This window comes from Acipenser ruthenus, chromosome 4 (assembly GCF_902713425.1).
Source record: "Acipenser ruthenus chromosome 4, fAciRut3.2 maternal haplotype, whole genome shotgun sequence".
In the NCBI taxonomy this organism is placed as follows: domain Eukaryota; kingdom Metazoa; phylum Chordata; class Actinopteri; order Acipenseriformes; family Acipenseridae; genus Acipenser; species Acipenser ruthenus.
Genome location: NC_081192.1, coordinates 6,298,252 through 6,370,340, shown reverse-complemented (window position 1 = coordinate 6,370,340; position 72,089 = coordinate 6,298,252). Strand labels below are relative to the sequence as shown.

The following is a 72,089-nucleotide window of genomic DNA, read 5'->3' as shown; positions in this document are numbered from 1 at the left end:
GCTGGAAAATGTTTTTTTTTTTCTATTCCTTTCAATGAGGTCATCACCAGCGTAGAATTTCATTCGCCACGAGTATACCATGCCTTCTTAAACTTTAGTACAGTAGATGGTAATAGATGTTCCTAATGTTCTCTTCATTGGATCATAAGGATGACAGACCGAATCAGATAACTGTGTGGGAGATGTGTGTGACTGGAACAATTTAAAATGCGCGCCGGTTATCGGAGACTGATTCGGAGTGTACCATCAAAAGTGGCATGTAGGGAATCGAACACTGAGTTTGTTGTTCCTAGTGCCTGTTCAATGGAAAGACTAATTTGATTTCCCTATGAAAAAGAGATCACTTCATTGGAGCAGTCAGGCGCCAATAAGCATTTTCACATCAAATCGGTAGAGAGTCTTAAGGTTCTGTGCCTATAGAAAAAGGTATCGGAATGGCTTTCCGGCTTGACTACACCAGTGAACAGAACTTACTAGTGTTTTAAATACATTTGTAGGACTTATTTATGCTTTTGTAATATATATTAAATCTTAAAAGCAAAGGCAGTCCTTCATTCCAAACCCCGGGTCTGTGCACTGACTGATATACAAAGCAGCTTTAACCTGTGTTTATGGCCACAGTCGTAGGATGCATTTTTGTTGTCAGCTGTCTTCGTCAACAGTTTTACTAATTTTTTTTAGCCTTTTAAAGTAGTACTGCATTTTTTATAACAAAACAGTAAAGATTCTTAAGTCAGGCTTCTGCCTATAGAAACAAGTACCGGAACAGTGTTCCAGCTCGACTACAGCAGTGCTTAGCGTGTGGTGCAGGAAGCAGGAGCTAGGGCTTTCCTGCCAAAATATCTGTCAATCTCCCTATTTAAGCCTCGCTCCTTATTCTCTGTCTTGTGTTTTTGTTTCCTCCATACTCCCTTCCACTACGCTGCGTCACCTCTGCAACGGTTTCCCTTTGGGGGCAAGTGAAGCTCACTTCCCAACCTTAGAGGCCCAGCCGCGCTGGCCTTATCCTCCGCCATGAATGTTCTCCGCGAGTCAGAGGTGACCCCCGGCCAAGCCGATCGGTTTGGTTTCACCTCCGCTGGGGTGGCTCTCGGCAAGCCAAGGGGAAGCCCTGTCTTCTTTTCTAAGTCACAAAACACTTCTTTCCTATTTCAATACCTAAGGTTCTTCCTCCACGCAGCCCTTGCTCCTGTCCTGTGAAATTTAATTTGAAATTGATATGTTGTTTCAATTGACTATACAGGTAAGACATGTACAGTACACTAAATGGGTGATTAACTGGAGATAAAGCCTGGTGCTTGTCATATTTACAGATCAATCTATTTCTATTGAAAAACAACACTGCATACTTTGCCCCTATCACAGAAACCAGATTTACCTGTGTTGGAGGGCTCAGTAGGCCTCTTGTTTGTGGTTCTCAGAAATGCTAACAAAAAAAATAATGCTTTTTAAAAACTCTCAATATCTAGCTGAGAGCAATGGCTCAGCTTGATTTATTAAAACAAATAAAAAATACATTTAAAAAATCTCTGCAATGTGACATGTTACAGTAAGTTCCTCAGCAGAAAGCATATAGGAATGAAGAAACTCAATCAGACCCTGTGAATCCTTTATTGTAACGCTGCTCCAAGCAATGAGGTGACAAGATGTCATTCTTTAAATCCTATTGTCACGAAACAAGTAAAGTTGGCACATCATTGGGTTTAACCAGTTCTCAAATCCTAAACAGCAGCTGATACGAAAAATCTTGTGCATTGTCTCCATCCGCCGCTAGGATTGCGTTGAAAGCATTCTGAAATCGATTCAACACTGACAACTGCTGCATTTACAGGGTCAGTTATAAGAAGCTGTATAACAGTTAAGGCAGGTGAGCTAAAAAATCTAGGCTGCTGAACTGTGTTCACCAGAGAAAAACATTTTGTTTTAATTAATATGTATCCTGAAGTTCCGATATAATTTTCTTTAATCACTTTATACAATGTTTCCCTTGTATTCTTCTTTGGCTGAGAGAGAGAGAGAGATTGTGATTGTTCCACTAAGAATAATATTACCGGTAGTTAAATAACATGAGTTCATTTTCAGTCAGCTGTTGGAACGTTCAGGGCCTGTATTCCTCGGCTTTTGGGCTGAAGAACAGACCCTGAATTTATTAAAAATATAAACGATTGAGATGTCATTGTTCTGTTGGAGACATGGTGCCATGTAGAGGTGCCAACGCACTGCCCCTTAGGCTACAGGGAGGTAATAGTGCCCTCTATTAAACTGAGCACAGTCCGGTGCGGCACGGACTCGGGGGATTATAGTGTGGTATAGAGGAGAGCTCGCCAACTACATCAGCCCAGATAAACAGGGTCAAACCTACACATGGCTCAAAATTAACAAGGGAATAGCCCAGTGTGAAAATGATATATACCTGTGTGCAGCACACCCCCCCGTTCTGAATCCCCCTATTATAACAAGGAGTATTTTAACACCCTCCACACAGTGATCAGCCAATGTGCTGCTCTGTGGGGAATTCAATGCCAGGACAGGCTCAGAGCCTGTCTATATAAACACCTAGGGAAACAGCCATATATTTGGACAGACCCCTTTGTCCCTCACACCCACTACAACACAGAGAAACAACCCTGACTGTGCTGTAAACAATAATGGGAGAGAGTTAGTGCATCCCTGTCAAGTCCTGGGTCTGTACATCGTTAATGGCAGGATCAGAGGGGACTCTTTAGGGAGGTTCACCTACTGCTCAGCTCTTGGGACAAGTGTAGTCGACTATGCCATCACTGACATGGACCCCTCCTCTCTTAATGCATTCACTGTCAGGCAACAAACCCCCCTGTTGGACCACAATCAAATCACTGTGTTCCTGAAAAGAAGAGGTCAGCCCAGCAACACTCAGACACAGCCCAGTAAGCTGTACAATCTGAATCAAACATACAGATGGGCTCACAGAGGAATTTAACAAAGCAATCAGTTCTATGGAAATGACTAACCTCATGAACACTTTCCTCAACACACAGTACCAACCAAATGTAACAGGACTAAATCTGGCAGTTAAACACATCAATAACATATTTGAAAATGCAGCCATAATGGCAAATCTAAAAAAATAAAAAGAAAAGAAACCAGAAACAACTCATACAAAAATGGTTTGATGATGAATGTAAATCCATACAAACAAATCTAAGACATTTATCTAATCAAAAACACCATCAACCACAAAACCCAGATTTATCCCTGAGGTACTGTGAGACCCTAAAACACTACAAACACATACTTAAACAGAAAAAGCAAAAACACACAAACAAAACCCTTACAGACATAGAAAAATCTATCGACCAAAACCAGTTCTGAGAAATGTGGAATAATTTAAACTCAACAAAACAACAAGAATTAACAGTACCAAATGGAACAATTTGGAAAAATGATTTTGAAACCCTTTATAAAGATATACAACAAAAACATCTAACAAATAAACACATTTTAACTAGCGCAAAACTGAAATTACTAGAACAATCAATTAAAGATAACCAAAATACAACTGATGCTCCAATCACCCTACAAGAGTTAACTGAGAAGCTCCAGGCACTTAAACCCAGAAAAGCCTGCGGCCCTGACAGCATCAGTACTGAGATGCTCAAACACAGCAGCCCTGAGTTACAAGAGGTAATACTTAAATTATTCAACATGGTACTAAGTACTGGTTACTTCCCTGACATCTGGAACCAAGGGCTTATATCCCCAATTCACAAGAGTGGAGACAAATTCGACCCCAATAACTACCGAGGCATCTGTGTGAGCTATAATCTGGGGAAGGTATTCTGTAGTATAATCAATGCCCGCATAATAGCCTTCCTTACCGAACACTATGTCTTCAGCAAGAGTCAAATTGGCTTCCTACCAAATCACCGCACCTCTGATCATATTTACACCCTACACACCCTAATTGACAAACATGTACAACAAAAAAGTAAAGGCAAAATCTTTGCCTGTTTCATTGACTTTAAAAAAGCATTTGATTCCATTTGGCATGAGGGTTTACATTATAGAATTCTTCAAAGTGGTGTAGGGGGTAAAGTCTATGATATAATAAAATCAATGTACACAGAAAACAAGTGTGCAGTAAAAATTGTCAACAAAAGAACAGAATTCTTCACTCAGGGGCGTGGGGTGAGACAGGGCTGCAGTCTGAGCCCAACACTGTTCAATATTTACATCAATGAGTTAGCAATGATGCTGGAACAGTCTGCAGCCCCATGACACAGAAGTCAAGTTCCTGCTCTATGCAGATGACCTGGTCCTGCCGTCACCCACAGAGCAGGGGCTGCAGCAGAGCCTGTCACTGCTGGAGCAGTACTGTCAGTCCTGGGCCTTGGCAGTAAACCTTAAAAAGACCAATATAATGATTTTTAAAATAAATAATGATATATATATATATATATATATATATATATATATATATATATATATATATATATATATATATATATATATATATATCATTATTTATTTTAATTATTTTCTTTGATTATTGTTATTTATTTATTTATTTTATCATTAACAGTACTATTTTCCCCATCAATTTTATCACTTTTGTTGTTGTTCATTAATTTGTTTCCAACCTCCCCTTGATCCTCTAATTTATGTGTTTTACTGTATTTTATAAATCAGTTTGTTTATGAAACATTATATATATATATATGATGCAATGTATATATACACATGTATGTATTGTATAATTGCTTTGGCAAATCAAAAAAAATAATAATAATAATGTATACCAAAAAACACTCTACATGTGCCCTGCCACAGAGATGCATAGTTATTCACCCATGACTGAAAACCCTTGTAATAAGAGCACATGAAGCTGGAGCACTTCATAATTGCAATGCCAGTATCCCTTAATTAACATGAAATGAGCAATATTTCTTAACTTGTTAGAAAACTTTTTGTTAACAGAAATATCGTGCAGGAGTCAGAGTACCTCACACGCAATATTCTCAATACAGTTTAAAAAGGCGAGGACTGTTTTCATGTCTCCTTGGGTACTATAGTCAATATTTGACTGATAACACAAGACCAATAATAAAAACTAATAAAGCCTGATTAAAGCTATGTTTTAGTTCACACTTTTGTAGGACATGCCATAAAATTAATCTGGACTTAAATATCATGGCTTACTGTAAGTATTTGTAGTGTGTGTGAATGTGCAAACACCCTTGTATGTTCATTAGTTTTAGACAAACAACAGGTGGGCAGGGTCCTTGATTGGTTCATCTAGTAAAAGCACAGCCGTGTGGTGTGCAGGGTGAGTAATACAGCTCAGGGACTGTTTCTCCTTATCATGCTACAGTAAACACTGCTGGCCAGGCGCTCAGTAAGCTCAAAGGTGGACACCTGCAGGACTGGCCTTTGTCCTCCAGAGGTTGGCAGCTCTCTGACATTCACTCTCGAGTTCCTGGGTGAAAAAGGAAGCTGGCTTGATCATGGGATCGGAGGACGCCCATTAAATCTTCGGGTCTCCTGAGCCATGTAACAAATTGCTGTGTGATGGAAAAGCAATTGGGCTTCCAAACTGGGAGAAAGTCGGGGGAAATAATAATTGGACACACTAAATAAAAAAATAAAATTAAAAAAAAACAACAGATGGGCCCACATCATTTAAACTTGATAAAGGCAATAGAAGCAAGTACTGCAACATTTTTGACACTACACAGAAAAGTGTAGCACCTGTAATTGTCACATCAACAATAGCAGACTAAAATTACAGAGTCATTTGAAAGTGTCATTTTAAAGTTCAAAACTGGGCAGGGCTTGGGTGGAGTAATGGCCTGACGACTCAATGCCAAATTTGTCTCATGCCTAAAGCTCTTCATAAGTCTTTTGAAAATACTTTAAGGTAAAGTATAATTGAGCAGTAAACACTGCAAAACACAGCATAATTACTAAGAACCTTAACAATTAAAATTCTTAATATGAAGACCTTTTTTATATGATGTACACCTTTAAAATACACCATGTCTCCATATTATCCAAATCTATGTTGGAGGGTAGCATATAAAGTACATATAAGATTACATACATTTTTTATATTGAAGAATCCATGAATAAAACACGTTTGATCCTGAAAAAAAGGCAAAGATCCTGAAAAAAAAAATCATTTCAGTTGTTGCCTTTTATATATGATTCGATTTGTGCAAATGTTGAGTGTGGTGTGGGCAGCAGTGTGGAGTAGTGGTTAGGACTCTGGACTTTGGACTGGAGGGTCATGGGTTCCATCCCCGGTGGGGGGACACTGCTGCTGTACCCTTGAGCAAGGTACTTTACCTAGATTGCTCCAGTAAAAACCCAACTGTATAAATGGGTAATTGTATGTAAAAATAATGTGATATCTTGTAACAATTGTAAGTCGCCCTGGATAAGGGCGTCTGCTAAGAAATAAATAATAATAATAATAATATTTGAACATTGAACTCAATAGAGGAAAGTCTCTAAACCCTTAATTAAAATAGGTTCATGTCAGCAGACTGAGAACTCACCTCCGACATCAAAGAGTTAAACCACAGCAGATATTAATATTAACTTACTGTACTGCATAAAACCTGTTCTTCTCACCCAACCCAGTAACAAGGATTTAGAGGCCCGGGGCTGATGGGATTTGTTTTTGCAAGGTAATACATTCAGACTTCAGGAACCATTCAGGTACATGAGCATGGATATCACCAGGGCTTTCATCATTGACATCATCGAATTTTTTTTTTTTTTTTTTTTTTAATTAATCTGCATTTGTATTCCAATTTTGAACCCCACTTTGCCACACTGCACATACCTGTAAATGGGATATTCATCTATTGCTAGCTACTGTCGTATGATAGCTTGTTTTACAGTGGTGTTAGAAATGTCAGCATCTACAAACAGTATACAACAATTACAGCATACAACATAACCAGTAGTGTGTTATGATAAACAAAGATGATGATGGTAACCTTAAGGGCAAGGATACAAATCTGATTTCCGATGAATAAAAATATTCTTTCCTGTATTGCATCACTTTGTTAAAATTCACCCTTATAACATAAAACATAAGTTATAAGCTCCTAATTCACTGGAATACTGCTGCACCTGGCGTTACTCTATATTGTAATCAATATATAACGTTTCCATCAATTAACATATAATACTGTATTAGCCATTGGTAAGTGATAGAATATTCTAAAAGTAATCCTTTTTATTCACAAATTATTTTATTGTCTCGCCTTGTAAATGTAATGTGATAAAAGATATTTGATCAATGCCCACGCAATTTTACGGGTTAATCCCTGTATAAAGAAACACAGGTAAAAGTACAAGGCTTATTAAAAGATTGTGACTAATACGCAAATTCTTTAGCAGATGACTTTCACATGCACAGTCAGCGTGGAAGTTGACAGCACTGTCATTATGTTAGTTCAAAGGGACGAGCAGCTGGCAGTTCACATGGGTGTGGTGGGAGGAAAATGGCATTGTTTACACTTGATCAAGTATAGAAAACATATACACCCATTGAACTCAGTACAGTGCGCTTTCAAAGCAATTCCTCTTCTACTTCAGTGGTGTGTGTGTGTGTGTGTGCGTGTCACGGATAGTGGTGACGTCAGGCCAGGAACACAGAATGATGAGTGAAATGCGCTGTTGCGACGGTTTATTGTAAATAAAAGATTTAAACATAACAAAACAAGATGACACGTTGGCCAAAACAAATAGGCAAACGCAGCGAACACTAAACAAAGTATCGTGCTGTGATATTTCAGCACGAGTAGCAGTTATCTTTTGTGTGTCAACTGTCACTCCCCGTGCCCCCGTACAAATACCCACTTTAATCTGCACGTGAAGTGCAATCCCTATGCCTAAATACATATATATATATATATATTTTAAATCACCTATGCTACATAACCCACACTCTGTGCACCAATACATACACACCACATAAAACATAAAACACAAAAATACGCGCTGGGGAAATCTGCCTGTTTGTTATTAATGCAGGTTATGTAAATAAGGATTTGCCTTGCAGCTCTTGGACACAGGACACTCCCACATATTTATTTTTTATTACATGTGCAATGCTTGTTTGCGTACAGTACTGTACATTTGGACACACAAGGTCACAAAGCTCAAAGAAGCATGCCATTATCCAAAAATTGCTTGCTAGCATGTGGTTCAAATTACAAGCAAGTGTACACAATTATTTCTATTTGTGGTCTTGATTATATCACCTAACAAAGCTTTCAGTCTGCAACTCTTTGTTTGTCAATCCCCTCAAAGTATGACAGGAACGCTACCCAAAATTATATTTACTTAATGGAACAATGATCCAGTTCACACTTGCGATTTAAGACAGCCCTGGGCCGCTTCAGGGCCGCCTTTTCTCATATGTGAACGCTCCAAAAAAGAAAAGCGAGCTCTGGGCTAGCCTAGATTTAGGCCACCGTTTCGATGCGGCCCAGGGCCTGCACTCCGGGACCAAAGCAGACTAGGGCAGACTAGGGCCGGCCTTTTTGTATCGCATTACCAATTTGATTTTCTATGATAACACGGAAAAACGCAGATTTTCTATGATGTCGGATGTTAATGTTACTGTACTGGCGCTAGAGTCGTGGTTTATTATGTATCGTGCATGTTGTTGAGCAATTGTATTTGAAATGTGACGATGTATTGCTGTATTTACAACGCTTCCCTCAATGAAGTTGTTGTTTATATGTGGGACAAGGGTTTTGTTATATAGCCATATGTTTGGTAATCTTCCACTTTGCAATTCACATGCATTTTACCATGTTTATACTATCAGTACATCTATCATGCTTTTGTATAGTTAACCATTTTATTTTACAATGTTTTACTATACTTGCTTGATTATACTGCTTTAAACTATACATTCCCAATGCTTTCACTGTGCTTTACAATGCTTGGTTATGCTTTTATCATGGGATACTACAATGAATTATGATAAGGGGTGCCACCCTGGCTGGAGAAAGTGTGAGGGGAGGAGTACAGGGAAAATCAGTGGCTGAAAAGTGGCTTGGTTAACCAGAGGGATGAATCAGTAATTGCTGACTTCAGTCCCCAAAGAGGAAGGTACCCAAGCAGCAGCACCATAGCAACCGTTACCATGACCTCACAAACCTTCTGTAGAAATACCTCTGATAATTGTTTTCAATCACACAGTAGCTTCACAGGTGTGTTAAAAAATATAGCAACATTGAGAGCATATGTTTTGCTTTTAACTACCCATATACAGGTTTACCATGGTCATTTTGCATATTCTACTGACCATGCACATTTTGTACCAGGCATTTATCATACTTCCACTTGCCTTAGCATGTTTTCACTTTGCTATATTACACTTGGTTTTACCATTGCATTTCACAGTAAACTCTCATTAGGTAATATTGATACATTATCAGTTCTTTGACTTATGAAACGTGTGTCATGGCTAAAGTTCAGAATACTCCCATGACATGATCATAATCATTGGCACTTCAGCCTGAACAAATTTCACAATATTAGGTAACCATGGAATAACAAAACGTGGCTCTGGTATGACTTGTGATATAGACACAACAATAAAACTAAGTGATGTGGGTGTTTATATTATACATTTCCAGTGAACTGTGAATATAGCAATTGAAAGCTTTTCTTTACATTTGTATTTTTTTTTTATCATATTTAAAAAAAGACAAAAAATACATATTTTAGGGGGGTGTGGCAGGTTGCCCCGCCCCTGTGTGTATTTTGTGTTTTATGTTATGTTGTGGTGCATGGAGTGTGGGTTATGTAGCACGGGTGATTTAAAATGTATATTCGGATTTACGCACAAGGATTGCACAATCACTTCACGTGATATGTTTGGTATGCGAGCACAGGGATGTGTGTGTGTGTGCGTGCGTGCGTGCGTGCGTGTGTGTGGAATAATGGGTGACAATTTAATTGAATAAAAAAAAGAATGTTGTTCTAGCGTTACTATTTTTCTAGTCTATTTTAGTCACCTTGGATAAAGGTGTCTGCTAAATAAACTAATAATAATAACGTGTGCAAAACAGGGAGCCAAATTTAATAACAGAAACAGGTCTTTGATATTGCTGATGATGTGTTGTTATAATACAAATAAATAGTGCTCACCATTTCAATCAGGTTACTGCATAACCTTAAAATATCCCTCATAAAATAATTGATTCAATCACTCACCTTAACCACTATCCAAGTAAGTTTCACGATTTCTCTCTATCCAGGCCAACCATTCTTGAACATTGTAAGGCATTGTGATAAATATCCACCAGGGGGGGTAAATCAGCAGTTTATCAAACAGCTTTAATGGATGTACAGTTGGCAGTCAATTATCCAAAAAAAGATTGTCCCAGTTTTGGATTATCCAAACAAATCGATTATGAGAAACAAATGTGTGTTGCCAGAGTATATCAGAAAATTACTTAGATTCAAGCAGGTGGTAATGTCTATAATTGTGTTTGTTTTTTTATAAAGAGAGAGAACTACTAGACTTTTATTGAATCTTGGGGTTGACATTATGTATATTAAATGATTGTTGTGTATATGTTTTTAATATATTTTTTATTATGTGTATGATCATTGCACACATTTGTGAAGTGAATTTCGCTCATGAGGATTTACCGTTCTGTGTTGAGATACTGAATGCTAAATCTCTCTGAATTTAAATTGCTTCCAAAATGTATTTTTATTTATTTATTTAATTATTTTATAATATTGGAATGCAATTATTGTATTTAACACTACATTACGTGGCGTTTAGGACTAAACTTTATTTATGTTTCACTGAATAAAATAAAGAATGTTGTTCTAGCGTTAACAGAACAGAAACTGAGCCCAATCAGGCAGACTAATATGGTGCCATGACGCAGCAGCACATTCCCTGTATGAATTGGTTCAAACCTTTGTGACACCATGCTATGTCACAATATGTTGTAATGATCTCTCAGCTGTGGCCCCTGTCTTACCATTGTAGTGCCACTGAAATCGCAATGGCCAGAATAACCTTATCTATCATTTTAGAAGCACATTTTGTGGAAAATGACTCAGTCCAGTGACTGAATAATGAATTTATTGATGCTAAAGTTCTGGGAAACTATAAGTTCATGCACTAGAAGTTAAGCAAAGTAAATTAAACACAAAGTAAAATTACACACACACACACACTCATCTTGAAAAAAACTGATGCCATTTCATTGATAAGTCATGGGTTGAATTCCATTCATTGGCTTCAGGCCCCGCCCACATCATTAGATCACCCTATAAAGATGTGTTTGTATCAATAGATCACACTATAAAGATGTGTTTGTATTTTGTCTTGTGTGTCTTATTATCACACTGATGGAATGGCATGATTTGTTATTAAAATACAATTTTATTGTTTATTTCACTTTCTCTATAATTCTGAGTGGTTCTTTTTTGCCTTATTGGTGCTCAGCTTGCTGTTTCATACATTCTGTGTTCAGGTGTTTTCACTCAGCTTGCTGTTTCATACATTCTGTGTTCAGGTGTTTTCACTCAGCTTGCTGTTTCATTCATTCTGTGTTCAGGTGTTTTCACTCAGCTTGCTGTTTCATTCATTCTGTGTTCAGGTGTTTTCACTCAGCTTGCTGTTTCATACATTCTGGGTTCAGGTGTTTTCACTCAACTTGCTGTTTCATACATTCTGTGTTCAGGTGTTTTCACCGGAGTTCAGGGGCTGCTCTATCAGTTCTAGTTGCCTACGACAGACATAAAGCACTGAAGGCTGGATCAGCCAAGTGTCTTTATATTAGTAAGCATCACCTAGTGCTGTGTTTAGCCAGCAATACAAAAGGAGACTTGCTTCTGAAATAGCTCATCACTAGATGGCGCTGGCTCTCAGACCATCTGGCTGATCTGATCTAGTTACATATGTGTACAGCAGAAAATTGGATCTGAAGAAGCGCTCCTGTACTGAAGTTGGGTCATGTACAGTACAGTATGTGCTAGTACAGTATGTGCTAGTACAGTATATGCTAGTACAGTATATACCTGGCGACTGGCTGCTGAGGGAACAACGATCCTAGCAAAGAATAAAGAAGTGTCATTTCTACATTAATGAGCTCTATTTTTTCTCACACTGAATTTCTGGTAAATCCTTGTCTATTTGTCTGTATTATATTTTGCAATAAGAAATTATGTTGAATGCTGCTGCCAACAGAAAGGTTTTGTGAACGGAATAATGTATCTCTCTTTAGTTCAATGAAACAAATAATTGATTAAATCAAATAAAATACTCCTGAAAGACTGCCAAAAGACAGTCTATATCTGAGTCTATATCTAAACTAGAATGTGGGACAACACATATTCAATATGGCATTGAGGACAGAGTTATAAGCCTCACGTGTTTGCTTGTTTCTAACCTTTGTTAAGTTACTGATATATTTGTACCCTGGAATGATGTCAAAGCAATGTTATCCTCTATGATTACTAGAATAACTGGGCAGGGCTTTCTTGCTTGACTGGCCCTGTTTGACCAACCATTCTTGAACATTGTAAGGCATTGTAATAAATTTCCACCAGGGGGGGGTAAATCAGCAGTTTATCAAACAGCTTTAATGGATGTACAGATGTACAAAAACAGATTGTCCCAATTTTGGATTATCCAAACAAATCGATTATGAGAACAAAATGTGTGTCGCCAGAGTACATCAGGAAAATGACTTTGATTCAAGCAGGGGGTAATGTCTGTAACTGTGTTTGTTTTTTAACCCTATGTATTTATAAAGAGAGCGAACTACTAAACTTGTATTGATTCTTGAGGTTGACATTATGTATATTATGTGATTGTTGTGTATATGTTTTTAATATATTTTTTATTATTTATTGTATACATTTGTGTAGTGAGTTTAGCTCATGAGAATTTACTGTTCTGTGTTCACATACTGAATGCTACATCTCTCGGAATTCAAATTGCTTCTTTTTGAGTATAGTAAAGGAGGAATACTACACCAACAAAAAGAAGCCCCGTTTGTAAACCTTCCACATCTATTAACACTCACTGCACAACTAAAATGATAAAAGGTATTTCTGCAACACATACAAAGACATAAATAGATTAATACCTGTATGGTAAAGGGATACTGCAGCTGCCAGTCTCAGCTCTAACCAAGGAGTTTTAAGTGCGCCAAGGTTCAATTGGAAATTACATAGTGAGGGAGGCAGCACCTGTATTGAAAACTGGAAGTGGACAGCAAAGGAAGCTGTGGAAGATACAAAGACTGTCCTTCATATTAGTGATATCATGGGGCAAGTACAGCATGGAAGAGGAGGCCTTGGTCTCAGTTCAGCTCCTCCTACATGGCACAAAGCAGCCCCAGCTCAACGGAGGAAGCTGGTAGTCAACAAGGTGCAAAAGCAGGAGGAGAGGATGAGGTGCATAAAAGCAGTTTCCCAGGCCAAGCAGGGAGAATGGACGAGATGGGACAGTGTGGAACAACGCAAGATTGGCTGGCAAGATCTATGGACAATGGAACAAAGCAGGATCAGTTTCCTCAGGTCAACATATGATGTTCTCCCATCACCACAGAACCTTAATCTATGGGTAGGAGAGGATCCGTGGTGTCCTTTGTGTTCATCGCCAGCTACATTAAGAGACATTTTTACAGGATGTAAGGTGGGTCTTAGCCAAGACCGTCCTTGGCGTCATGACCAGGTCCTGCGATGTTTGGCCTTAGCATTGGAAGACAAGCGCAGCATGACCAACAGGTTGTCACCAATGCCAGCGATATATGACACACGAAGAACAACATTCCTCCGTCCAGGGGAGCAACCTCCAAGAAAAGGTATTAAAACTAAAACTCATCTAGGACAACTATCGAGCCCGCTTAAGATGTCGTAGGCTAGTTGACAAAACACCAAGGATGGAATGTGCCCACTTGAAGACCCCAGAGATGTACCCTACGCAGCTCAGTCCAGATGATTGTCATGCTGATGCACTAGGGAGGCCACACTGTGGTTGATCCCTGGAGCCGGCATTGCAGCCGATGTGTGTGCTGATGCGCCAGGGAGGCAAAATAGGCTGATCCCTGGAGCCAGCATTACACTTCAGCCATCAACACCAGGCAGAAGGATATCTACATCATCAGATGGAAGGAAACGTAGATGGATCACATTAGTTTACAGTAAAAGAAGATATGTCCTAGTTGGTGCTTATCTTGGTGTGAGCTGAGTCCAATATCAGCCTGAAGTTTTAATACCTACTCTCATGTAATGGAAATCATAGTAAATCAGGTAATGATCTCTAAACTCAGTCAACATTCAAACAGTAATCACAAAACAAAACATGGTAATCTGAAGAATATGTTAAGAATAAGAAAACAGTCCTCTGGGCCTGACTGCTCTCACTCTCCTAGCCCTATAAATACAGACATGACCAGATCACACGCTCGATTCATGCTGGCCAGAGCTGGTGAGTTGGTTTTCAGGTAACACTGGCAAGAAAGTTCATTAGATACACTTTATGGTAATTGCCTTAATCATAAATGTTTATGGCTAGATTGTGCTGGATTAAGAAAAGGCAGTATTACATGAAGCTGGAAACATGTATCTTGGGACGCTAATCTTAACGGCAGCAGTGTGGAGTAGTGGTTAGGGCTCTGGACTCTTGACTGGAGGGGTCGTGGGTTCAATCCCAGGTGGGGGGCACTGCTGCTGTACCCTTGAGTAAGGTACTTTACCTAGATTGCTCCAGTAAAAACCCAACTGTATAAATGGGTAATTGTATGTAAAAAAAAATAATGTGATATCTGTATAATGAGAAATAATGTGATATCTTGTAACAACTGTAAGTCGCCCTGGATAAGTCTGTCTGCTAAGAAATAAATAGTAATAATAATAATAATAATAATAATAATAATAATAATAATAATAATAATAATAATAATAATAATAATAATAATAATAATAGCAATAGCACCCAATCGGCGACCACTGCTCTGACTGCTTCTCTGCTATCAAAAGAGCTGACTCTCGCTGGGGTCTGGGGGTTGATGCTGGGACCGGTCGCCACTCTCTCGCTGTGCCTACGTCTGCTGCAAGAGCCCTTGAAAGGGCTGACGCTCGCTGAGGTCTGAGGGTTGATGCTGGTGTCTGTCGACGCTTTCTCGCTCTACTTGCGTCTTTTGCAGGAGCTCTCAAAAGAGCTGACACTTGCTGGGATCCAGGGGTTGATGCTGGGATCGGCCAGCTTGAAAGGGCTGGCATGTACCAGGGTTCCAGCAAAGCCAGTGCGCTGGGTGGGGTGGCTGGTTCCTCTAGAACGAGCAGCAGGCCTGCTCCGAAGGTCACCGTCCCTTTCGCCAGATCTAACTGCCCTCTCGCCTGTTGAAGGAAATCCAGCCCCAGGATGCACTGGTCCTGAATGTCAGCTACCCAGGCCTCCTGGTCGAAGGCGGTCTCCCTCAGATGCAGATGCAGTAGCCCTCTCCATCGCATCGGGGATAGTTGTTATGTCACCGTCCACATTTGCACCGTCGTGGTTGCCACTTTAGCCTGGCTGGTCTGGCCAGCCTGCTGAGGGATGTCGGGTCTGACCAGGGTGACGGTGGATCCGGTGTCTATCAGCGCGGTGCATGGCACGCCCTCCACCCTGCAGTTCAGATGGAGATGCGCCCCGATACTGGTTCTCCCCGCAATGACTGGCGTGCTGGTGGTTTGTTTGGGGTTGGAGACGTGGGTCGAAGCTTCCCCTTCTACTTCGGCCCCTTCCATTTCCCGCCGGTGACTGGTCAGGTCTTGGCCGCGGTGCTTGCTGAGTGCAGTAAGTGCGGATGTGACCGGACTGCCCGCATCCCCAACAGAGCCGAGGCCCGGGTGGCGGTGGCAGTCTGGACTGTTCCACCATAGCCTGTTGAATGGCCACGATCTCCCGCAAGGGCCTCTGCCAACGAGACGATGCTCTGGGCTGCATCGCCTTCCTCTTGTTCGGCCCGTCAGGCGGTGGGTTGCGGTTGACCACCTCTCTCTTCCCGGGTCACATCCTCCCATTCTTGGGCGAGTTGCAGAGCAGTCTGTACCGACCGGGGCTTAGCAAGGTGCAGGTACTTGCGGAGCTCACCCGGTCCCATGGCTTCAACGAACTGTAACCAGGCTTGCTCCTCTTGCTGTCGGGCGGCAACGTCTGTGTACGTCCGCCAGGTTTCCCTCTCCACGTCTGTGGCGAATCGGGCCAGGGACTCCCCTGCTGTCCATGCATGCCTTTGGAACCTGGCCCGCAGCAGCTCTGGTTCCCCTGTGTTGCCGAACTGGTGTTGGAAGGTGGCCACTAGGGTGTGGTAGTTAGCCATCTCTTCCTCAGCCACGTGCAGCAGCACCATCTGGGCCTCCCCTCTCAGCACTACCGTAAGCTGTTGTGCCTTGTCCTCTCCGCTCCACTTGCACAGCTTCCCCAGCACGGTTAGCTGCACGTGGAAGGCCTCCCAGCTTGTGGTGCCATCAAAGCTGGGCAGCTGTGAGGCCCGCTGTCCTTCAGTACTGCCTTTGCTATCCGGTCGATCGGCCGGCGTTCTTGTGTGATTGCAGGCCTCCGGCACGGCGTTCTGTGGAACCCAGCCGGTAACCGCCGTTCTTGTGTGCGGGTCTGGACTCGCCTCTCCTTGCTCTGTGGGACGCAGCCGGGCCCCATACGCTCTGCCACCGGCGACCGCTGCCTCCCAGTATGGCTCTTGAGTTGTTTTTCCAGCTCGCGTTCCTGGATATACCAGGACAGTTGCTTTATCTCGCCACTTGTCTCTCCATCTCCTAGCCACTCCTTCTTGATCCCGCTTCTGACGCCAGTGTAGTGTTCTGCACAGGCAGGCAGGGAAGAAGGGAGACAACATGCTGAAATCAGTTCCAAATCTTTTATTTCAGGATGCTAATCTCTAGCACCCACTCAGAGACCATTGCTCTGACTGCTTCACTGCTTTCTGGAACACAACCAAATCAGGACAGCAACAGTAACACATAATTGGCAGTGCAGCGCCTTTTTATAACATAGCTCCGCCCCTTTACCAGAGCTGCTGCTCAACATTAATATCCTGTTCTCACCACATAAAATCTTCAACTCACACCCTAATATCTTGTGTTCACCGTTTATTTCAGTGCATTTATTCCACTCCCTCAGTACTTAATATATCAAACTCCATTTATGAAATCTCACCACATAGATAGTAATATATAGTTCCCACAACTAAGGTATATGCTAACTGGTGAGTCGCTAGTCCTATTAAACACTCAAGAGCAGGATTAAGAAATACAAATAGAAAATCAAATTTGATGACAACTGTTTCCTCTAGTTGTCTTCAACATATGTTTGTCTGAATTTTAGTTTCTTTTAGTATTTATTTGTTTATACAGTATATTTATTCATTTAGCAGTATTGGGTGGGATGAAATATTATTATCATTATTATTTATTTCTTAGCAGACACCCTTATCCAGGGCAACTTACAATTGCTACAAAATATCACATTTGTTTTACATACAATTACCCATTTATACAGTTGGGTTTTTACTGGAGCAATCTAGGTAAAGTACCTTGCTCAAGGGTACAGCAGCAGTGTCCCCCGCCGGGGATTGAATCCACGATCCTCTGGTCAAGAGTCCAGAGCCCAAACCACTACGCCCCACTGCTGCATATTATTGTTATTGTGGTTGTTGTTGTACCATTATTCACATTCATAAATTAAACATTTAAAATATAGCGCATAATTAGTATTAATTTTCCGGAATTGATTTCATTAACCGACGGTCTTAATCTTTGGACATACACGTACAGAACCGTGGTGGCCGGTGCTTCCGTATTGCGCGACTCAGCCTGATTGATGGGGCTGGTTGGCCCGGAGAGCGAGGAGCAGGTGTGGCCTCGCTGCCTGCTTATCTGCATAATGTAATAGTACTTCACGATCCAGAGACTCAGCTGGGAGTCGGGGCTAAATAACTTTAAGGAACCTTCCCTGGAATTTGTGAAAAACAGAAAGCAAGTAAGACTGAATATTTTCAACGATGTTTAAAACGTGGTTGTGTTTTTTTAAGAAGTGTAATGTTGTCTGGCAGTGTTGTCGTGTGTGACTGCTTGAATACATTCTGCGTGACAAGTGTAAAGTTTTAACTATGGTGCGTTTATCCTTCATTTGAAGGCTATCCTTGCATTTTTGACACAGCGGTACTTGGTTAAGGGGGTGGCTGACACGTCATTTAGTTTGATTTTGGTCTGGTTGTTTTGTATTACCCTGCAGAGCTCCTAATAACTTTTCCACGCTCACAGTAAATAGTAGCATATCAAGCAGGTCACCAAGCTCAGTACAAGCAATGCAGTCATGATGTACATCTTGCACTGTTGCCACCAGGCTGTAGGCTACAAACAGGTTGTGCTTGTTGAATGAGAACGGGGTATATTAATTGCAGGCGAGACAAATTACTAAGGATAAAAGAAGGTGGACAATTTTGTATGCGTAACAACATAAGGTGGTGTTATCATTCCTGTCTGGAGAAGGAGAAAGCGACATCAGTAAAAAAAAAAAAAAAAAAAAGTTGTATAACAACAACAACATAATGAAATGCTGTATGGAGGAACGTCCTTGTTGTTGTTTTTAACAGAAAATAAACAGTTCATTTTACAAAACTAGAGAAAACTAAAAGTAATAAGCCACACACTCACTTTGTTTATTTATTTTTTTAACATCAAAAATACAATATTCGGCAGTGCTTCAAGTACTAGCTAAAGAGCGCGGTTTGTTTTGAACACGTAACGTTTATAATGTGTAGTTTTATACCCACGGCTCGTGCAAATCAATGTAACATATGAACTATATAAATACTTAGGACTACCTCGAAAAAACCTAATAGATTGCCAGTGCAGCTGCAACTTGCTTGGTTGCATGTGTGACTCAATGGGCAACTTCTGTAGGGAAATTCTCCCTGTTAAAAAGCCTGTTGCTCTAGCAACACAGTGACGTGCGTCTAGTTTTTTTTTCTCGCTGTCCTGCACAGCAGACAATGAGCTTGGAATTCAGTAGTTTATGTGTCTTAGTCGTTACATTGTTGTACTTGACTGGTTTCACGTACAAACATTTCTACACGTAAAGATTCTTGAACTTTTATTTTTTTGTACTAATCTGGATCACGTTTCATTTTCCTGCATGTTGCTGGGCATTATATGCACAAATGTTATTAAATTGTCTAGCACTGTTTTCTGAAATAAATCACTTTACTAAAAAGTCTCCTTGAATGATCTGTGTGTACAGAAGAATGACTTGAGACTGGTAGAATGCGGGAAACTTTGAATTTGTTTACAGTAATCTAATGTATCTGATTATTCTTTTAAGATGTGGTTAAATCCAACAAGCGATTGATTTACCAGCTGCTTCCTCTTCATTCAGCCAAATAGGTGGTCCACCTTATCTGTATACAAATGTGATATGCAAGGTTCCTGTTTTGTAGATTCATTTCAGAGAACAGCATTTAATACACACTGCAGGAATCTGACAGCAGAATAACAGCTGTGCAGGGCAGCTGTCACAGTCAGATGTCAAGTGGGAACATAGAGAAGGGATTGTATTAAAACAGATGCACTGAAGCAGAGAACATGGGGGGGTGGCTTACAAACCCCATATAAACACAGTACACTGGTAAACACATACACTAGCAATCACTCCTGCACTCCAGTATATAGTACAGCTTTACGTCTGGCACATTGCTGTAAGCTGCATGCACAATAACCTCGACATAACAACTGTACTTTGACCATTTACTCCCACACTGACATTTACTCTCCTTCTCTCTGAGAACTGAACAGTACTTTCCAAATCTTCAAATGGATCACTTCAGTTACGAATGCTTTCCTGAAACAGTCATCTTTGTCCTGGTACTGAATGTTTTGGGGAAGACAACTGAATTACTGCAGTTCCACAGGATGAATTAATTAATTGTTAGTTGACATGTTCTAATTAATTCAGAGGCACACAGTATGTAACAAGTGGATGAAGACAACCAAAACCTAGCACATAATTGGAACTAAATGGTGATGAATTAGAAACAGCATAATCATGACTCACTTGTTTTAATAGGTGCTTTACAGTTACACCTACTGCACCTTGGCATGCTATACTTAACACTGTTTATTTTCAATTTCAGTTAATCCCTACTGATTTGGGTTGTTGGTGAATAACATTCTAATGTGAACTCACAAGCAATTACTGTACAGTATGTATTTGAGCAATCACCTGCTAATCGATATTTAAATTTCAAAGAATACAGTAGACAGCTAGTCAAAACATGATCTGCTGTAATGTAAATCTCATTTCCGTTTTAGCTGGAAAGGGGGTTTGTGCAACTATATTCCAGTGTAATGGTCATTTTATTTCAGGTAATATGTCGACATGGGGGGTGAAGTTCACTCTAATACAACGGTCTTGTATTCGCAATCAAAGGTTATTATTGATGATTTGCAGATGAGGTTGGGATACAATGACCAATACATATTTGAAGCTGTCATGTCTTCTTTGCAGATGAACTTAACTATTTTATGAATCAGGATCTCTGTGCCTGTTGCCTGTTCTGGATAAGCCAAATGGTCCAATTGGTGTAATTGTCTACAACAGCAAAGCCAATTGTGAACTAAAGCCGTGAGAATGATATCAGCTGCAGGTCCAGACTAATTATCTAATGCATTTTGTAACTTTTTATGTTCCTGAATTTGGATTTTTAACGAGATGTAATTTTGTGACAGGCACTTTTTTTAAAAGTATTAAATCAGTGTCAGGATTTAATGGGAGCACCAATCTGTAATTCCGTCAAATGTAATTGGTTATTTTCACATCCATTAAAGAGGGGGTCTACTTCAAAGTTTTATTAACCATTAATCTTAATTATCGGGCAGAATGAATTCACTTTAAATGTATATTTATTACTTGTAAATATTGTTCTTGATAAGTCAACAAACTGTTTTTAGAAACAGTACTTAAAAGGAATAATTACAAATTTAAAGTGAATTAATACTAAAGTTGAGGCTATGTGGTCCAGTGATTAAAGAAAAGGGCTTGTAACCAGGAGGTCCCTGGTTCAAATCCCACCTCAGCCACTGACTCATTGTGTGACCCTGAGCAAGTCACTTAACCTTCTTGTGCTCCGTCTTTCGGGTGAGACGTAGTTGTAAGTGACCCTGCTGATGCATAGTTCACACACCCTAGTCTCTGTAAGTCGCCTTGGATAAAGGCGTCTGCTAAATAAACAAATAATAATAATAATTATTATTGGAAGAAAACTAAAGCAGTATAGTTCAAAATATGGTTACCAGCAGTGTTTGGGATCTGGGTTCTGGGCTCTTTCACAGACTACCCCATGGTAGATGGCACTGATAGTCATTTTCAAGGCATAGCTAACAGAGTGCGAGTGCCAGTAACACCTGTTCGACCCATGGCTGACAGTATACCCTTGAATAACCTGGCTATAACAACCCGTTTCTGTAGGAAAGCCTACAGGTACCTGAGATTTGAAGATTCTTACATGGATAGCTTGTCTTGTGTAAAAGGTGACAAAAAAAAAACACCACCACCAAGGTCACCAGGCCCTCGCATCTCAGCCTTGTTTTTTGAACCTTTTAAATGAATGTGAAATTTAAAAAGTGAAATTGTCCAAAACTGCATATCCAACACTACAGTATCCATCGCTACAGTACCCAACTACTGTGGCTTTTTGTAATAACCTTTTTAATGATCTTTTTTAAGAGTGATTTTTTCTGCATGATTTCATCATCATGTCAGTATGACAGGGTGTCACAAGGCTGGCTGAGTGGTGACGTCAGACCCAGGAAAGGAAACACACACAGGACGGTGAAATGAAATGATGAAGGCGCTTGCTTGTGCCGGTTTATTATAAATAAAAGGATTGAACAAAACACAACACAGGACACGGCACTTGACATCAAAATAAACAGATAACCAAGACGAACAGACACTAACACACAGGGACGAACACTAAACAAACAAGTACCGTGCTGGTCCTCCAGCATGACGTAGAAATTGGTTCTTTACTTTTTTTAATTTACTCTCCTCCCGTTCTTTCGCCCTAAACACACAACCCCGAGTGAGTAAAATGTGCATCTATATATACTGTTGTGCCGGAATTCAGTTACTAATTAATTATTCACTTGAATCCCAGCACGTGAACTAATTCTGTGCAACCTCGTGCTCACATATTATTACATACTTTAAATCCCTGTGCCTAAATACAATTATACATTTTAAACACTCGTGCTCATTACCCGCATTATATCCCGTGTACCAACTACAATACAGCAACATTAACACACTACATACAACATAAAACACAAAAATACACACAGGGTGGGGCACATTGTCACATATACCCCCCCTTGGCCTCAATGGCCACTTCCCCCCTTAAAAGCCCAAAAGTCCAGCACAAAGTCCTGGTCCAAGAACAGGGACTTTAAGGGGTTCATGGGCGGCAATGTTACCAGTAGCCCGACTGCTACTGGCAATGCTGTCAGCAGATGTGCTGACAGCGGGGCGAGTTTCTTGTCCCGCTGTACCCCTGGCACCGGAAAGGTGACGTGAAGGCATCCCCGGGCGGTGGCCAACTCAGCTGTAGCTCCTCTACCTTGGGTGGTGGAGGTAGCTCCAGCTCCTCTGGTGGTGGAGGTGGGAGCGGCAAGCAGTCCTCCCACGTTAGTGGAGGTGGAACCAGCAGGTATTCACCCTCTGCTGGTGGAGGTGGCGGAAGGAGAGGCAGCTCCTGCTGCTCTGCTCCTGGTGGTGGAGGCGGCGGAGGTAGAGGCAGCTCCTGCTACTCTGCTCCTGCCGGTGGAGGTGGTGGAGGCAGAACAGAGCAGCTACATTTCTTTTTGAAAATAATTACACAAACTAGCTTTTTTAAGGAAAAAAATAAGAAATATGTTATGTATCATTCCACTGAGAAAAAGATTGTCCCTGGAGACTGTTTGATTGTAACATATATTTTGTCCTTTTTTTATTTGCCATAAACATTACATTGAACATTGAACAGTATTTTTGAGGTGATATTACATTTGCGAATTGAAAGCAGACTGATTTCCCACATCTGCGGGAGGATTCTTGGCACAGCCAAACACTGCACTGGCACTCGAGGGAGGGGCTTCCGAGTATTTGTTTTTTTTCTTGTTTTTTTTTTGTAGGAAATGATCCTACTCGGGCTTTGCGGTCTTCAAGCGAAGCTGACCAATAATTTCTGAGGCTGTTTTCACACTGCCGGAAACCGGCATAATTTCCCTAGATTCCTAAATGACTTCTGTGTCAGTTTGCGCAGTGCCGCAGTCCTTCCCGTCCGCGGCGAGCACAATAACATGTTATGCCGAACCCGACCTTGTTTAAAAGCCCAACAGTTGTGTCAGAAGAGAGCAGGAGAGATTTTAATTTTGTTTTAAATATGTTTTTGAAATCGGAGGGTAGTGGTGAGATGTATCTGCTGTGTCTAATTTAAACATCGCATACTCACTAGTCAGTTTTATAAGGCGATAGTTAGTTTAATAAGTAGATGCCGCTGCTGCATATACAGTATATTACATGCTGAGTGTGACTTGCGTGGTGATTTCTCAGATGGCTTTTGATGAACAGTGTTACTGCTACTGCTTGCCTCCTGAGTTTTCTTTGTTCTGTTCTCTGACTAAATAAATATCACAGTATATTTGCCAATTTTTCTGTAATTCTTAGTGAGAGAGATGAAAAAAGTGAGTGATTTAAATGCTGTTTCATGTTGTATGTTGACATTTTTACCTACAGAAACTATTAATAGATAATTTAAATAGATCATGTAAGTACGTTGGTCTATGATGTCATAGCTGTGCGGTAAGACAATTATTACCGCACAGTCATGTGATCTTGTTCAGCCAATCACAGCACTTAATTTATCCAAGCCATTTTATAATGTGGAGTGACTCTGCTTTAATTATTACTCATTCAGAATGTCTCAAATTCAACGTGAAAAAAAAAACACTGTACATAAACTATCCTCTTGAGAAATTGCATACAGTACTAGACAGGTCAAAATGCTCCCAAATAATCAACTTTATGCATGATAATCCTGTAGAGATGTTTTTGAGCATTATTAAATACAGTAATTTCCTTCCCTCTGTGCCCTAAAGACTACCATGTCTCAAAATATAAATGAAGCCTATGGATCACAACTATCACATAAGAACGACCACATTGGTAAATGCAAGGGAAAAGTCTGGTTTACAGTGGTGCATTTTTATAATGGTAATAAATTATGTCCTTCATCATTAGGCCTATGTCTGGGTTGTCTGTAAAGAAAATATTATTGAATGGATCAACTATTTGCTGAGTCAGGCACATTATGTTACTGCTGTTAATTCAAAACCAGGCTCTGTTTGCCACTGCCATTGTTAGCAGTTTGCCAGGGGTTGCTACCCATGGAACGTTTTGTATAGTCAGTGTTGGCTGCCATTGCAGCCAATCTGATTGAGATTGAATGGGACGTTATCAAGCAAAAATCATCCCATAGGAATGGGCCAGTAGCTACCTAGTAGCCTACTAACCCCTAAATCTACTCCCTAACCCTGAACCTAATGTCTACAACTAACCTAATGTCTACCCCTAAACCTAACCTCAACCCCTAAGCCTAACTCTGTTACTATTAAAGTAATTTCTACTATTACTTTAACACTGCTTTTTAGCGCCCTCTAGCGGCTACTATATCCGACGTCCATTAAAGCGTTTGATCCGGACCTACTCTACCTGTTGGGAGGTTAGTAGGTGGCAGTTTTCTGTCAGGTCCTCTCAGAAAGACACACACCCATAACACAAGGCGCTGTGTGAGAATGCTGCCTGCTCAGCGGGGGATATCGACTCCATGCAGCCAGCCTCATGGAACTGATTTTGGGCCGCGCCCCCCCCTGGCTTCCCGGTGCGGACCTTCTTCCCTATTCAGTGAAGCAACTTGCCACCCGTCTGTCTCTTCCTTGTTAAATGTGCAGTTGCTCAGGATTTTAAATTCATTTTCTCACCTCTGTATCTATGCTAAAAGTCTAACCTGGATTCAGCTGAATTATTTCCTGACTTCTGTGGCTTCAAGCTTAAACCATAACTATTTTTTAATGATGTTTTGTTGTAAGAATCTTTCCTTGACTTCCGTCGGCACATTTAAATAGAACTGCTGACGTGAAGCAGGCTTTTTTTAGGAGTGATTGATACCAACCTAAGTGTAGGACCAGGTTTCTCATTTAAATATTGTAGTCTGACAAGCAGGAATTTTGCCACCGAAGCTATGAATTGAGCATGCTGCTGGCAGTGACACTGGAAAGGGTGATGTTTCTGACACCACAGTAACAAAATCCTGCAGTAGCAATGTGATTGCTTTGCTTGTTACAATATGCACGCGGGGCTCTGTTGCTTGATTTTTTTATTTGAACAGTGTTTAAACATAAATGCAAACAAGCTTTCTGCTTGAGAACTGAACCGGTTCATTTGCACATCCGGGATTTTTGGTTAGTGACAAGTTATTGCTGCTTGACATATTCATATGTATCTTAAATGCTGCTACTGTATGTGTTTAAAGTGTTCTTGCCTTGATTGAGGAATTTAAAACTTTTTTCTGTAGATTGTTCTGTTTATGTTTCCAGAGATCCTTAAGATTAAAGATCATTCTGTTTGAAATTGTTAAACACATTTGCCAGTTGCCAATGTTTTTTGATAAAATGTTGTTTGTTCATGGCTAACAGCTTCCTGTTTTTGACTTTGCAGGAACAGGAATAGCTGGGTGTTCCATCATGCCTGTCCCACCGCCTCCTCCTCCTCCTCCTCCTCCTCCTCCTCCTCCTCCTCCTCCCGCTCCTCCTGCGTTTGGGGCACCTCCTCCACTTCAGGTAGGATTCACTGTATATCGCTGTCATTATCTTTGGTTGCACTGATAAAAATATATACAGCTTTGGCCAAAAGTTTTGCATCACCTAGAATTTTAGGATTGAGACATAATTTTAAAAAACAACTATATGAACATAATTTAGATCATTTATTTAACATCATAAAATCAAAGAAACTACAAAATGATATCGCAAAAATCTACCAGAAGCCATACTAGATGTACAGTATTTCATGTTAGATTTCAAAATGTCACATTTTTCAATGTGTGTCAGTTTTTTGTTAAGTATATGGAAAACTACAAAGTGGTATGTAATTCAATATGTTAATGTAACATTATTCAGAAGGTTTCATTCAACTTTATGAAGAAAAACATGTTAATTCTATAGGGTGATGCAAAACTTTTGGCCATGTCTGTATACTTGACAGAATACAGAATATTTATTTACATTTTATACTTGTTTATATATGGCTAAATTAACTGTATTTCTTTAATAATAAATATAGACTTTTGCATAACGAATAACGTTTAACAGTTTACACTTGTATCAGTATGTAATGGATGCCTGCACAACCCTCATCTCAGTTTTCATCTATGAAATATCTTTGCATTATATCTATGAAATATCTTTGCAGAATTCCCGGCCTTGCACACAGCAAACACTGATCTGGTCCAAATGCACATTTTTATGTTTAGTCATGTTTCAATCTATGTCTGTTAAGATACAAAGCACTATTTATTATTTCTTTAGGAAGTTTCCCATTCCAATAATTGTTCCAAAACTTGAAAATGGGAATCTTTCAGCTCTTTATGGTGCCAGCAAATTGTTTGCAAATAAATAAATGCTCGATGGGATCATGACAAAAACAGAATGCTGCCTGTACTGTGGATGTATTTATTTTAATTGTTTTATGTTCCTAACACTTCTCTCCATGCAAATGTGACTTGGAAAATAGATATCAAAAGGGGAAGACAGAAAACAATAACATCATTATGTTTTATTTTTAGAAGTTTACTAGGGTTCTAAAAACATGTCATAGATTCATTCAGTGATTACAAGTAACCTAAGTGTTCCATTTATCTATGTCTATGATTTAAAATATACTTTGGCTTATCAGTGTTTTTCTTTTCTTTTAATTTAATTCCAAAACACATAAAACACAGTAGTGAGCTCTCTTACGTGAGAACATTTTAGTATCAATGTTTTTATTTTTTTTATTTTGCTATGTAAAGTTCAAATACGCTTAACACACAATTCAATTTGAACTAGATCCTAAACTGGGTCATTGATCTTTAGTATCAAAGAGTTACAGAATGTCTTCTCTGGATCTTATTTCACTCTGTTGGTGGTATGCTTTACATTGCCGTACATAATTTATTCAGAGCTAGAATTTCAGAGGCGAAGGAGCAAACATTGCTCAACACCAACTCTTGACTCAAAGTAGAAATTCAAGCTTTGAGTTGTGTAAATTGTGTTGCATCCTCTTTAATAGATCCGATGTCTGGTAATGTCTGTATTTGTAAATAGTGTAAAGGGTTAGCATTGTATATGCTAAGGTGAACATTATCAAAATGACATTTGTCCCCCATGCTGGACAGCTCAAGAGAGCATCCCCCTTGCAATGAGTAAATAGAAACTTGAGTGCAGCATTCTTTTTGAAAGTGTGGGAGTCTCTGTTGGACAGGGTTTTTTACATGAATATGAGAGCTGTTCTATGGTTCTGTTGTACTATTTCAAGAGGCTTTTCATTGTATCGGTAATGAAAAAGCAAAGTACAGATTATGGGCCTCATTCACTAAACAGCGGAAGCGTGTTTTGCACGCAGTAAGCCCCTTTACGGCTTGCTTTGTACACCTGCTGTATTCACTAAGGAGTGGCAGGCAACCTAGCGTGTGGAAAAAAGCGTGTGGAACCGTGTTCAAGTCATTTAAATATAATGAATAATGTTAATGTGTGGAAATGTATCCAAATTACATCACAAAATACCGCGAGGGAGGTATTTGGTATGCAAATCATATTAACTTAAGGGCGCTAACTTTACTAGGTGCCTCAGCATGTGTTAAAAGTACCGCTTATTGAAACCAGGCTGTATCACAGAACCAGCAGAAGAGCTGCACAGGAGAGCGAGAAGAAGAGTCAGGGAGAGAGTATTTCAGACGAGGAAGATGTTACTAGGGCTGTGTGAGGAGGAGGTAATAACTAGATACAGAATGAGCACAGATCTTATTAGGCTTATATATAGGGCCCCGGAAAATTCACAATATCACGAATTTCACAGAAATTGTGCATTTGACTGCCTACCGTGAAAAATATGCATTTTATTTGTCTTACAATATTTTATCTCCACCTCCCCTGTTCATTTCATACTTTTATCAAGTCAAACAAATACCAGCTTCATGATTGGTGAATTTCTCATACTGTACAATGACGTAACATGCGAGTCAGAGGCGGGACGTTTAAAATGGTTGTTTAGATATTGTTGATTTATTAGCTTGCAGTGCATGATTAACATTAAAAATGCAGACAGCTGGGGGCTCCCGAGTGGCATATCCGATAAAGGCACTCTGCGTGGAGTGCAGCATGCGCCCTATAGCCTGGAGGTCGCTGGTTCGGGTCCAGGCTATTCCACTGCCGACTGTGGACGGGAGTTCCCAGGGGGTGGCGCACGATTGGCCGAGCGCCACCCAGGTGGGGAGGGTTTAGGTCGGCCAAGGTGTCCTCGGCTCACCGTGCACCAGCGACCCCTGTAGACTGGGCTTCTGCGGGCCTGCCTGTAAGCTACCCAGAGCTGTGTGGTCCTCCGACGCAGTAGCTTAGTACTGCACTAAACAGCTTGTTCTTAGTGTGCCGGACATTCTGAACAGTTTAATTGTAGCCTACTGTAAAGACTAATGTCAATGGAAGTTTTAAATCGGTTCATAAAAAAAATGCATATATTTGATATAATAAAAGTGGTATTTTGTTGGATCCTAATACATCATATGCTATGAAAATAAACTTTTAATTTCCATTTATTGTCGCTAATAACTTCACTGATAAACTCTTGGTATTATTATTGCTGTTGTTGTTGTTGTGATTATTTTTAATTGTCAAACTTTAACGTGATAATTATAATTTGCATCTGAGTGCCAAAAGTGGCTTGTACTGCTGTGTTAAGCACTATTGGGGTTATTTTGAGATACGCGCATGCGTCAGTGTTTCATCACTTTTAAAACATGAAAACACATCACAAAATAATGCAACAATCAGCATGACACCGTAGGCTACTTAATACATTTAGCTGTGTCGTGCATTAAAGAAGACTAAATTACTTCTGGATTGGCTAGCCTGCGCAATGAAGATCTGAAGTATATAAATATTTCGGTTTTGAGGTGGCTGATGATGGCATGGAATAGTAAATCAATATAACAAGACCTTGTTTTTCTCCATGGATATTAAGACACTAAGTTAAAGTAAGTTATTGCTTTTCTTATGTAAATATCTGTTAATGTCTATATGTATATGTTTCATATTGCAATTGCGTTATAATATTTTTCGGTATTTTTGGAAGACTTCGATATTATCAATATCGAAATACGTGCATGATATCGATATACAATTTTCATATCGTTGCCCACCCCTATTTAATAATGGACTGTTTAATTTGCAGTATCTCATGTTGAGGTTGATTTTTCTTAAAGCAAGAACAGCACACATCTGGCAAGGAAAGTTGTCAATATAAAAAAAAAAATTCTGTATTTGAAAATAAACAAACAAACAATGTAACAAAATTAGTGTTTTTGGGATACAAAACAATTACATCCCATGCAGGTTTGCTACTTACAAAAATCACTATACTGGTATTTACTTTAAAAGTTGAGAATTTAACTGGTTTGTCAAGAGAATAACTGAAATCTACTTCACTTTCAACATTCTTAAATGCGTTCCTTAAACATAATGAAGTACATACTTACTAAACATACTTATGATTTAAGTTATACACTAGTTTACGCCGTTGGCCCACAAAGTGTTTATTTCCCAGTAGGATAAGTTTACAGAAAGTACAGCTCAAAATGTACTAAAAAGCATACATAAAGTTGTCTCATACATGAAAGTATAAATTAACTTTACAGTATAAGCTATATATATATATATATATATATATATAAGGTATATTGATACAGGTATTTGGGACTCTGAAATGTTTTAATACTTTTATATTTCCAAGATAAGATTATTATTTCTTTCAAGCTGTTATGAACTTTGCTCACACTGTTTGACTGTTCTTGCATGTTCTCTGCAGAGCGATTGAAAGAGGAAGTAGGGATAAAAATATCCTTGTACTTGTACTGAACTGTTTGTTCTAATGGTCTGTCAGGCCACTCACACAGTATAACAGCATCCTATGCAGGCCACTCACAGCAGTGTCCCAACACAGTAGTACAAGCCACTTTTGGCACTCAGAAGCAAATTATAATTAGCACATTAAAGTCTGACAATATAGGCCTACCACCCCAAATAACTCTATATGTAATTATTAATAATAATAATCATAACAGCAACAACAGCAATAATATTAATTAATCCATAGAGTTTATCACAGTACAGGACACACACGGCAGTGTCCCAGGCCACCGCGGGACACACACGGCAGTGTCCCAGGCCACCGCGGGACACACACGGCAGTGTCCCAGGACGGGGGGGTAAAACCATCACAATGGGTAGGAACATGACCCATTCCCCGGAACTGAATGACCAATCACAGCTGTTCCAGTGTATTTCCAAACTCTCTGTTCTGTATTCCAAGTAAGTAGCAACAAAGCAAACAAGCAAAAAAAAACATAAACATCCTTATTTTGCATAATTCAATAAAATGATGAGCAACGAGTTGCGGAACAAGACAGCTGAATGTGGTAAAGATTACACTGGGGTTTAGATTGTTAGTAGTTCTTTCAATGCTGCAGACAGGCTTTATATATGACATTATAGGCTATATATATATATATATATATATATATATATATATATATATATATATATATATATATATATATATACAGTACTGTGCAAAAGTTTTAGGCAGGTGTGAAAAAATGCTGTAAAGTAAGAATGCTTTCAAAAATACACATGTTAATAGATTATATTTATCAGTTAACTAAATGCAAAGTGAGTGAACAGAAGAAAAATCTAAATCAAATCCATATTTGGTGTGACCACCCTTTGCCTTCAAAACAGCATTAATTCTTCTAGGTACACTTGCACAAAGTCAGGGATTTTGTAGGCATATAGTCAGGTGTATGATTAAACAATTATACCAAACAGGTGCTAATGATCATCAATTCAATATGTAGGTTGAAACACAATCATTAACTGAAACAGAAACAGCTGTGTAGGAGGAATAAAACTGGGTGAGGAACAGCCAAACTCAGCTAACAAGGTGAGGTTGCTGAAGACAGTTTACTGTCAAAAGTCATACACCATGGCAAGACTGAGCACAGCAACAAGACACAAGGTAGTTATACTGCATCAGCAAGTTCTCTCCCAGGCAGAAATTTCAAGGCAGACAGGGGTTTCCAGATGTGCTGTCCAAGCTCTTTTGAAGAAGCACAAAGAAACGGGCAACGTTGAGGACCGTAGACGCAGTGGTCGGCCAAGGAAACTTGGCTGATGAAAGACACATCATGCTTACTTCCCTTCGCAATCGGAAGATGTCCAGCAGTGCCATCAGCTCAGAATTGGCAGAAAACAGTGGGACCCTGGAACCCATCTACTGTCCGGAGAAGTCTGGTCAGAAGTGGCCTTCATGGAAGACTTGCAGCCAAAAAGCCATACCTCTGACGTGGAAACAAGGCCAAGCGACTCAACTATGCACGAAAACACAGGAACTGGGGTACAGAAAAATGGCAGCAGGTGCTGTGGACTGATGAGTCAAAATTTGAAATATTTGGCTGTAGCAGAAGGCAGTTTGTTCGCCGAAGGGCTGGAGAGCGGTACACAAATGAGTGTCTGCAGGCAACAGTGAAGCATGGTAGAGGTTCCTTGCAAGTTTGGGGCTGCATTTCTGCAAATTGAGTTGGGGATTTGGTCAGAATTAATGGTCTCCTCAATGCTGAGAAGTACAGGCAGATACTTATCCATCATGCAATACCATCAGGGAGGCATCTGATTGGCCCCAAATTTATTCTGCAGCATGACAACGACCCCAAACATACAGCGAAAGTCATTAAGAACTATCTTCAGCGTAAAGAAGAACAAGGAGTCCTGGAAGTGATGGTATGGCCCCCACAGAGCCCTGATCTCAACATCATCGAGTCTGTCTGGGATTACATGAAGAGAGAGAAGCAACTGAGTCTGCCTAAATCCACAGAAGAACTGTGGTTAGTTCTCCAAGATGTTTGGGCCAACCTACCTGCCGAGTTCCTTCAAAAACTGTGTGCAAGTGTACCTAGAAGAATTGATGCTGTTTTGAAGGCAAAGGGTGGTCACACCAAATATTGATTTGATGTAGATTTTTCTTCTGTTCACTCACTTTGCATTTTGTTAATTGATAAATATAAACTATTAACATGTCTATTTTTGAAAGCATTCTTACTTTACAGCATTTTTTCACACCTGCCTAAAACTTTTGCACAGTACTGTATATATATATATATATATATATATATATATATATATATATATATATATATATATATATATATATATATACATACATATATATATATATATATATACATACAGTTTAGGCTTCCCAGTTATTGAAGTTAATAACTAGTGGCACAAAGTCCTCCTGTGCATGAGCTTTCAGTTGCTGTCGTTTTATGAGCAGTCAGTCATAAGTGCTCTTGCTGTCAGTTTTTCATTATAATTGCTTTTCAGACCCCAAGGGAGTCTTTTAATAGAACTACTGCTGTTGCACGTCAGGAATTTAAATCAGGTAGTAGAAAACTTATTTTTTCAATTTCTACAACGTGGAGTTTTACAGCATATTTCTATTATTGTCTCTACAGGGAAATAGTGAGCCACCAAAACTACAGCGAGATGAACAGAAAGGCCGGAATGCACTGTTAGCTGATATTCAGAAAGGGGGGCGTCTGAAAAAAGTGACACAAATCAACGATCGTAGTGCACCAGCGATCGACAGTAAGTAAACTTTTCAAGCTTATCGGGTTATGAAGATAATTCACGAAAATGTAAAAAAAAAAAATAATAATAAAAAAAAGCACTTAATATAGTTTGCTTGGATTTCAGCAGCTAAAGGGGCAGCTCGAGGTGCAGGTAGCAGTGCAGCCCCCGTGGGGGGAGGAGCAGCTCCTGCAGCCCCCTTGGGAGGCCTGTTTGCTGGAGGCTTCCCTGTCCTGAGACCTGCAGGACAGAGAGACAGTCCCGGTAAGCAGTATCCACTCATCTCTGATTACTGTCATTTGCATGTTACATATAAAGTTTGCTCATATGTGGGAGGTGTGCAAGGTACAGTACTTGGGTTATAGTATTGTGTATAGTATAGTGGTTTGAAAATTATAGTATACTATAGAGGTGCAGTGTGACACGGTGTGACACAATGGCTTGTGTGGCGACATCAGACCAGGAAGTAACTGACACTCAGACAGCACTGTGGTATGTAAGCGCTGCTACGCATTTAATAATAATAAATAAAAGGTTTAAACAAACACAAAACACTTTACAAAACAAAATGACACAGTGGCCAAAATAAACAGACAATACAGATACGGAACAAACAAGTATTGTCCTGGTTTATACCCAGCACACGTAGCAATGGTTTACTTTAGGTTTCACTCCTACTCGCGACTCCCATTGCACCTCTGAACACACCAACCTCAATAAGCCAAAGCTGCGGGTTTATATACATGAGACCATCTCCAAATTAGTAATACATCAATCCATCTGGAGACGGTCACATTCTGCACGAGTTTAGCATGGATGGGGAATTTTAACCCCACCTATGCAGTAAAATAATGAACAATAAAACATTGTGTTTTTACACACTAAACCATACAGTAAAAAAATAATAATACAAAATACACACAGGGGCAAGGTGTACCCCATTACACAAGGTTTGGGTGTGTCTTTCTGGTATTGCAAATTAGTTTTATTAATTGATAAACAGATGTCCTGAACTTCCAAAACACTTTTACTTTTACTAGTATAAAACAATATATATTAAGATATTCTTTGTTTTTGCTGACAAATGCCTTAAGTGTATGTGGTTAATTAACCTTTGATATAATACCCTGTTCAGTTTCCACTTGTTTTTTCAGTTTCCAGACCAGCCCATTCGCCTGGTGGCATCAGAAAGCAAGCTCAAAGATTTCCTGTTCCAGGCTGCAATAACACAAAGCCTGCTGCCACCGCCTCCACTGCACCCGAGACTCCCAGGCCAGCAAAGCCTTTGGATCCACCTTGTGCTTCTCGAGGGACCCCCATCAGACCCAGCATGCAAGCACCTCCTCCCCCTTCCCCTCCCCCTCCCCCTCCCCATACCAAATCTGTCGCCTGTGTGCCTCCCACCCCCTCTGTTCCGCTCCCTCCACCACCTTTCCAGGAGAGACCTAGCAAGACACTGCCTCCTCCTTCTGGTCCTCCTCCTCCTCCTCCTCCCCCTCAAAGTAACAAACCCACCTGGCTACAGAATCAATCCTCAACTCCTCCCCCTCCTCCACCTGCTATGCCCCCTTCTGGTCTCCCTGACAGATCATCTGGGAGTTTCTCCTTCCCTCCCCCTCCCCCTCCCCCTCCTGCTATGCCCCCTTCTGGTCTCCCTGACAGATCATCTGGGAGTTTCTCCTTCCCTCCACCTCCCCCTCCCCCTCCCCATTCCCATTCCCATGATAGCCAAGTCAGGGATAGTAATAATTCACCACTGCCACCTCCACCACCGCCTCCCCCCTTTTCATCTCTTGGGCCTTCCTGCAACAGGTCCTCTCCCATGCCCCCTAGTGGCAACTGGGGTAGTGTGCACACACCACCTCCCATGCCTCCCAAGCTACCACCAACTCCCTCTCAAGCCTCAAAGTCAGGCATGTCTCTCCCTCCTCCTCCCCCTTTCACACCTCCCGTGGCTGGATTTCCTAGGCGGCCACCTGATGTACCAAGAGCCAGAGGTAATTTAGCAATGAGACTGACAATCGTGTCACTAAGAGAAATAAACAAATGAGGAGGAACGATCTGTAGAGCTGCGTGAGAAACATTTCATCTGCCTGCTTGTCCTCAACAGGCAGACTTGCCTTGCATGTCTCGCTGGGATAAAACCCAGGCATGATGTAAGAAGCAAAGCCATGCCGTGTAGTTTATACAAATGTACAGGTGCTGCCTCAATCTGCTTATAGACCACAACTGGGTGGGTCAAGACCCAAACAAGACTGGTTCAGTACAGTAAAAACGGTCACCAAAACTACAGCAAGATACTGTTGGTAAGACGGCAAGCAATCTTAGCCGAAGTGCGTATCTTTGTCCAGCATAGTGTTGCTGAGCCCAGCAGCTGTGCGTGTACTTCTGTAAATAAAACACAGAAAATACAACAGGAGAAAAATATTTCACCACAGAAAACAGTAATAACACAATTGCAGTTCACAAAATAAACGTCTCGTAATTTAAAATGAGAATTTCATTTAACTCCAGCCGGAGCCATGCAGCCTTTGGGGGAGAGCACAAAGTCAGCCAACTTATGTTGCTTGATCCCTGGGAAGGAGCGACACAAGCCGCTGGCTTCACGCAGGGCACAAGGCCGCTGCGGGACCTAACAGGCTGTAGTGAACAATATACGCAGAATTAAAAAAAAAACTATTACTGCGTTAATGAAATATCGCATAAATTATGTAAAACACAGTAATTTGCAAAAATTATACAGTCATAAGCAACAAGTACTTATCTGTTACTAGGCTCTCCTGTCAGGTCAGTTCTTGAAAGGAAAAATGGTGCTAAGATCTTTGCTTGCAGACCTTTTAATGCCCTCCGGGGGGGGGGGGGGGGGGGGGTCGTGGGTGGTCACAGGCTCAGTGAGCTCCTTTCATATATCTAGGGCTTCTGTTTTGGGGTTTTTATTAATTTCATTTTTCTGTGCTTATTTTTAGTTATTTTCGAGTTTTATTAAATCTTCTTTTCTGGGCTTTTGCTTTATATATACTGCATGAAATTATTGTTTTCAGTTACTTTCCAAAATGCTTGGGCATTTTTTTCTGTCAAAATATGTATAGTAGTAACTTGTCAGTACTTGCACACTTAAGTTGTACCTTCTGTCCTTTGCTGTCTTCCACAACGTTTTCAAAATACTTGGATGACATTCAGTAGAAAAACATGTTCAGTTTGTAAGGCTGCGGAATTCGAGCTTCACTGTATATTCCAATCAAATAAGGCCCCGGAATTCGAGCTTCACTGTATATTCCAATCAAATAAGGCCCCGGAATTCGAGCTTCACTGTATATTCCAATCAAATAAGGCCCCGGAATTCAAGCTTCACTGTATATTCCAATCAAATAAGGCCCCGGAATTCGAGCTTCACTGTATATTCCAATCAAATAAGGCCCCGGAATTTGAGCTTCACTGTATATTCCGATCAAGTCTTAATTTAAGTTTTTCCCCTGCAGGCGGTGGAAGACAAGCCCCTCCTCCAGCACCACCTGCTCGATCTCCAAACACAGAGCTGTCCAGCCGGAGTCAGAGCCCCGCCACCCCCGACTGGCCCCTATGCCACCCCCCTCCCCCTCCCCCTCCCCCTCCCCCTCCACTTCACCCTCAGAAAAATGGGCAGATGCACAACTTTGGTAAGCATATATATATATATATATATATATATATATATATATATATATATATATATATATATATAGTATGGTACTGCAACATCCTTAGTACTACGGAGGAAATCTACCATTTACAGTACTTTAAATGTAAATGTTTACAACTGGTACTGATTATGAAATGATTAATATTAAGTTATTACCAACATTTATTTAACACTTTTATTACAGCGTATCACAAAGAACGTTAACTGAACATGTGATTTTATAGGAAGGGTCCAGGTAATTTCTGGAAGATCGCATCAAGAAATAGTGCCAGTTACAATGATTATTTGTTTTATGGTTGTCAAAGTTATCTCCAGTACAGTGATTACCCGCTGGCATGATTTGATGGAAAACAGTTTTTTTTTGTTTCTTCCTTAACTTTCAGATGACTTTGAATCAAAGTTTAACTTTCATTCAATGGATGACTTTCCACCACCAGATGAATACAAGCCATTTCCCAAAGTATATCCAAGCAAAGAGGCAAGAGGTACAGTAAGAAAATAAAACAACCCTGTAGTGTAAAAAACGTAATGTGTACTGTAGATACATACGCAAAGAAGCCCCATCTGTGTAGTGATGCAAAATAGTGACATCACTCGCGTTTGTCAGTGGTGTTCCGGGGGAACTCTCTACCATTCCCATGTAACCTGTATATTAAACATTAAAACCAGCTGGCTAAAATTGCTTTCAGTTGCTCATTGCACTTCTTAATTGTTTAGTTGACGAAAGGTCAACTGCCAAGAGCTCAACAAAAAGGCAATTTCAGGGGGGGGTCAGTGGAGTTGCGCAACAAAACCCCCTCAAAATTTCTCAGATCAGCTTTTTATCATTTCAACTATGTACTATATTAAATGTTTTCTCTATCTATCACTCTACCCATCTTTACATACTGTATTTAGGACTGGATGTAAATATTAATGCTTATAAATGTTGTTTTTTTTACTTCTTTTTTTATTCCAGTTAACTCAAAGCCACCTCCATTAAGAACACTGGTGAGATGAACAGATTCAGTAGTGTAAATACTGGGTTACAAATGCACCACAGCAACAAGGAGACAGTCCTCACCTTGAAAGAGCGAAGCATGGCGTCTCATCCGAAATCATCCGAAAATGTGTACTTCTTGGTATTTTTATAAAGGCTGCATTTCTATTACAACCCATGTTTGAAGGTTTCCCCAATAAGCAGAACTACTTATTCCTGTGTCATACAGATGCCTTGTATAACACTGTATGCACCTGAACAGAACAAGCAAAAGGTGTCAGAACTAAACCACCCAGTATTATTTTCTGTTCTCCCAAGAGCCTGCAATGCAAGGTCATTTCTTAATCAATGTATCCACCTTGTTACTCTTGATTGTAAAACATAATAGAAATATATTAGGTGAGGCACACTGACACAAGCAACGCACAAATGACGAAATCATGAATTAAAGCAGACAAACAAACACACATGCAATAAATATTGCATAGTTTTTAAAAAATGGTTTAAATGGTATCACCTGAATGGGGTGCAGAGTATGAGATTTCACTGTGTTTTCTTACGGTCTTTTCCTGTGTTTTGGTTTGGGACCCTTAGCTATATTAAACTAGTATTCATTTACCGTCTGTGAATGAATACGTAAAACGGGTCTCGGGTTTGTTTGTCAAATCTATTCTAGGTAGAATAATCAAGAACGTGGTAAAGGGTAATTTATGAAGTTAAAATACAATACAGTGATAGAGACTAATATTAATGTTTAAAATATATTAAAACAGGAAGTAACATACAACTAATGTTAAATAATGTGCAGTTCTTCTACTGAAGGTAGGTCTCGACAGAATACCAGTATGTTGTGTTGAAATGTAAAAACTCAGGTAAAATGTACATCTGTAAAATAGATAGCATTGCTGGTGTTTTAAAAGTACTGTCTTGTGTTTCTCACCAGAAAAGCAGAAATGTATGTCCTCGCTCTCAGCCATGAGTGACCTGCTGTACAGAGAACACATCTAAAATAAGAAATAGAAACAATACAGAAATAGAAACTGGTGTAGGGGTGACTGTGGCAGAATTCTGAGGCAGCACTCACATGTACAGGAGCCTGACATTATTCACACGTACCTGTGAGTTGTTGGCCTGTCACATTTGTGAGAGAAACTCCCTTTTCACACTGTAACTGAGGCACTGCCCTTCATTGGATTGCATTTAAAATTGCCCAGATGCCTAAAAATAATAACCTCCTTTGGAGACCGGTTAATTCACTTTTTCCTGTACAGTATCCTTTCCTTACCCTCGTTTCTTATCACTCACATGGTCTGTTTTAGGTTGTACAGTCCTCTCCAACAGAAGCGAGCAAACCCCCTGCGGTTGTAAACAAATTCCTGAAAAAGTCAACACTGATGAGGGTGAAAAGCACCTAAAATTACTCGTGTGCAGAATATTTTGAATATCACTTCCTCTTAAACATTTTTTAAATGTACCTTCACTTCTGTTTGGGATTGTATTTTATAGACACAGCCCCCCTCGTGACTTAATTATCTAATTGCAGCAAAAATATATAGTGTTTAAAAATTACTTTTCAGACTTTATGTAAAGCACATATATATATTTTTGCTACTGCTGAAATGTTAAGCTACTGCCCTTGGGAATTATCGTGTATTTTTTATGTAATGTATAACTGCCCGAACCAGTTGTTAAGGGTATTTCTGTGATTACGGGAGATTTGAGGTCCTTGTCAAATTCCAAGTTGGCTCAAAACAACAACAAAAAAAACTTTCACTGTCAATTAAGTTCTAATCAAATTACAAGTTATAAATATGGTTTGGGAATAAATCTATCAAGAAATGTAGTAATTTGCAGATGAGACCAAAGAACACAAGTCATTCTAATGGATTAGTGTTTACATGGTTATCCTTACTCAAGTATACACCAAAACTGGCTTTTAAGTAGTAGGTCTTCTGTTTTTTGGTTTTTATTAATTTCATTTTTCGGTGCTTATTTTTTAGCAATTTGAGTTCTATGTAAATCGTTTTTTTTTTTTTTCTTCGGGGCTTTTATGTTTTGTATACTATATGAAATTATTGTTTTTGGTTACTTTCCAACATTCTTGGCTGTTCTTTCCTGTCACAATATGTACAGTAACTTGACACACTTGTGCCTTCTTTCCGTTGCTGTCTTCCACAATGAAATCCTTATGGTCACAGGCATATTCTTCTGGGGTTTGTGTGTGTTTAGGAATTTTTTTTAAATTTCACCACAATTTGCAATTGTGTTTTAAATTCCACGAGTGTGTAAATCAACCGTATCGAACTGTAATGTAGCTTTAAGTCTCAGTAGTTGGGGTGGGTTAAAGTATTAAAAACGAATCAATGCGAGATACAAGTCAGGAAGGAGGGACACTGCCCAACTGCACTGGGGAAGTATTTTTTGTAGGTTATTTTTTATTTATTTTTTCATGGGTAAAATGGTCAAGTCAACATGAATTGAGTCACCACTTTGAGTTTTTCCGGTGTTTATTGGATATACACCGATTTTATTTTTTTGTATCAAGGGGTATTTATGGGTTTTTATTGGTTAAAACCAAAAGTTAGAAGCCCTACTTCTAAATAAGTCCCATGACTAACAGTAGTTACATTGTGTAGATAAGAGATGTTTTTAACATAATACACCAGAAATTGAAAGTAATTTGAACATTGTATTAAATAAAAATCTAAAATGCAGATGTCTGGTTTTTTAAAACATAGATTACTGGTCTGTAAATGAACATCTTATTTTGGGTCTTGTTGGACATACTAACAGTAATAATCTAAATGGCATTTTCAGTGTATATTTGTATTACTTTGTAAATAGAGGCTATCTTCACTATAACGAACCCTTCTTATAACGAACACCCATTTTTAACGATCCCAACAGCAAGAACTGATCTTTTTCAATGCAAATTAGCCCTATTAGAATGATCACGGTCCTCAATCATGTGTAGCAGGTTCCTGGAGCGGGACGCCTCATTTATAAGGCTAGCGCTCGCCCTGTGTAGCACCTTTTATTTGTAGTTTTTGTACTGTGTTTTACTTTGCCTTTTGTACAGTCTCCTGTATGTGTCCTCTGTGTGTTACCAACGTTTGTTTATTTTCTGTTTTATGTTTACTAAATCCTGCGCGCCTGTGCCGGCGTTTCAACTCCAACCCATGTCTGTCTTGCAATGCCGTTACCCTCATGTGACACGAGTATCTTGTCACAATACAGTTTAAATGTTGATCAGTGTGAAGGAATCTTCATAAAAGTACTATACATTGATGTTCAATTCAAATTTGCCGTTTTGCCATTATTTTGATACAGAAAAATGCCAAACCCTATTAAAGTGAACACCCTGATATAACGAACATTTCTCCAGGTCCCATGGGGGTTCGTTATAGTGAAGTTAGCCTGTATATGCAATATATACATATTGACACACTGTACATTGCATATAAAGAGAAGGATTGTCGTTAGTACAGTACTGTGTGAAAATATTGTGTACATAAAAAATTAGAAGCTTGCACCACAGACCAAACAATGTGCCTTCTTACCTCCACAAATAAAGACTACCCAAATGCAATGTATGCTCCGAGACTATTAAGAGTTTATTATTTTTTAAAACATCTTTAAGGAATACAGATGAAACACACAACAGGTTTGCACACATTAAGTGTAAGGCAATTCTAAAGCTACACTATGAATGTCATAATTTACCAACAGCATACAATTAAGAACTACAATGTAATGTAAGGTAATATCTATCAAAACCGTTCCTTGTAATCTCAGACTCTTCAGATCTCGTAGTTGTGACCATTTCAGCTGTTAAAACACTACTTCCAGTAATGCCTCTCAAGCAATGACTGGTATAAATGGAAACAGAATTCCAGTGTCAAACAACAACGCATTTCCATATCAGTGTGATCGATGAACCACGATGGCTGTGTCCCTTATACAGCAATTAATAACACGATCACTGCTGACTTTAAAATGCCATTCCAGATTGAACACTTTCTGATAAACTAGTAAGGGCCCAGTTTACTTTTACATTAACCACGAAAAAAGCTAAACGTTAAATATTTGATGTCATTGTAGTAATTCAATATTTTAAGGCAGTTATTATAAGACGGCTTAAAGTTACCGTGCAATAAATGAAATTCTCATACACAGTGTTCTCATGAATAAGCTATCCACATATTCGATTTTGATGTTGCATTTCCTTCTTTATTTGGCTTCAATAAATAATACACAAAATGCACAAAAATGAATTACTATAGGAAAGCATGTGATGCTTTTACTTTTAAAGCATTTTGACAAACTGATTTTCCACCTTTTGCATGCATTCATGACAAATATAACTGAAATGCTAATTGTTTAAGCTTTACGCACATATAGGCTAGTATTGCATTTCAGTTTTGTTACAATTGTAAATTGAATTAGTGTTGCAACCACAAACACATCCTATGTCAACCTGCATGCACACACTTGTCAATCAGTCCATAGATTCTTTTCTCCTAACACTACATAGAACAGTCGCAATGAACAGTGTGATGCAAAAGCAACCATTGCAGCTGATGGCCAAGAGAAACTGCAGTCCAAGTTTCAAAATCCAGCAAAGTTAAGAATATCCAACAAGGCTCAAATAGAGGAAATATGTGTTAAAGGCTGTTGGACTGTGGCTGAAAATGAGAAACAAAAAAAACAGTTTACTGTAACAATTATAACAAAGCAGGAAAACTACATGTACAATATTATTAGTACGAATCATTTTGGAGGGTGGTTGGATGAATTCATGTATTGATGGTGTTCATGGTGGTAAAAACTGAGCTTATGAGTTTTATGATAAACCTTATTATACACAGGCAATCTTATTGCAGACGGGTCTTGCGACACCACCTTATGGTATTATAGACGGGTCTCGCACCACTACCATGCATAATAAGACAGTAAAACACCAGAGTTTATAGTAAAATTATCATTCAGCGTGTATTATAAATACAATTATGTTTTGCGTTTGGTAACTGGGAGCTCGTATCAGTTAGGTCCCTACCAAATTTCTCATGGTGCTTCATCTTAACAGTGCTTTCTTATATATGCTTGTAGAGTGTCTCTTATTGTATACGTGATGTAATCTTGTGCATTTTTTTTTTTTTTTGATAACTGCTAAGCTAAACAATGTATTAGCTTATTCTAAATCACAAAAATGTCACACTCAGGAACTGTTTTATGCACAGTATATATATATATATATATATATATATATATATATATATATATATATACAGCTCTGGAAAAAATTAAGAGACCACTGCAAAATTATCAGTTTCTCTGGTTTTACTATTTATAGGTATGTGTTTGGGTAAAATGAACATTTTTGTTTTATTCTATAAACTAAAAATATTGTCATTTAGAGCATTTATTTGCAGAAAATGACAACTGGTCAAAATAACAAAAAAGATGCAGTGTTGTCAGACCTCGAATAATGCAAAGAAAATAAGTTCATATTCATTTTTAAACAACACAATACTAATGTTTTAACTTAGGAAGAGTTCAGAAATCAATATTTATTATTATTATTATTATTATTTATTTATTTATTTATTTCTTAGCAGACGCCCTTATCCAGGGCGACTTACAATTGTTACAAGATATCACATTATACATTATTTCACATTATACAGATATCACATTATTTTACATACAATTACCCATTTATACAGTTGGGTTTTTACTGGAGCAATCTAGGTAAAGTACCTTGCTCAAGGGTACAACAGCAGTGTCCCCCACTGGGGATTGAACCCACAACCCTCTTCTAGGTACACTTGCACACAGTTTTTGAAGGAACTCGGCAGGTAGGTTGGCCCAAACATCTTGGAGAACTAACCACAGTTCTTCTGTGGATTTAGGCAGCCTCAGTTGCTTCTTTCTCTTCATGTAATCCCAGACAGACTCGATGATGTTGAGATCAGGGCTCTGTGGGGGCCATACCATCACTTCCAGGACTTCTTTACGCTGAAGATAGTTCTTAATGACTTTCGCTGTATGTTTGGGGTCGTTGTCATGCTGCAGAATAAATTTGGGGCCAATCAGATGCCTCCCTGATGGTATTGCATGATGGATAAGTATCTGCCTGTACTTCTCAGCATTGAGGAGACCATTAATTCTGACCAAATCCCCAACTCCATTTGCAGAAATGCAGCCCCAAACTTGCAAGGAACCTCCACCATGCTTCACTGTTGCCTGCAGACACTCATTCGTGTACCGCTCTCCAGCCCTTCGGCGAACAAACTGTCTTCTGCTACAGCCAAATATTTCAAATTTTGACTCATCAATCCAGAGCACCTGCTGCCATTTTTCTGCACCCCAGTTCCTCTGTTTTCGTGCATAGTTGAGTCGCTTGGCCTTGTTTCCACGTCGGAGGTATGGCTTTTTGGCCGCAAGTCTTCCATGAAGGCCACTTCTGACCAGACTCCTCCGGACAGTAGATGGGTGTACCAGGGTCCCACTGTTTTCTGCCAATTCTGAGCTGATGGCACTGCTGGGACATCTTCCGATTGTGAAGGGAAGTAAGCATGATGTTTCTTTCATCTGCTGCAGTAAGTTTCCTTGGCCGACCACTGCGTCTACGGTCCTCAACGTTGCCCGTTTCTTTGTGCTTCTTCAAAAGAGCTTGGACAGCACATCTGGAAACCCCTGTCTGCCTTGACATTTCTGCCTGGGAGAGACCTTGCTGATGCAGTATAACTACCTTGTGTCTTGTTGCTGTGCTCAGTCTTGCCATGGTGTATGACTTTTGACAGTAAACTGTCTTCAGCAACCTCACCTTGTTAGCTGAGTTTGGCTGTTCCTCACCCAGTTTTATTCCTCCTACACAGCTGTTTCTGTTTCAGTTAATGATTGTGTTTCAACCTACATATTGAATTGATGATCATTAGCACCTGTTTGGTATAATTGTTTAATCATACACCTGACTATATGCCTACAAAATCCCTGACTTTGTGCAAGTGTACCTAGAAGAATTGGTGCTGTTTTGAAGGCAAAGGGTGGTCACACCAAATATGGATTTGATTTAGATTTTTCTTCTGTTCACTCACTTTGCATTTAGTTAATTGATAAATATAATATATTAACATGTCTATTTTTGAAAGCATTCTTACTTTACAGCATTTTTTCACACCTGCCTAAAACTTTTGCACAGTACTGTGTATATAAACATAAACACAGGCTCCCTTGAGAAAGATATGTACAACACATCGAAACGCTGGGCAGCTGGCTCTTTGAGCTAAATATATATATATATATATATATATATATATATATATATATATATATATATATATGTTTACATACCCACCTTTATGCACATTGTTATTCTCTGGTTGTGTTTAAAACGGCACACCTCGCTTGTAGAATTTGATTTCTGTGTCGACGCAGTCGTAGAAGAGGTCAGCTACCTCAGCAGGGTCTAGAGGCTCTGTGCTGAGCAGCATGTCTTCCATGGCCTGCAGTCCTTGCTTTTCCAGATCTAGCATGGTCTCTTTGAGCTTCTGACCTGGCTCCTTCAAAGTACAGAGGGGACATTTTGACGCATTTGTTTAATTTCCCACTATATTTTCAACTGCAGTAAAATTTGAGACATCATTAACTTAAAAATATCACAATGACATATATATTGACTGTATGCACATGTCAAAATTTTGACATATAAAAAGGTTTGACATACAGATAGGTGGACAGAGGCCTTGGTATAAGCCAGATCCTGATAATCTGAAACACTTGTACTCAATAATGTCTGATGTGTTATCACAATTGAACGCTTCTCAGAATATATAAAATAACCTAATGTGGCATGTGATGTGAGTATTTAAAGGGTTAAACTTTGCTGTAATGATCTAGCACCGGAAATAAAGTTGAGGAGTTTGTAACGGTATAGTTTGGAAAGAAATAGGCCCCAGGTCACCATAGTAACATCTGATAATTTTTTTTTTTTTTTGCTTTTTGCAATAAGGAACACCTCATAATTTGGTTAAAATTGTGAGAAACTTAAATAATAAAGGACGGAAAGACAGTAATACCAACTGGATCACCACCGAAGAAAGAGGAAAGGTCAACAAACATTGAACCAATAAAGTAATGAACTGATTTGGCCTGCCGGCACTGGTCAAATTTACAGCCAGATTTCCTATATACTGAGCGAGACTGGGTTGTCTGACCAGGAATACAGACAAACTACTGCAAGCCGACCCTCCTGACGCAAGTGGGACCACAGATGACTGAATCAAACCCTGCATCGACTGCAAGACAAACATTGAGTATTCCCAGTTCAACTGAAAAAGATTTAACAGAATCTATATGTGAGAATGGAATAAACAGACAAGCAGAGAGAGTTATAAAGTAACAGGGTGTGGTCATGAGTCTCTGTACTGTAGAAACCAGGCGCCAGTGTAAAGCAGATTGAAATAATTTCATAGTCAGACAAGTGGAAATAATTGAAGCAATCTACTTAATTGAAATTGGTGCTAGAATAAACACAGAATGAATAAGAACAAATATAATGGGTGTTAAGTTTAGGTGTCGTGAATTTGATTAAGGGATATATATATAATTAAACAACAGATTGCTAACGATTGATTACGATTTTGTAATATCCTGTTAATTAGAATTTACTGAGTTTGTATTTTGATAATTTTCCTCTCTATTCTCTCTCTCTCTACAGTTAAAATGTGTAATGCTTTATTCATGCTATTTGATTACTGATTTAAGAACCTTGCTATTATTATAGAAAGACAAATATAAAATGTTGATGAATGCTTGCTTTTATTTATAATTGACATGTCACCTTGAAGTTGAAATATTAACTGAATATTATCTACTGCTAAACAAATGTACTGATTATTTTGACACTAATTAACTTTGTTACTTTTGTACTGTATTACTGAACTCACTTTGATAAAATGTGTAGACTATATCCTACTCTATTCTACTATCATCTCTTGCTGACCTGGGGATCTCTGGCACTGCTCTGGCCTGGTTCTCCTCCTACCTCTTTAACCGCACTTACCAGGTAACCTGGCGTGGAGCAACCTCCACACCTCACCCACTCTTAACTGGAGTCCCCCAAGGGTCAGTCTTGGGTCCTCTCCTGTTCTCTCTCTACACTCGCTCCCTGGGCCCCCTCATCGCATCCTATGGTTTCTCATACCATTTCTATGCTGATGATGCTCAGATTTTCCTCTCCTTCCCCACCTCTGACTCCACCATCTCCTCCCGTATCTCTACCTGTCTGTCTGCTATTTCCACCTGGATGCACTCGCATCACCTCAAACTCAACCTCTCTAAATCTGACCTCCTTTTCTTTCCCTCCTCCTTCCCCTCCTCTGATCTCTCTATCTCTGTTCCTCTGGAATCTACCACACTCTCTCCCTCTTCCTCCGCTAAGAACGATGGAGTCACCCTGGACCCCTGCCTCTCTTATTCCCAGCACATCTCCACTCTGGCACGCACCTGCCGATTCTTCCTTAGCAACATACGAAGAATCCGACCCTTCCTCACCAACTGTGCCACCCAGCTCCTGGTACTCTCCCGCCTAGACTACTGCAACTCCCTCCTGGCTGGCCTCCCTGCGTCCGCCACCCGTCCGCTCCAGCTCATCCAGAACTCTGCTGCCCGCCTGGTGTTCTCTCTGCTTCGCTTCACCCACGCTACTCCACTACTCCGCTCGCTCCACTGGCTCCCGATCACCGCTCGCATCCAGTTCAAGACTCTTGTACTAGCCTACAGATGCCTTGACCAGACTGCACCCAGCTACCTCCAGACCCTCATCTCTCCCTACACCCCCACTCGACCTCTCCGCTCCGCCTGCACTAGAAGACTGGCTCTACCTCCGCTACGCTCCCCTGCCTTCCGAGCCCGCTCCTTCTCCACCCTTGCTCCGCAGTGGTGGAACGACCTTCCTACAGATGTCAGGACTGCCCAGTCCCTGACCACATTCCGGCGCCTCCTTAAGACTCACCTCTTCAAACAGCACCTGTAGAACTCCTCTGTTGTATCCTGGGACACTATCACCCTTCATTTAAATGTGCTTTATTTTGCTCTTATCTGCCCCGTTTTACTGCATTTAATCCTGTACTTCAGAATATTGTAATCTGCCAAGTGTTTAACCTGTAGTATTTTGTACTTAATCATATCCTGATGTAACTATCACTATTTAATCATATCCTGATGTAACTACCACTATTATCTGCTGTATTATTGAATTGTGGTTTATCACACTTGAACAAAAATTATTGTATTTCTTGCTCTTATTGTATTACTTGTATTGTAACACTTGAATGTATTTGTATTTGCTTGCGATTGTAAGTCGCCCTGGATAAGGGCGTCTGCTAAGAAATAAATAATAAGAATAAGAATAACTATATCCGTGTTGTGTTGTTACTGTTTGACTGGGTTTCACTTTCCAGATCTTGAGCTTGGTTGGAAGTAATTCATAATTAAGAGTGTTAATTAATTAAAACCATTACACATATCAGCTAGTTACTCTTGATTGGGTATTGTAAATGTATTTACTTGTTAATACTTCCCACAGGCATATGGATGAAAAGGCAAGAGTGCATCCATATGCCTCCAGATTCTGATAATCCCTATGAATGTCCTTTTAAGACATCATTATTAATGGACAATACAGACAGCCAGTCTCTATTAATCTTAACTGTTCAATTAAAAAAGCTCAATAAAAAAAATGAAGCCAGTGACCGACTTAAGGCGTAACATTACAAAAGTATCAGTTAACCATTACCACAGTTAGTATATTAAAAACAGCTGAATTCAGATATCACAAACCATCTTTCGGCCTGTTGATGGAATACAAAAGCCACTGTCAATTTTTTATATTAATTTCTTTAGATGACAAGTTGATTTTACATCACAACGACAGCACAACTGCCCTGAAGACAGCCTGCCTTCTATTCCTCTAAAGAAACCCAATCTCTCCCGGGTGAACCATTCAGCCTGTCTTCTATTCCTGTAAAGAAACCCAATCTCTCCCAGGTGAGCCATTCAGCCTGCCTTCTATTCCTCTAAAGAAACCCAATCTCTCCCGGGTGAACCATTCAGCCTGCCTTCTATTCCTGTAAAGAAACCCAATCTCTCCCAGGTGAGCCATTCAGCCTGCCTTCTATTCCTGTAAAGAAACCCAATCTCTCCCAGGTGAGCCATTCAGCCTGCCTTCTATTCCTGTAAAGAAACCCAATCTCTCCCGGGTGAACCATTCAGCCTGCCTTCTATTCCTCTAAAGAAACCCAATCTCTCCCGGGTGAACCATTCAGCCTGCCTTCTATTCCTGTAAAGAAACCCAATCTCTCCCAGGTGAGCCATTCAGCCTGCCTTCTATTCCTGTAAAGAAACCCAATCTCTCCCAGGTGAGCCATTCAGCCTGCCTTCTATTCCTGTAAAGAAACCCAATCTCTCCCAGGTGAACCATTCAGCCTGCCTTCTATTCCTCTAAAGAAACCCAATCTCTCCCGGGTGAACCATTCAGCCTGCCTTCTATTCCTGTAAAGAAACCCAATCTCTCCCAGGTGAGCCATTCAGCCTGCCTTCTATTCCTCTAAAGAAACCCAATCTCTCCCAGGTGAGCCATTCAGCCTGCCTTCTATTCCTGTAAAGAAACCCAATCTCTCCCAGGTGAGCCATTCAGCCTGCCTTCTATTCCTGTAAAGAAACCCAATCTCTCCCGGGTGAACCATTCAGCCTGCCTTCTATTCCTGTAAAGAAACCCAATCTCTCCCGGGTGAACCATTCAGTCTGTCTTCTATTCCTGTAAAGAAACCCAATCTCTCCCGGGTGAACCATCCAGCCTGCCTTCTATTCCTGTAAAGAAACCCAATCTCTCCCGGGTGTACCATTCAGCCTGCCTTCTATTCCTGTAAAGAAACCCAATCTCTCCCAGGTGAGCCATTCAGCCTGCCTTCTATTCCTGTAAAGAAACCCAATCTCTCCCGGGTGAGCCATCCAGCCTGCCTTCTATTCCTGTAAAGAAACCCAATCTCTCCCGGGTGTACCATTCAGCCTGCCTTCTATTCCTGTAAAGAAACCCAATCTCTCCCGGGTGAACCATTCAGCCTGCCTTCTATTCCTGTAAAGAAACCCAATCTCTCCCGGGTGAGCCATTCAGCCTGCCTTCTATTCCTGTAAAGAAACCCAATCTCTCCCGGGTGAACCATTCAGCCTGCCTTCTATTCCTCTAAAGAAACCCAATCTCTCCCGGGTGAACCATTCAGCCTGCCTTCTATTCCTGTAAAGAAACCCAATCTCTCCCGGGTGAGCCATTCAGCCTGCCTTCTATTCCTGTAAAGAAACCCAATCTCTCCCGGGTGAACCATTCAGCCTGTCTTCATAATCAAGCTACAGTTCTAAGTAAGTGTAAGCAGTATCCTCATGTTGCTTATGGCCAGTCAACAGATTATGCAAGTGAATAAACAAGTACGTAGAAGGAGATGGAAAATAAGTAGAACAGAGCAGCAAGCTGTAGAATCTAAATTATGTATGGCAGGACAGTGAGATTTGGTGGGCAGAAACAGCCCACAGTAAGAAGCATGTGCCAGCCACTAGCTAACACAGGTATGCATGTGTGGGTGCCATGTACATGACCATGACCATGACAGGCATGTACGACAGCTCAACTGTCCTGTCATGTATTAGACTAATTCACTGCATGTTCAAGCAACTTTTTGCATGTGTTAACTCCTCAGCACTCTACAGAAACATGACTCTGGATAACATTTTTATAGGGCCCTTTATTGCTGGTCTTTACAATACTGCACTAGCTTACATTTCAGAGTAACATTTTTTTTTTGAGCAGAAAGGGGTTCTTCGTTTAAACATCATGAAACTTGTTAATTATGAAACTGGTTTCCCTGTATAATTACCGTAACAGACAGAGATATCCAGGTACAATAGAAAAGCAAACTGAAAATAGCTATCAAAAGTAAGCCTGGTGTGTATTATTTATCTATTTGTTTACCGTCAACATGTTGTGTTATTTGTTGATAAGGTATTACTCTGCAGTCTATAATAGTGGTCTGCAGTTTTAATTAGTTATCTTTCCTAGACCTCTGTACAGGTCTGCGGTGTCGAAAGAGTTATTGGTGTGCTGTACTGCTAAAAATGACTTTTCTATTTTTGTTTCAAACTATGTTAATTCCCAGTCGGTGCCGAGGGAGGAAAGCTTTGAAACGCTGCAGTTGCAGGCTATGTATATATTAAAAGTATAATACAGTGTGGTCTGCTGAGAAGCAATTCACTTGTTCAAATTAGTTATCATATGAGCAGCAGCATGGTTAAATGCCATTGCACACATGGCTTAAACATACAAAGATAACATTTCCTGAAACATGATGTGTTCAATATTGTTATACCCTTGAATTTGTTTTGTAACTCAGGGTGTATGGGATATTTTCAAAGCACCTACTGCAGGGCCACCGGTGGACGAATGGTCTGTGCGTTTTTTTTTAATTATTATTTTATTTTACATGGCATCTTCTGGTCAATTGCAATTGTGGCAAATAGTCCAATCTGAATTGTCTATATACTGTACAATTTCCACTGAAAAAAAACATAACAATAATGTTCAGAAACACTTGGTAAAATCGAAAGCACCGTCGCACCGAAAGCATGTTGCTTTCTCCTGTCCTGCCCTCCTGAAGCTTGAAATGCGTACTTCTGCTGCGTTTACAACGATCTCAGAAAAAAAGAGGCTGCTGCTCACATCCTCCCTGGGTTCTGTCTGTATTTTCTCAGTTTTAGGAATTTCGAATAATAAGATATTCAAACATACCAAGAATAAAAGTTTCGAATACCCGAATACTCAACCTCTAGTTACTCATAACAGTGACATGTCCTTAGAACGTATAGCAGCAACCACACATAGGGATACATAAATACATACGTTAACAGTAACAGCGAAGAAACATCTAAGGCATCTAATGTATTCAAAGTAAAAAAATATTTAAACTAGAAGTAAGAAATAATACACAGCAGAGGAGTATTAATTATAAAATGCAGAACTTTATAAAAAAAAAAAAGCATTTTTAACACCCTTTGACAACTTGTATAAAGCACACAACACGACTGCTTACTTACAAAGCACAACAAAATAGGCTTGCTCAATAACATCTATGCTATAATAAATATATATTAACATAAAAATGAGATGAACAGTACCCATACTTCCTGATTCCATAATATAATAATCATTTTTTAAAAAGTCTAATTCCGGTATCAAGCCGGTATCAGTAGGAGACCAATAACAGCACAGCTAAGGCTTAACATTGCCTGGGTAGTTTGCAGTCAAAATTGACATTAAAATTTACTTTTATTTTAACAAAACCAAAAAAAAAAGCCTTTTTCTTCCCAGCGCGAGACGCACCACATCACCGACTACTGCGCACAGTAAAAGATGCAATGCTTGTTTGTTTTTTGCCACATTTTGTATTTTCTTCCAAAGTAACAGATGGATGCTTGTATTTTAGATGATTGAGTACTGTTGATTTACGATACAAAATACTTGTGCTGTAGAAATTACATTGCACGGTGGTCTCGTTTAACTTTCAAAATACTTCCACGCATTGCTTTTTTTTTTTTTTTTTTTAAGATGCCATTTACTCTGACCATGTACTCCCTTAGCCAATAGCAGAGCTAGGTAATGAAGTGTGCGCGCCTCCTGTCAGTTATCAGTGAGGTGACAATTGTAGTGGCTGATCACTTAACTTTCCCCTCTGTCAAAAATAAGTTTTTCCGGATGTAGTTGCACATTTTTGCATTTGTTTTAGAAATGAACAAGTATTCGAAACTTCATCAAAGTATTACAGTAGTAATTTTATTTAGAATACTCGATTATTCAGACTCACTCCTACTCAGTTTAAATGTAATTCATTTCCCTCCCACCAAGACAGCAAACCACTAATTAAAACACCGTATCCAGCCTAAACACCACCTGCGTGAAGCCGCCACTGCACATCAAACATGCTGCTACTGTAATTAAGAAGAGGCAGTTTGTGCCTTCTATTTTTTAATAAGGATGAAGAAAAGCAGGCCAGGCGTCATGGGCGGGCCTTAGGGGGCCTGGCCCCCCCTAGTTTAGGTCCAGTGCCCCCCCAGTTTGAGATTCTACATTGATTCAGTACCGTCAGCTTCCAGTTCTAGTGGCAGATGCCCGCTGGAATGTCTCAGCACCAACTGTGAATCAAATTTAAAATCAATCCGCGCAAGTGCTAGCTTTTTCTTTTTGACTTGCTGTATTTTTAAACGTAGTTCACTATTGGACAGTAAATACTAAACAATTGGTCCAAAACCAGTCAATCAATACTTTGCATCGACGAAAGAGGCCAATCCTGTACCTGCCAAGAGCCAATCACAGACTGTCAGCTCAACTGGAGCGCAGACACAGCATCATTTAACAACAACAAAGCGAGATGCGGACAGTTCAGTGATATTGCTCCATTCATATATAGATTCAGAAGAGAAAGGCCTTGGCTGAAGGTAGAAACATGGTGAGTTAAGACGCATTTTAGAGTGGTATTTAATGAGAGATTGTATTGGTAGCTCAGACTCCATCATACACGGACTATCCAGTAATTGCTCCATTCATCCCTTGGCAATGTCCAGATTATAAATAGGGGTTTAAAACTCTAACAAGTTAATACAACATTTAAATCAATTTACTAATTAAATTGCATTGTTTTTCTCTTTATATGTATGTCATCCTTGTTATTTATTTTTTTTAAATGTCCAGGACTATTTTCTTAGAACGTCTTTACTCAGCGAAAAGGGACCCGACGAATCAGTACAAGTTCAAGGTAAATCTAGGTTTTAAGGGTTTTTTTTGTTTGTTTTTAAAGAAAACAATGGTAAAACAATTTTCTAATAGAGATAGTGCCCTCTCGATGACGGCTCTACCGTGTGATAGTTGACCTTGACTTTCGTTAGTGTCCTCGCTTTCGACTCTGGACAGCTACCGCGGTCAACTATCACAAGTAGAGCCATCATCGACGGGCACTATCGCTTAAATAAACAAAATCGATGAGAAATCATTAATCAAATCAAATTAAATTAAAGCAAAACACAATAATAATAATAATTTAAAATGTCTAGTTGCTTCTAGTGTTTGGAAACCCCTTCGCAGGGTCGCCTTGTCGGACTGTTTTCAAGAGTGTATGCTTTTTATATTCAGTATTGAATAGTCAGTTGAAAGTAAGTACTATATGTACATTCATTACTTTACAGTAATGTGGTGTGCGTGGGAATCTGTTTATTGCAATCTCTGTAGAGGGCCTGCTCACTGTATGATTGTGTTCGTTTCAAGTACTGTTGCTCAGACACCCCGTTGTTGCCAATGTGGTAATAATAATTTAAAGGAAAAAAAAATACTTTTCAGAAAGAGCTGTGGTAATTTGTGCTGTGTGGATAGTTCATAATATTTTGCTGTCATATGATTTCTTTATTTCTTTATTGTCATCATAGTGAAGTAAAATAGTAGAGAATACGAGCGAATTGATTTGTCTTTTCCAAAATGAGCCCGCCCTAAATAAGTGAATACTCCCCCACAGCATTCATGCTGCAGCTGGGCCTGAAGGAAAGCATGCAGTTCCTTACCTCTTCACTATCAATTACTGTCAGAGCCCACTCATGGGCTTTGTATAGCTCATGTCTGCGGTCAACTTTGCTTTCAAAGCGAGGCTGTAGCTTTACTGGGTCCACCTCCCCAAAGCAGGGGGATTGTGCTTGAGGCACTAGCTTCACATCGTCAACAAAGATAAAGGGCTTGAATATGGACCTTAAAAGATACAAAGAAAGAATAGTTTAGCACTGGAGAAACTACCAAGCAGCTGGTAATGTCGCAACTAGATCTTTACCACATAAAACTGTGTGGCAATTACATATACATGTGATACAATGTAGCAGTCTAGTTTTACTTTGCATCTCGGAGTTCGTAGCTTATTAGATAGGCATATTCACATTTAGATAGGCGTATTCACTTTTAGATAGGTGTATTCACTTTTAGATAGTTGTATTCACTTTTAGATAGGCGTATTCACTTTTAGATAGGCGTATTCACTTTTAGATAGGCGTATTCACTTTTAGATAGGCGTATTCACTTTTAGATAGGCGTATTCACTTTTAGATAGGTGTATTCACTTTTAGATAGGCGTATTCACTTTTAGATAGGCGTATTCACTTTTAGATAGGTGTATTCACTTTTAGATAGGTGTATTCACTTTTAGATAGGTGTATTCACTTTTAGATAGGCGTATTCACTTTTAGATAGGCGTATTCACTTTTAGATAGGCGTATTCACTTTTAGATAGGCGTATTCAAATTTAGATAGGCGTATTCACTTTTAGATAGGTGTATTCACTTTTAGATAGGCGTATTCACTTTTAGATAGGTGTATTCACTTTTAGATAGGCGTATTCACTTTTAGATAGGCGTATTCACTTTTAGATAGGCGTATTCACTTTTAGATAGGCGTATTCACTTTTAGATAGGCGTATTCACTTTTAGATAGGCGTATTCACTTTTAGATAGGCGTATTCACTTTTAGATAGGCGTATTCACTTTTAGATAGGCGTATTCACTTTTAGATAGGTGTATTCACTTTTAGATAGGTGTATTCACATTTAGATAGGTGTATTCACTTTTAGATAGGCGTATTCACTTTTAGATAGGCGTATTCACTTTTAGATAGGCGTATTCACTTTTAGATAGGTGCATTCACTTTTAGATAGGTGTATTCACTTTTAGATAGGTGTATTCACTTTTAGATAGGTGTATTCACTTTTAGATAGGCGTATTCACTTTTAGATAGGCGTATTCACTTTTAGATAGGTGCATTCACTTTTAGATAGGTGTATTCGCTTTTAGATAGGTGTATTCACTTTTAGATAGGTGTATTCACTTTTAGATAGGCGTATTCACTTTTAGATAGGTGTATTCACTTTTAGATAGGTGTATTCACTTTTAGATAGGCGTATTCACTTTTAGATAGGTGTATTCACTTTTAGATAGTTGTATTCACTTTTAGATAGGTGTATTCACTTTTAGATAGTTGTATTCACTTTTAGATAGGTGCATTCACTTTTCTCCATTATAAAAAACTAAAAGTAGCAGCTACATTTGAGGCTTTTACAATGGGAAAAAATCACGCCTGTTCCCATGATGCATAAAATTCGATATTCAGTTACTGTGAATAGCAACAGAAATATAGGGCATGGAAAATGATAAATAATGGTTTATTAAATTGAACTGGTAAAATGTATTAATAATGGAGTAAGTTGAATTCTGCTGTTCATAAGCACTGTGCAGTTATCTAGACTATATAATAAGAAAGTTTACAAACGAGAGGAGGCCATTCAGGCCATTAATGTTGAATTAATATTTGAAAGAGGTGCTAGTGATCACTCCATCTACTGTACACTGTAGCCCGGATTCTAACAATAAGCTACTACTGGTGCCACAAACTGCTCTCTTCTGGATGTCAGTACATTGCACTTAAAAACGTTGTTAAGCTTGGTTTTAACTTTTTCCTTCCAGCACTACAGTCTAAATCTATTCCAAATTAGTTAAACGGGTAAGGGCATTGAGGAACACTGCTCTTTAATTGGACCTCACACAGAACCAACCCAGTACCGTTCAGGTGGTGTTTGTGTTTAAAAAGCGTTTTTCTGTTCATTCAACCTGGAAACAGAGCATGCCTGGCTGGCTCACCTTGCTGGGTCAGGCGTGGCAGTGAAGAAGTGAACACACGGGGAGGCAGTGCTCTGAGGCAGGACTGACACCATGCTGGCTGTGGTGAGGAGAGACTCCGAGTCCACACACACACCAGTCTCCTTGTCTCGAAGGGCATCAATCACTGTCTGCACCGTCAGGTCTCCTGCAAAAAAAGGGGAGTAAACCAATCTCCAGACTCCCTTACAGTACATGTAGAACGTTTAAGCTGCATGTAGGCTTTACAGCAAACAGTAACCCATAGAGACAACTGGCCTACAACCTGAATGACCTGGGGTCTATTCAGATTATATGAATTGCAGCAGGACTAAATACACTTGTTGAGATGATTGAAATCCTATGCACTGGCTACCGGGGTTATGCATATCAAACACCTAATAGTGCATATGAATCCCTTTAATGTACTTCCGTCAGTGAGAATATAGAACATTTTAGAAAGGGTCCTGTTTTATTTATTTAAAAGATAAATCTATTGTTTCCCTTGAATTTAAGATGCAGCCCAAATTTCCCACCCTCAATTTGAGGAAAAAATAAAACATCAAATAAATATGTATTTACAAAGATACAACCTCAAGTGCAAGTAAGAGCCATTCATACAAAGGATTTTTTTATTAAGCATATTGGTAACGCATACTGTATATTGGTACATTAACATGTATGTAACAATGATGGGGGAGTTTCCATGTGTGGTTATTTACACGTGAAGTGGCGATGCGCGTGAACGTTTGCGCGTGAACAGCTCGAGATGATCAGGTTTGTGGCCAAAAATAACGGCCATAGAAAGGGACAGGGTAAATCACGGGAAATCCACGCCGACGTAAAACACGGGAAATCCACGCCATGGAAACCCGCATTTCACGTGAAAATGTTTATGAGCTCGTTCTATACCCTTCAAACCGCCGTGGTTTTCAGCCATGGTGATCTGCAATAACTGGATTGGACAGTTTCATTATATACCTCTGCGTTAATTATTTTCTATTTTATTTAATTAGTAAGTCGTGTGATAAATTAGTTGAAATATTATTCACTACTAACGATATGCCACCCCACCAATGGACATTTGAAAAACAATCCGGGCAAGAGCAGTAAAACACATTATTAAACAACCAGGCACAAGGTATTTACAAATCACAGCTTTATTACACAAGCTTAACACTGTGCTTTAAACAGTTTCACTCAAACAAGATGTCACCTGACAACCATGGATTTCCAGGTGAGATTCTCTCCTGTACCTGTTCTCTGTGCATGGAAACCATGCACAGAGAACTCTACGCATGGCTAATTTGCATATCGACCTCCTTTCCCCTTCATTTCCATGACGTCAGGTGAAAAGAGGGTCTTCCAGTAAAAAAAAACTCCCCCAATGAATCTCTCCTAGTCAGGCAGTCAGTCACTCACGTTTTTTGTTGGCTATTTTAATACACGCATCACTTACTCAAATTGCAGGCCATTTTTTAGAAGAAAAAATTGCTTTAAAAAGTGCGTCTTAAATTCAAGGAATATGGTATTTAGATCTGACATAATTTAGATCAATTGACTAAGAAACTCACGAAATGTATCGTTTCTGCCAAAGAGTTTTATTTTAAAACTAAACTTCAACAAAAACAAAGAGAGAAAACACAATATTGTGTATTGCTTTAATTAGACAGCAAAAACAAGCGCTTAATCATGACAAATGCAAGTATTAACCTCTGACTTCCCTTAAGGATGTGTTGCTCCAGGATCCGAAATTGGCCTGGCTCAGAAATGTCACACTTTAGTTCCAGACCCTCAAAGCAGATTCTTTAAGTTCACCCTTCTTACCCTCTTGATTTCCAAAGAATTCCTTGCCAGCACAGGGGCTACTTTCCTTGTTTGGTAATGAGAAAACTTCAGAGAAATTGAACTCCTGTCCCTCACTCCACCACCCCTGTTCCTGTGCATAACTTCTGAGCTCAGGATGCTCTGCATCAATGTTTGTAGTTATAGACAAGTGCTCGCAAAGGCCCTTAAATCCTTCTGTGAAAAGAAATTGCAACATGAAACAACAATGTGTACAGTATAAAAGTCTACAGGGTACAAAAAAAAAAAAAAAAGCTCTCGATGAAAAAAACTGAAAATAGAAATTATTCAAGCATTTGATTGTTTTGATTAATTTGTTTAAACAGTCATTTTCGATCAGATTTATCTTTCACAAGATTTTGGGAGATTTAACACAGGTCTCTGCGATGTACATCTGACTGACTTTGTAATTCTAGAATATACTGTTTCCCAATTATGCTGTTTGTTTTCCTTGCTGTTGCTAAAAAGCACAGCCTTTTAACGCCCGGCACATGGTTATAAAGCAAGCATTTTTGGGTGACAATCTGAATGATTTATTTAGTAGCTGTAACCTTGTAACAAAGCCCAAGGAAAGAGATGCTTCACAGGGAGGCAATGAGATCAGATTGAGACTGACAGCAGCAGTGCTGATTGTGCCAGAATGTCTGGATCTACTAACCCGTGATTCTCTCTGCAGCCCAGTATTTCCCAACAGTCTCCAGCACCCAGCCTTCCATTCTGTCTGCAATCAGAAAAGCACTATGGAAAGCTTGATAGGCGTTCCTATCCTCGGAATAGTTTCCACCTTGACCGTGCTCTTCCAGAAGGGACACTATGGTGTCTAAGGCCACTTTGGCTGTTGATCCTCTTTCTAGTCCAAGTCTAAAATCAAAAGCAAAAAGTTTCTGGGATTTTTTTTGAATGATCTGAATTGTTGATATGCAGGTTGCTTTATCAGAACAGCCTATCCAGGAGGTACACCAAAAATGAAAGCTATCAGTATGATAAAAAAAGAGATGATGACCATGACTGTCAACAGTACTTACTGTAGCAACGCAATGTTTAATCACACTTTGATAAGCAATTTTCCACATATGCAATAATGTACAGATGGATGGATAGACAGACACCTCCATACATCGTCAGAATCCGGTACTCTCTATGTTAATAATTTTAAAACCATGTTTCATGACAATAGGTAAGCGATTCTCCAGATATATAGAAAAATGCGTAAAGTGTGCCACAGTTACAGTATGCCTCTCAGCGGAGCATAATAAGGGAAGAGTTCAAATCAACAACCCCGAAAGCTACCATACAACACCAAATCAAGCTAAAGAATTTTCTTGATGAAAAGTGAGAAAACACAAGAACTAGGCAGCTGCTGACTCATTAAAATAACTGGTGACTCTTTTGCACATCAAATCTTTTAATCTACCATGATATATATATTAGGAGGCTACAGCTGCCTAAAATGACTGAGTATAACACACTCTTTCTCACTTGAAATATGATTTTGGCAGTGCTAAATATAACTGATGATAAAACTTCTTGCAAAAAGGTTTTCAAAAATTGTACTTGCCATAACTCACAGCAGATCATTTTTATAACCAAAATGACTTTCATTTTCAGCAGTGAACGTACTGCAATGGATTACATTTTAAAAATAGTTTTGAAATATGACTCGTATTAATCCTAAACCCATTTCCGTAAGACATACTGTAGAATCAGAAATTAGAACATAGTCTGTACTCAACTAAATGAAAAAAGTAAGGATGTTATCTGTTTTCCTTCATCATTTTATAATGACAATAAGGGTGTGCATGGCTGTGAATTATTGAATGGCTTGAGTGAGCAGATCACTATGATTGGCTAGCAAGAAGGGCAACTCTTATTGGTTAAAGTGATTGCAGCTAACAAAACAATTGAATGCATCTTACCTACTCTGCACTTCCATTCACTACAGTATATTGGTCTAAAATATGCTGCTTTGAAAGAAACATGTTATACCAAATATGCATTTCCCTTTAAAACGTGTATCTGGTACAACACTAGATTATAGCAAGCTCTCAGTCTGCTTGCCTTGGCTTTCATGAAGTCTGCTACTGATTCACCATGAAAGTGCAACATAATCCGAAAGCACGGCTGTGCAAACAGAGATTTTCCTAATCTAGTGTTGTACCAAATATAATCTTTTAAAAGGAAAATACTAGAGGATTCACACAAATTAATATATTGGAAGGGACTGTGTCATTGTCTGGGGAAATGTTGGTTACAAAGAGTTGGTGCTCTAAATAAAACTGCTATTCATGGCCAAAAAATGTTTTTGCAGCATTCTGTGAAAATCCTAGTCATCTGGCCAGGGTTTAACTAGACCTGGATTCATGCAGCAGGACGACTTGTCCAGATTCAGTAAAAGGCTGTTTGGAGACGACAGAAAAGCAAGACTGGCAAACAACAAAACTATGGGGAAGCATGAAATTAAATATCAGATGACACTCCTGTGATGAGAATACAGATGTGCCAAGAAGTTTACACGGCTTTAATTAAAATGGATCTCTACTAAACAGTATTGTGTTGTATCATGAGTGACTCATTTACTTGAATTAAGCTCTGAGCGTCTGTGTAGAAATTAAACAGATTACTTAAATAGGATGCTTGTTTGATCTTCTGTTTGTTTTTTTCATTTTGTCAACGTTTTAGTACACCCAGACAACTTCCCTGTCACGGCATATAAAAGGGTTGAGTTTACCACACTCCTAAAACCTAAATAGTTCTGTCAACTGCACAATGGAATTGAGTTAATTAAGCACATAAATACATTGGCCAAAACTATGAGGAAGCATGAAATTGAGTATCTTTCCTATAAAAAAAACAAGAGTGATAATGCAGTTCTTTCGGAGTAAATAAAATGACCATATCGCCCGACATTCCCCCCTATCCAGCACTCCCTGTGGGTCCCCAGTCAAGCATATAAACTCAACACGGCAGGGATTCAAACCATGACTGCATGAATCAGTGGCGGGTGAATTACTGGGGTCTATGCTTTATTCTGAAATCTGAAAGAAAGATCAAATAAATATTGCCACATGGATAACATACGAGTGGTTTAATTAGTTTATTCAATATTCAATTTAATTGGTGGTTAAATTAGGAAGACCATTTTATTTTAAAAACACCCATGCAGAACATTATAGACATCTTGTATTATTTATTCTTCAATGGGAATTCAGATAGTCCACACAAAACTGTAAAATAGCTTTGTTCTAGAGATGTATGATGGATGAGCTTTGAATTACTCTGCTTCTTTGAAAAGTCATAAATGCCATATCTTACTAGCTTTAATATAAATCTAATCACAATAACATGTCCCTACATGATTCACATTGTGGTTTATTAAGTGTCCTAATGTGCTCTTCGGAATGATATCCCATTATGCATGCACAGTAATTCTCACAACATTCCAGCTCAAGTAAACTGGTCCACTCGCTTGGTTGGCTAGCATTTCACTAGACAGGAACACAATCAAATTACCATTGAATACTGTGGCACGGTGCATTGCGGGTGACGGCAGACCAGGAACTACACTAGACAACAATACTGGGGTATGGAAGCGCTGAGAAATAAAATATTTAAACAAACACAAAACACTGGTATAAACAAAACGGCACAGTGGCCAACATAAACAAACAAAACAGATGCAGAACAAACATGTATCGTGCTGGTGTAAAACCAGCACGGGTAGCAATTGTTTTAGATATTCCTTTCTTTATCTCACGACTCACTTCTCTCGTTCCATCTCTGAACACACTAACCCCATTCAGCCAAAGCTGCTTGTTTTTATACAAGGGATTAACTGGCTATCAATGACCTAGTTTATCCTTCGACCACATTCGGCACGGTTTTTCTCATACGGGTGGTCAACACCCATCCAGGCTGTCAAACAATAATAACAATAAAACTGTGTTTTTAACACACCAAACCAAATAATAACAACACAACACAAATACAAAATAATACACACACACACACACAGGGGCGGGGTGTACCCCGTCACAAATACACAGAAAACGAAACTCATCCAGTCCCAGTCTCTGAAGAGCATTTGATAGCTCCTCACAAAGACAGTGGGCCTCTGAACTGAATGAAATGTGTTAAAAGAAAAACCTGAAACTCCCCTTTGTCTTCCTGGATTCAAATACAGCCTGCAGCTCAGACCTTTCCTCCAAGATTGAAATTTCACTGTCGCCACCCACGTCTGCTTACACGGTCATTTCTGATCTGATTCCTAGCCAACAGATTTACTGCCAGTGACACAACATTACCATATATTAATGTTCCAGGACACTGTATGTGATGCCAGTTACAGTTTGATTCTGTATTATAAGACAATGCTTTGTCATTAAAATGAAATGTTGCATCTCCACACCCATCACTGAAGGTCAAAGGCATACTTCAGCTGAGAGCATAAAAGCAACACGACAACAAAATTTAGAAAGGCTCACTGTGTATTCCCAACACGGACATGCAAGACATTAGTTAAGTAACTGTTATTTTACTGTGTAATTAAAATACAGTACCTGTGCAGAATACTTACATGTATTAGGATATTGTTACTAGCGTGCTGCTTTCTGGCAATTACTTACCTGACAAGATCCATCCCAAGCAAGGCTTCTGTCCGGGCACCAGGCTCTCTGGCAACAACAGCCGCATTAGCAATGCAGACACCATGCTCATTGGCTCCCATTTCAGCCCCCCACAACCAGGCAGGTCTGCTTAGGACAACAGCGTGAGTCCTTTGAGCTTGATTAATGGTAATGTAAGTACACTGAAAGCAAGAACAGAAAGAGATAATTAGCACACTGTATACCCACACACATCAAGTTTTCCAGCGTTGCCACAATATTTGACATCCTATTCGTTAATATGTTGTGTTTAAATGGTTTCCTATTGTTATGGTGTGTAGTTTGGGGGAGAGAACTGCTAAACAAAGCTAAAATTGTGCAAAGTGACATCTCCTTTGATAAAAGAAACCCTACACACAACGGAAAGCCATCTATTGTGTTGTCTTTAAATAACTGCCTCTACCAAATTGAAAGCAAAGAAACAAAAGATCCTCAACACCAGACAAGAGGAACCAGCGGCAGCCTTGTTGTTACTGATAAAGAGGCAAGAAAATGGATTTTAAAACCTTCAACATGTCAATTTCGTATTTAGCATAATATTTTCTAATGTTTTCATTTTTACAGCTTAATTTTGCACCTTTTCTGAGAGACAAGTGAAGTGTACGGCGAGCGACTAATTTTGTATAAACTTACCTCTTACCTCAACTTGAGCTCCACGCTCATCTCTTACCTCAACTTAAGCTCCACGCTCAACTCTTACCTCAACTTGAGCTCCAGGCTCATACTCAGCACATGGAAAGTACACCACCTCCTGGACTTCATCTCTCGGCCGTGTGGAATTTTTCCCAAAGAAAACACGGCCAGCTTCCGCTGCAGGTGGAAAAGCAACAAAACTGGAACTGGGGGGAGGCACAGCCATTCTACAAGCATAAACAAGAAACATTATACAAATGTGTCCAGGACTATGAAGAAAATTGGTAGCTTAGGAAATGCGTTTAATCCGAGTTTGTCTTAATGAGAATTGACTGCATATATTTTTACATTTGAGATCTGGATATAATTTATCTTGTGATTTTGAAATATTTATGTATTTATTGAAAATGACAAGAAGCCAGGCCCTTAGATTGATCAAATAAAAATTCTATGACAACGACCAGTCTTCTCAGAACAGTTCTCTGGTGAACTGGTTCGAGATCTGTTGCCTTCTGAACACAGTTTTGTCATCCCAATCTTTAAATACCCGTTAGTCTATCTGTAAATGTAAATAATTAAAAATTGGAACCGTTTTATTATAGGTTTTGTTTTTGAATATACAATTGTGTGTTGATAATAAGAAGCTATAACAATATTTGTATGGCGAGACGACAATAAATAACCTTACATCAGGTTGTGAGCTTTCTAAACACAACAACTTGCTGTTAGCATGCACATGATAAATAAAATTAAACCAAAATAAGTGTCCCGTAACCTAAACCACAAGCAATTACCGCACCGGAGTAAAGCCGAGGTCAGACTCCACAGTGCGTATACAACCAATAACCATTGATATATATATATATATATATATATATATATATATATATATATATATATATATATATATATAGCGTTCTATATGAGGATATGCATCTGTATATTAAAATCAATAAGGCGTGAGCATCTTCCCCATATCCTTCGCGTCTACACTCAGACATAGCCAGACCCGAAAAAGCCCTGATGTACAATTATTCAAGACCTAAATCATCAAATCCCTTCACTGATGAGCATATTGACTTTGCAATGACTCTCTTGTGTTTTTATAGGAATGCAACATTGGTATTTTGTATTTAATGAAAATAAATAAGGATGTGTCTCACCTGCTCAGCCTTCCTCTGCAACTCGAGGTAGCAGCTGGTACCGAGTCACGTGACAGAGAGCGAGACAGAGTTGGAGCGACAGCGAGAAAGAGAGAGAGAGCGCCACACAGTGGCCTGCCGGTACTCAATTAGGTCTGTGTTTATACTTTGAAACAGACTAAAAGATAACGTCCCAGTCGTTGCATCAAAACTTCAAACAAAAGACGTGACTGGAAGGATGGTGATTTTCTACGTCCAGCTGTGGCACACCAGGATAATTTATTTGCTAGTACACGTCTCTCCAGAAACACTGGATCACTGAGACAGACGGTATTTCCTTGCAGGAAAATCAAAGGAAAAAAACATGAAAGAGAACGGCGATTTCTCTGGCTTGTGATTGCTAATCAGACATAGTAGGCAAGGGGCGACCCCTCGTGGATAAGCATGCATGATACGTTGCAATTAATGTTTATATGAATGAACATAGAGCTAAAAGTTAGCACAGCTCAACAACAAGAACAAAGAATTTTCATCAATCCCTTGATTTTTATTTTATTATTATTGCTTGTGGTCATTCTTGTAGAAAAACAATCATTTTTAACAAACTAAAAATGTTTATATCAAAAAACGATTTTTTTCAAAAGTCAGACATACAACCGTGCTGCACAATGTAGGCATGTTTCTTTAGAATGGGTCATGTTTGTGAACAAATTTAAAACAATCATTCAAAAATAGTAAAAGGCATAAAAACGACTGATTTAAAATCAGTCCAAAATAAAAGAACGTTATGTATTTTCACAAAGTGAAACATTGCTCTTTTTCTTTGGATAGCTGGCACAATCATTTTTCACATCTCTGGGCTTCATCTAAAATCTGTACTCAGATGAGAAATATAAGGGAAATGTTTCTAAATGCCTCCATTCTATAACTCATCATGCTTGTAGGTAAATTCCCTGGAAGATATAAATCCATCACTGTCTTCATCTTCCTTCTTGAATATGTCTTCAACCATGGTTTCATGATGGGTATCATTGGGAGCATATCCATGTCTTTCAAATTCCTTCCTCAAATACTCTTTTACCTGAAAATAAATTCAACACAAAAATAGCATTAGATGTATATGTATATATTAAACGGTTAATGAAAACTATACTGTCTACAAGCTTTGTGTTCCTATGATAAATGGTAGGCCAGAATACACACAGCGACAAGCTGGTGTTCATTCTCAGTAAAAGAAGTACACGCCCAAAAGGAATCTGTCATCAGCACAATTATTTCTAAAGAAGTGTTAATATAAATACAGTACACCCTCGCTATAACGGCCTTCATTGTAACAAACCTTCGGCTATATTTCAATAGTAAGTTAAATGTAGCATTTCCCCACATATAGTACGATCTAAAAGTCTTTCAAATCATAACAATACAAGTATTGCAGTACTGTGCTGTATCCTTGTATTATTCGCCAGATTAAGGCTGTAGATAGCAGGTGTCCACATTTCTTAAAACCAGTTATGGCCATTTCAAACTTACAAACAACCTCCATTCCCAAGGTGTTCGTAACTCTGAGGTCCTACTGTACTTGTACACCTATTCTCATGTAATAATGCTTGTTTCATGCAAAAGTATTTTGAAACTTTTCATCTAATTAATGGTGGGTACATAAAAAGCCTTTGATTTCACAGTATACATGAGAGCCTACGAGCAGTGATGTGGTGCAGCACTTTTCTTTATTGTGAAACTCCTGAATGGACAAGTTGGATAGGGAACAAACATTAAAGAAAGGGGGTCCTTTTTGACTGCTGCACCCTGACCCTGCAAGATAAACTAATGAACTTGCAAGAATTCCATACCTCCTGTCTGGACAGCTTCCAGTCATCATTAAGGTCCATTTCCTGGAAAGATTCATGGGATCTTGGTCCATTTCTGATCTCCAAAATCTCCATGTCAAATATTAGAGTGCTGTCCGGTGGAATCTTCCCTAACAAAGACATGTAGACCACAGTTCAAATGACACATTGAATTGACAAAACCTGCTGCTTGGTAGGTACTTGTAAACTTCAGAGGTGTACTGCAATTGGATAGTATTTTAATAAGATAATGGCTGCATATACAAGCAAGTTAACTTCCTATACTGAAAGAAGAAGTTTACCACAAAATGCACATCCCAGTCACGCAACTACATTATTAGGTGAATCAAAGTCCAAGTTTTACAAAGTTATATATTACAGGTAACTGTTTATAATGCTTTCAGGTATTTTTTGCATGCACTTAATGGATCTAAGCTTACCAGTGTGAAGAAAAGCAGTACAGAGAATGAGAATGGCAGACATGCATTTCTTGATACACCAGCAATCTTTTCACAGAACACATGCAGCCGCTACATAAAGTACCTAGGGGCTTAAGTGTTAACAGAAAGAAAGGTAGTTAGTAAGATTGAAATACACTTACTGTACAAACAATGCACAAATAATGAGTTAGTACTTCATTAATTTGACTGACACAATATTTTTAAATGAATGCATTGTATTAACTTCATTTTTGAAAATTGATAATAGTGCATATTGACTTTTTATACAGTCACTGTACTGTAAAACATGTATATTAAAACATGAATACACCTAGTATTTTATTAAAACCCTTTGCTGAAATTACCTTTCCCATCTTTGCCATAAGCAAGGGATGAAGGAACTGTTAGCTTTCTCTTTTCTCCTGCACACATGTTCTGCATGCCTTTGTCCCAGCCTTTAATAACTTCTCTTATTCCAAGAGTGAACCAAATAGGCTGGCCATTACCTTCTTTACGGCTGAAAAACAAAATTACAAAAGTGTCTTCACAATCAACTCCAGTCCAATATATGTGAATCCTCAGCTGGTCATTGTTGATTCAGTCGTTTTGGTTCTTGGTCAATGGTGCTTTGAGAAAGGTGAAAAGAGGCTATTTTGACCTACGATTCACAGATTTACTTCAAAATGCAATAGGAACCAAGTTTGTACCGAACTGTTTAATTCTACAAACTGTTATCCAAATCGGTTCCAACCCTATTATCAGAACATTGAAACGCCTTGGTATTCTGTGATCTTGACCAGGAGGTCAGAAGTCAAAGGTTGCCCACAATACTTGTATATGCTTTAGTAACAATGACCTTCATAATTCAGTTTGTGAGTTATGGAGTTGAAAGACAGATGGAAGGGCGGAAAGCATCATTTTAGTATCTTGCGGGCTGCTTGTAACTACAGAGCAGAGATGGTTTGCATACATATATACATTATATATATATATATATATATATATATATATATATATATATATATATATATATACACACACATATATATATATATACTGCTGTGCAAAAGTCTGACATTTTTGCATGTTTCTACTCTTTGCATTTTCCGCGTCTCAATCGCACATTGTTTATCTGACCCTACCATGCCTTACATCAATTTAAAGGATTTTTAATGGCCTTTCTATTGATGCATATAAAAAAAGTTTTACTATTTTTTGGATGCTTCTCGCACCCTCTCCTTGGATTGCTTCGCTTCACCGTTCTGAACTGCCGTTCTGCAACCGCTATCAAATGTGCACTTTGCCATCATTAATTCATTAAAATTATATTAAGAAATGCATTCAAATGAAGAAAAGAGCATGGAATTGGGCAAGATCTGGATACTAAGCGGGCGCAAACATTATAATGTGATGTAAGGATTTTGCCTTCACTTAGGCAATTGCTGACCCTCCAAAAGTGTTATACCTCTTCTTACAAAGAGCAAACCATTGTGGAAGCGAGTCATTAAGAGCTGTATAAAAGCACACACCTGCAGAGACCTGTCATTGACTTCAGGATGGCTGCTGTGATACACTTCCTGATGCAAAGACACTTGGCTCTTGTTGAGGAGAGACAGGAACATGTTCGGACAATGCAGTGCTAAAGCATTATCGATTCACACCGCAGGCCATCCTAGACCTAATAGCTGAATTGAGGGCTGAGCTAGACCCCAGCGTCAATCTAGGGACCACTATCCCTGCACATGTGAAAGTGCTGTGTTCCCTGCACTACTTAGCCTCTGGTTCCTTTCAGAGCACAGTTGGAATGTCTGGAGGGATAGCCCAACCCACCTTTTCCAGAGTGCTAGGCACATTTTTGTATGTTATGCCAAAAAGGGCAGGTCAGTACATATCATTTCCTAAGGATACTTGCATACTTGATGTTGGCTGAGGCTTTTCCAAACAACTCTGTTTCATGTTGAGTGATCTCAGCCATAAGAACTCAGCTCCTTCTCAGAAAATGTTACTTTTTTATTGCATGCTCCAAGAGGACTTTGCTGCCCTTTCTCTGACATTTTTTTTTTGCTTTGTATTTTCATGCTCCACAAATGTCATCCAGCGACTACTGCTCTGTACTCCTAACTTTGCAAGTGTGGCAAATATATATTGTAACATTTTGCTATATCTGTTTGTTTTTTTTAATACATGTAGTTAAATGAGTAAACACACTATGGTAACAATTTTAATTTGGTGTAAAAACTGAACCTGATTTGGGGAAACTGAAATATTAAAGTTCACCATAATTAGTAATTCACCAGCACAGTGGCTTTTTCCAAACCTGACCACCACCATCAGTCTAGGTAGGTGCCTTACCTGCAGGGGGCACATTCTTGTGGTGAGGAAGGGCAGCAATATAATGCTATACCTGTTCAGACCCATGCATGATACTATGTAGCTCACCAGCAACTCTCTCTCTCTCTCTACACAGATTAGTAATCTAACCATTGCAATGTCAGCCTATAGGTAGTAAAAAAAAATCGAACAACAATGTTAAATAAATGTATACTCAACATCATAGTTGACATGTGGTATTACTCAGATCAAATTTTAAAAAAAACTCAATACAGGGCAAATTGTATACCACTGTAGTACCAATATTCCACGTTAACATTAAGTTTATGCAAATAAATTCAGAACTTCAGAAGACTCACTTACATAACTGTTGATGTGCACAGGCTTTTTTTATGCTTTTATTTTTTAATATTTACCTTGAATGAAACGATGTTCCGTTGCTTTCCAGATACCCATCGAAATGTACAAGCAGCATATCCCCGTACTTGGACTTCCTGTGGCAGATGAAAGGTTTGTACATCACCTCGATTTTCACTTCTGGCTCAGGGAGTTTTGCTCCATTCACAACCCCCAACAGCACAGAACAAAATAAATGCAATGCACCTAGCAACATTTCTGCAGGCACTTCACTTAAAGTTACTTTGTAAATGAATTTCAAATAAGCAAACTACCTGTTCTTAACTATCTACTTGTAACCACGCTTACACAAGGCGACGTGGCAACCCAAATCAACTCAAACACCACCCCATTGCACGAAGAACCGCCTCTGTGCGCTCATAGGTAGATGGTATACACACAAAAGTGGTTATTGGTTATTTACAAAGCTCACCTCCCCATCACCGCGGCCACCTACTACTCTGCTTCCTCCTGTGGAATGCATCGGCTCTTCAGAGACTCAGCACTCATCACCCAAATTCGTTTTTGGCTCCCAGGCACCCTCCTCTTAAATTAGACGGGTGTGAAAGACAGACGTCTGATCCTAGAGACGCTCATTCCATCGTAGTTCAAATCACATTATTTTAATTCACAAAAGAGGTTGCACACACGCCAAGCGTAAAGTGATCTGAAACACATGCTATGCCTACGAAAGATACTGAACAGTATTTGTGAATTAAAGAGATGGCATTAATGTTGGATTACGGGTGGTTGTGTATGTACATATTTATATTGTGTATGTACATATTTATATTGCGCTATTGTGATTTGTAGGTTCAGAGTTATGTAGCTTTGTATTGCCTGTGGGTACTGACTAATAATATAGAACAAGTATCGCTGAATGGATCATTAATATGTATAGTAAAAAAGTGCATTGTTTTTGTCTGTACTGACTTTTAAACTACCATAAATTACTGTTTTAATATTGTAGTTATGCCGTTTCCATTAGTATGTATTAACATGCAACGTTTCAGCTTCCTTCAGAGGTATTTTAATTATAGAACCGGTTTTTGTCATTTTTAAATCACATACGCATTCATTCGCCATCAGTTAGAATAAACCAATTTAAAATAACTAATATTTCTAGAGCGGCCGTAAAATGATCCGCTTTGATATTTCCTTTAGAATTTCCGTTGAATGATAGCTGGGGAACCGATACAGCTGTTGGACTGGTTCACAAAGTATCGTCTAATGTACACTTGTTTTATTTGGCGAGACGCGGTAGAGGACTAACAACGTTAAAAAAGTTTTGAAATAAACACGATTACAATATGTCTCCTTTTAAAAAAAAAAAGTTTTAGAAAACAAAAGCCATGTGGATTTATATGTGTTAGACCACAGGAGACTAAAAGATGTGCCCTGTTTCTAGTAGTTTAAAAATACATTTCCAAGACTCCAGCAGACGCTACCGCTTTTTACACAGCCGACGACAAGATACCCGGTGTTATAGACTACTTTATTATGCCAATCAAGAGAAATAATGGCCGTGTGAGCATAGGTGCCAAAGCACTCCGAACAATGACTGGACAGCATCCCTGCAAGATCGGAAACAATGGCGCAATGGCTCGGTGTCTTGGCAGCACACAGGAATATCCCCTAGAAAGTGTCCTGATGGCATCAGATGATTCTTCATGGTTAGGTTTTGGGTTATTGGGTTTGAGGTTCGGTTTTACGGCAGAGGCTCTTTAAGGTTAGGGTTGGGTTAGGGACAGGGTGACTTGATTTCGTAGAGTTGCCGAGCTCTGGAAGTGAAAGGTGGGAAATGCCCTCGAATCATCTGATGCCCCGAGGACACTTTCTAGGGGATATTCCTTTACGCTGCCGGTGTCTTGCCAAATTTTCCACTACTTGAGATATGCATGCTTAAGTGTTTCGTTGAAGTGTGTCTGTGTGATTACTCTTATCTATTCATTTATTCATCGCCGTGGTTTACCGTGAACTTTAGGTGTTACAAATTAAATGTTACATTTTAGACAGCAAAACAATATAAAAACAGCAAAACACAAAATAGTCTGTGAATGGCCATTTTTTCACATTACGTTTCTTTGAAAAGGACCAGATGACATTTTTTATTTTAATATTTTACACTAAATCGTGCAATACGAATAGGTTATTAATAAGACATAGTTAAGTAATCCTCTGTTTTCAATCTATATAATTTTTAATACTTTGATATCGTAGCGTGCACGGGGGAAGGCAGCAGCAGGGCTGGTAGGTGACGTAATCTGACGATATACGCTCCTACTTGAAAAGAGCCGGCTCTTTTGTACAGCGGTATCGTCGCTATGCTTTTGTGCTATAGGTCTTGGGT

At 39.3% G+C, this 72,089-nt stretch overlaps 3 protein-coding genes across 7 annotated transcripts; 1 reads left to right on the top strand and 2 right to left on the bottom strand.

Moving 5' to 3' along the window:
- Window positions 1-17,860: 17,860 nt before the first annotated feature.
- Window positions 17,861-40,980, top strand: wipf3 (WAS/WASL interacting protein family member 3). 2 transcript variants are annotated; one of them, XM_033999118.3, is made up of 8 exons: window positions 17,861-18,025; window positions 25,799-25,920; window positions 32,907-33,039; window positions 33,151-33,285; window positions 34,176-35,018; window positions 36,501-36,677; window positions 37,084-37,185; window positions 37,659-40,980. In XM_033999118.3, exons 2-8 carry the CDS (start codon window positions 25,825-25,827, stop codon window positions 37,697-37,699), a joined length of 1,527 nt encoding a protein of 508 aa, XP_033855009.3. In that variant the 5' UTR covers window positions 17,861-18,025; window positions 25,799-25,824; the 3' UTR covers window positions 37,700-40,980. The 2 variants fall into 2 exon arrangements, with proteins under 2 accessions (XP_033855009.3, XP_033855008.3); XM_033999117.3 differs by having other exon boundaries at window positions 17,864-18,025; window positions 33,148-33,285.
- A 290-nt stretch (window positions 40,981-41,270) lies between these two features.
- Window positions 41,271-64,862, bottom strand: LOC117399483 (secernin-1-like). 3 transcript variants are annotated; one of them, XM_033998696.3, is made up of 9 exons: window positions 64,747-64,862; window positions 63,651-63,810; window positions 62,912-63,093; window positions 58,948-59,150; window positions 58,272-58,466; window positions 56,448-56,613; window positions 54,336-54,516; window positions 45,040-45,244; window positions 41,271-42,364 (listed from the first exon to the last, which is right to left on the bottom strand). In XM_033998696.3, exons 2-8 carry the CDS (start codon window positions 63,807-63,809, stop codon window positions 45,071-45,073), a joined length of 1,260 nt encoding a protein of 419 aa, XP_033854587.3. In that variant the 5' UTR covers window position 63,810; window positions 64,747-64,862; the 3' UTR covers window positions 41,271-42,364; window positions 45,040-45,070. The 3 variants fall into 3 exon arrangements, with proteins under 3 accessions (XP_033854587.3, XP_033854588.3, XP_058877668.1); XM_033998697.3 differs by having other exon boundaries at window positions 63,651-63,760; window positions 64,747-64,824; XM_059021685.1 differs by lacking the exons at window positions 63,651-63,810; window positions 64,747-64,862 and adding an exon at window positions 63,591-63,600.
- A 389-nt stretch (window positions 64,863-65,251) lies between these two features.
- LOC117399256 (peptidyl-prolyl cis-trans isomerase FKBP14-like) lies at window positions 65,252-70,271 on the bottom strand. 2 transcript variants are annotated; one of them, XM_059021688.1, is made up of 5 exons: window positions 70,173-70,271; window positions 69,760-69,837; window positions 67,378-67,529; window positions 66,576-66,703; window positions 65,252-65,806 (listed from the first exon to the last, which is right to left on the bottom strand). In XM_059021688.1, exons 1-5 carry the CDS (start codon window positions 70,178-70,180, stop codon window positions 65,648-65,650), a joined length of 525 nt encoding a protein of 174 aa, XP_058877671.1. In that variant the 5' UTR covers window positions 70,181-70,271; the 3' UTR covers window positions 65,252-65,647. The 2 variants fall into 2 exon arrangements, with proteins under 2 accessions (XP_058877671.1, XP_033854221.3); XM_033998330.3 differs by lacking the exon at window positions 70,173-70,271 and having other exon boundaries at window positions 69,760-70,108.
- Between the last annotated feature and the right edge of the window lie 1,818 nt (window positions 70,272-72,089).

Excerpts from the sequence above, each read along its gene's own strand:
- wipf3 (XM_033999117.3), top strand. The coding sequence starts at position 25,825 with ATGCCTGTCCCACCGCCTCCTCCTCCTCCTCCTCCTCCTCCTCCTCCT. Across the intron at positions 25,921-32,906 it reads GGGCACCTCCTCCACTTCAG|GGAAATAGTGAGCCACCAAA; the intron begins GTAGGATTCACT and ends TTGTCTCTACAG. Across the intron at positions 33,286-34,175 it reads AGGACAGAGAGACAGTCCCG|TTTCCAGACCAGCCCATTCG; the intron begins GTAAGCAGTATC and ends TTGTTTTTTCAG.
- LOC117399483 (XM_033998696.3), bottom strand. The coding sequence starts at position 63,809 with ATGGCTGTGCCTCCCCCCAGTTCCAGTTTTGTTGCTTTTCCACCTGCA. Across the intron at positions 58,467-58,947 it reads GGCTGCAGAGAGAATCACGG|AAGGATTTAAGGGCCTTTGC; the intron begins GTTAGTAGATCC and ends TTCTTTTCACAG. Across the intron at positions 54,517-56,447 it reads GCCACGCCTGACCCAGCAAG|GTCCATATTCAAGCCCTTTA; the intron begins GTGAGCCAGCCA and ends GTATCTTTTAAG.
- LOC117399256 (XM_033998330.3), bottom strand. The coding sequence starts at position 69,956 with ATGTTGCTAGGTGCATTGCATTTATTTTGTTCTGTGCTGTTGGGGGTT. Across the intron at positions 67,530-69,759 it reads GGAACATCGTTTCATTCAAG|CCGTAAAGAAGGTAATGGCC; the intron begins GTAAATATTAAA and ends TTTGTTTTTCAG. Across the intron at positions 65,807-66,575 it reads GGAAGCTGTCCAGACAGGAG|GTAAAAGAGTATTTGAGGAA; the intron begins GTATGGAATTCT and ends ATTTATTTTCAG.